Here is a 57321-nt window from a genome sequence, read left to right as displayed (position 1 = left end):
TTTATTTTTTTCGGATTTCTCTCACTCAGTGAAATAACAACAAAACTTATGCAAGCATTGTATATTATTCCGATTTCTACAACTATAAATGAGCTTGATGAAAGAAAAGTAATCTTCATTTTATGAAAAGATGTAATGTGAAATAAATAAATTGTTAAATAAATTGAAGATAAGAAACTTCTATTTATATTTTTATAAAACTACCTGTGCAAAACTGTTAGAATTATTTAGTTATCCTATGCTAGAAAGACTTGTTAATCTTACAAAACCACTACAAAAATAATTGTAAGACTGAATTGCCCTACTGTCCTGTACATAACGATTAGAAGTTGCCAACAGCAATTACATAAATTTTAAATATTCATCATTCATGAGTTATTGCATACTGAATTTTGATGTTATATAATTTTATTAAACATAACAATTTTATTGCTATGTTTTTTCTCAAAGCACCTACGCATTTTATTCTTATAAAATTAGCTTCTCATTTTTTATTTAGATCAATATTTTCATAATAAAATCTTCTCTGGATTGGCATGTGATTTTAGGGGGTGAAGCATAAAAGAAATGTTTCGAATTAAGAAAATTACATTAAAGTCTGCGGTTTTATTTGAAAAGTCGCTTATCTGTATGATTTCTCTATGACAATTTTATAAAGTCGAAAATTAGAAAATTGGAAAGGAAAAATTGGTATGTGATGCGTGAAAAATTTGGTGTAGATTAAGAAAGGAGATAATTTTCTTGGTTGAGAAGTTGCAAAATGGAATAAGAGAATCACCTTCTTTCAAGAGTATATTTCTCAATTCAATCAGATTAGGTTAACATTGAAAGAACCATCATTATCATGTCAAAACCCAGACTCTGGGCGTCTATCTAATTTTATACCACACTGCTGGATTCCTCTAGACGCCTTATTTTACTTTCCAAAAATTTCCCTTCAACTTCACTCCGGGCAATCTCTTTTTGAGGGAAAATGATCGGAAAGTGCGTTGAGACTTTCATAATCACCCAATTATGGACACCACCCCCATGATTAGAATCCCTTTATTCCCTCCAAATTTACACCATGAGATACGATGCCTGCCAATAACATGTGTTTTTATTCATCCCTGTGATGCCTCTAACACGCAAAACTCCTCCCTGCAGCTTTTTCACGTTTCTACCGAAAAGAATTATTTCATTTTCCTCTGTTTCCATCCAACTTTTCAATTTTTTTTAGGTGGTTTGTTAAAGACTTTTCTTCTTTGACTTTTTGGTTTACTTCAAAGAAAACTCTCCAAATCAAACAGAAAAATTCTTTTTTTTTTTGTCAAAATATTTGTGTTTAACAAGATTATTAAGAATATCCGGAATAATAAACGTAAAGACAAGAAATGGAAAGCTTAGACAAGAATGAGATTTTTTAAGTCAAATTTTAACTTCAATTTAGATAACAAAGAAAAAATAAAATTGAAAAAATAAAGATTACCTACATAATAACTTTTCCTTCTCTTTAAGTTCGAGCAGTAAATTCGATCAAAGTCAATTTTTATTTCAATTTCCCACAAAAAATCCAAAATATTGTTTACAAAATAAAACAAACTCTGCGTGGCACATCTAAAATTTTTCGTACAAAGCCCAGATTGCCAACTGTCAACCATGTCAAATGGAGTACTTATAAAAAAGCTTTTATATTTCTTTTGATGTTCCTTTTAAATTCTTTAAATTTGCACACTCCTTTCTTTATGCTATCTCTGGGGAAATTATATCTTTCTACTTCAATCAAAAGTCTTTTGATTCAAAGTTCAAATCAGGTCACTTTTGATAACATTTCTAAGAATTTTCTTTCAAAACAAAGTGAATCACATTTCCTTCTTCTTCCACTCGATTGAACATAAATTTGAAGATATTGCATTTGAAATTTAATTTTTGCCAAAAGTCCGATTGTTTTATGTATGAGGATAAGGAGAAAGAGAATTTAGAAAAATTGTATGTCAATAAAGAATAAAATTGTGTTTATTATGCTTTTCTTTTTTTTTCTCAGAAACTAATTGAATGGTTCATTTAAAATCAATAGCAGAACGTGAGTGTCTGTTGCAGTGATACAATAAGCATTGGTTGGTCTAATGGATCTAATTTGTGGCTATTCCTAATTGTTAATTTGCTCTATAATCAATTGAAATCGAAATAATTGCATACTCATGGTCTGAATGCTAAAGATGATTATTATATTGAACTAAATTTTGCTAATTTAACCAATACGTGTGCCGATATGTGTTAATTTACAAATATTTTAATGCAAATAAATTTAATCAAATTTTATCTCCTAAGTAGGGTAAGGCTTTCAGGCTTCGCGCACATTGGTTCCGTTTAGTAATTACCTTTCGGAGAGACAAAGTGAGCCCAATCAGAAGTAGATATTGATTCTCCAATAGTGTCTTGGATAAAAGGTAAATGGAACTCTATTTGCACAAAAAGTCGTTGATGTTCGAAGAATTCAAATTCAATTTCGAATTTTCATACTACAGTAGACTCTCGCTAATTCGGCTCTTTTAAGATCGGGCTACTTTTTTTTCGGGCGGCAGTTAAATTTGAAAAAGTTTGTTGACATTTTTAAAGTCTTTCTGTATTTATCGAATAAAGCAAATATTTCAAAATTTGACACGGTTTGACTTAAGTTATGTCATGATTTTGCATTATTATGAAGTTTTAATGTAATTTCCAATAAAAATGAGTATGTAAACTTAATATTAGTATACAGATGAACAAAAGATCGTTGCATTTCAAATAGTTTGATGCCCGAATTACTCTCTAATTCGGCTGGCATTTCGGCCCTATATGCCCGAATTTGAGAGAGTCTACTGTAAATTTTCGAACAAGATGGGGAAAATTTATCAAATGCCATACTAGAAAGCCGGCAAAAGAGTTACCCAGTGCTTATGGAGTGATTAAATAATGGGACAAGAACAGTAAGCGTCGTTGTTCTGTTTTATTCCTCACAACAATGTGAAGACCGTCACATTTTGACACTTGAGAACTTCGAAATTCGATCAGGATGTAACTTCAGCCACCTTGCGAAAGTATTAAGAAGTAAGAAAGTCTCTTTTTTGGATCTTCAAACAGATTTTCGAATTTTTCAAGATCTACTTCTGTACGGAATGCATCCCAAAGCTAAGCCAAACCTATTCGAAGATCTACCGAAAGCCAAGTGCAAGTTCACGTACTCGCCGCTTTAGCGCTGATTCTTCTACCATTTCGAATTTCGATGTTCTTGACACTTGAATCACTTGAATCGTTAACAATTTCAACAACAGTGTGTAAAAGTTTTCAGCATTTAGTGAATTTTTTGTGTAGTTTTGTGAAATTTCAGGATCGCAATTTTATTAAAATAAATGTCCTTTTTATTTAACTTGCTCAGTTTTGTGTAACTCGTCGGTTTAAACGTTCGAACTTACAACGGAGTTTTAAGTAGTTTTTTTTCTGATATATCTTCGAATCGGTAAAGGAAAAATCTCAACCGGAGAGAACTCTCAAATCGGGAAGGTTATTACTGAATATGTGCGTAGCCTGAAAGCCTTCTCCTAATCGTGAATGAATAATAAATAAATTTATTCTAAAACTGGTAGTTTATAATACATTTCATTAAAACAATTAATATATTCCAATGAAAATCAATTAATCCAACAGGAAATTCTCTATCATGAAAAATTCTACATAAGCAGAAAAAATAAAAATTGTCAAAGTTTGATACATTTATTGGAATTCTTCCATTTTGCTACATTCCCATGAGTATAAATAGTTTATTGAAAGACAAAATGCATGAATTTTCAATGGGAAAAAAAAAGAAGAATTTACATACATCTTGTAGCACATTATATTGAAACATCCGGAAGATTTTTCTTTTCTCTCCATTGCTTTTATCCATACACATTTGAAGTAAATCACAAAATTTTATTTGCATTCTTATCCTCAAGCTCTAAAAACGTATTCTTCACCATTGAGAAATTATCGTTGAATTTTCATGAATAATATCCTTTCGGCTTTTCACACTTCCTCTCCCCTCCCCAAATGATATTAAACACAATTTCAATATATTAATGAAATCTCACGCATTGAGGCAGAAGGATTTTGTTAAATCAGGATAAAAGGAATGTATGTCTACGCATCGTATATCATATACCAAAAAAAGAACATCATACATAAATCGACTTATGGAGCTTGTAAGAACCCAGAAGGATAAAAAAAGGAAAACCTTTAAATTGTGTTCCTTTTAAAGAAGCACATTCTGGATTTATCTATATTCTGGAATGTGCATTTGAAAAAAAAAACAAACAAATTCAAAGGACCAATTTAAGTCAGATATAAAATTGAGGGACAAGGGAAAAAAAAAAGAAATGTCCATTTCCCTTTGGCCACAAAAGTGAAATAATTGCGGAAAAGGCAGTTAGAAAAGGAATGTTAATATTTGTTTTCATAAGATCAAAAAGCCACCAAATACCCCGGAGCTTAGCATTAAATTAGAACAAAATGAATTTTTTAAAAACTTTTCCTCGTCCTAAAGCTATTCCGGTCAAATTTTTTTTCTCCCATTTTACTGAATTAGAAAGATTGGAAGAAAAAAAGACTTTTTGAGGCTCACGAATAAATCTATTATTTAGATAAGGAGATGGATAAAAATGTGACAAATTGTCTTAAAGATATTCAAGATGATGGAGACAGATTTATAAGTGATGCCTTTCTTAAATCCTCCGACGAAATAAAATAAGAGCTGTCTCCTCTGCATTCAAGATCACAACTGTTATGATGATGCTTGTGATGATGAATTGAACTCAATTCTGCGCAACTCTCCCAAAACATACGCATATCGCGTATTCTATGCTGAACTCTAATAATTAAATTGTACGATTATCAATTGTACGACTAATTCCAAAAATTAGGAGAAGGCTTTCAAGCTTCGCACATTTCATACTTTTCGCATGCTTCTTTAATGTATCTGACTTAAGTTATTCAAGAGATGTGTGACTTAAACCGTCTTCAGACTAGAGGTTTAGCCCAGTACCCGAGGATCTCAAAGCCTTAAACAGCAACCGATTTTATTGATTTTTCAAAATCTAATTGGTAATTTGACTTTAATCCCTCCAGCACACCTTTTCGATCGGTAAAATTTCATAAAATCAAGATTCGTGTCCCTTTCTTTCTCGAAAGTTTTGCATAAGTCTATCCCACTCTATCGGTCTCGAAATTGGACTGAACTAAATTTAATGACAGGCACATGCAAAACTTTAAAGAAAGAAAGGGATGTGAATTTCGGCCTTTTGAAATTTTCCTGATCTAAAAGGTGTGGAGGAGCCATAATAATCCAATTCCAAAGTCAAATTTTTCCAAAAAAATTTGACTGATAAGATATTAGAGAAGTTAAGCCATATGGCTAAGCCTTAGGTCTCAAGCCCGTATTATAGATCCGTTCAGTAATAACCTTTGGAAGACACAAAGCCACCCCAAAGTCGAAAGTCAAGCCAAACCTATTCGAAAATCTACCGAATGACTAAAGTGCAAGTTCACATACTCGCCGCTTTAGCGCTGATTATTCTGCTATTTCGAATTTCGGTAAATTTTAGGTACAGTGGTGTCTCTCTATATGCATAGTTTGGGTACTTTTTTTTTGACATCTCTGAATATGCACAACTTTTTTTGAAATTCCTAACAGTTGTTTTCTTTCTTTTAATAAATTATTATTTTTTTATTTTTTTTTTAGAATTTCCCGTGTTATTTTAACTATAATATGAGACAGAAAAAATAAAATTAATAAAATTAAAAACGAGAAAAATTAGTTGCCAAGAAAATAATTTCCTTTATACTTAGTCAAAATGTAAACAAATTACTTTTGAATGCATCCGACACAAAAGCTGTGCATGAATATCCTGCAGGGGGTAACGGCCTACCCCTGCTCCTGATTGCCTGCTAAGTCTTTGAATGGGGATGTCAAGTTTCCCATTTTAATACTGGTCTTAAAGACCTTTTAAATCCTTAGATGATTCTGAAAAATAGGTGATTTTTCCATATCGTCGATTGCATCGACAAATGTCGTATCTGCATTTGTTTTGTATTTAATGTAAGCGGTGTTACAAACGTAAAGGACTAGCTTATTTCGTATAGACCTTGTAGGATCAGCTTTTTTTATATTTGGGATTTAGTAAAATTAAATTCTATGTAGCACTGTTGAACAGACTGTGCGAATATGAAAAAGAGACGTTTTCTCGCCTTTAGCACGCGATTTTGTACCTTGCAGACCATTGAGAAACTAAACTGTGAGTCAGTCGTTGACGCGCTGAACATCCTTAAAGACACGCAGAAAAAAAGAACCTGCGAATCATAATTTAATCAGAATATCTCCATCATCCTTCGTATTTTATTAAGTAAAGTGTCTGTGACTATAAAATAAAATTCATAAAAAGAAAATCTGTACCTCTCCATCAGCATTTGGGATACCATTGGGAAATTTTACAGCTAAGTGCTGAAATGTAATTTTCAGAAGGCGCCAAAAATCTCCATATGAATTATCATAAAAAATATTTGGCACCGTGAGACAAAAAAAAATGGACTTTATGTGAAAAATATGTTAAAGGAAAAAGTGTAATATTTCATTGAAAACGTGACTGTTGGGGTTTCAAGTAGTCTTAGCGATAATGTAAACATTTCTTTGCTGGACAAAAAAAAAGTCGAGTGATTAGAGTGAAAGTGAAGAACGGGAAGAATTATAATTGTAAAGTATCGATTTTATTGGTAAATTGTTTGCTTTAGCGGTGGTGGATTAATCGTTAAAAATAGACAATATCATCAAGTTCTGTTAGCAGCAGTCAGGAAAAAAAAGCACTTATATCTTCTTGCCTCTTGCGGTTGCGAAGAGAAAAGTGTTTCTTGTGTAAGTCAAAAATTCTCATTTTGATTTTTTTTAACATCTTTTCTCAATTTTTTGGGTGTCAGACAATTTACAATCATTCAACATTCAGACGTGTGCAGAAAAAAAGGAATGTTCACTTAAACTTGACTTAAAGAAAGTATTTTTGAGACTACTAAAAATAAAACGCTTCCGGACACGTCGTAAATTTGTAATTCAGAAAGAATTTTTTTTATTAAACATTCATATGTTGCTTCAGGTAATATTGAAAAAATAAATAAAAGTATGGAATATCAAATAAATTTGGTATAGATCTCAAATAGCATTTATGTTTGGAAAAATAATTCTTTCAATTACCGGAAGAAGCTGTTTTGCCATTTAGAATTCTCATCTCATTTTCGTATAGAAAAAAAAATAGATAATTTTTATCACAAGAATTAATTACAGACGAAATTTATTTATTTGAAAAATTTTGAAACAAAAGATGTGATTGGAAAGTGCTCAACGCAAATCTGCGAATTAATAACGATTCTATGCCTTGCCTATAAGCACGTCATGACGATGTAAAAATTTCATTTGTATCACTCTAGAATGTGAAAAGAATTTTTAATTGATTTTTTTCAGTCACTTGTTGCTCGTAAAGATTCATAGTTTTCCAATTTATTCATCCCACGTCTGGTGCATCATGAACTTTTAAATAATCTAACTCAATAAAAGTTCTATCAAGTTATATAATGTTCTTATCATAATACATAATTTATTTTGAAACACGTTTTGTCACAGGTAACCTTTAAACAAAAATAAGTCTTATGAACTGATTTTTCAAAGGAGATGAAAGCTGTGCTGAGAATACAAGACAAAGTATTAGTATGTTGCCACTGATGTCTTCATCTTTTTTTTCTCCTATGACCCAGACATCCTTGAATTTAAATATTTCGTTTGTACCGTTTCATTGTTAAAAAATTTATTATTATGCAAAATTTTATGATAAAGTTTAATGCACTTTGTCACAAGAACATTAGCATATGCATTACTAATGCAATTTTTCAATTTGAATTTTGCAATAGTTGTTGTCAGTCGAATATATCTTTGTACATTATCATATTTCTCCGTTATACAGAAATTCACCAGACATTATGGATAATGGTACATTATTAACTAGTTTACAAACAGCATAGCATTACCCTTCATTAAAAAGGGAAAGAAATCATTTGATCCTTTTCATGATATTTTGTAAAATTCTTCATGATTTTCCCTCCCGAAGTATACGCTTAAATGTTTATATTTAAAAAAAAAAAGGTATCGTTTTTAACCAAATGCTTTGTGATGCTAAGAACTCTTCCATATGCCCACAGACGGATATTAAATCTCTTAAAGTGTGTCTCGGATAGAAGGTCAAGTTTTCTAATTGCACAATATCGTTGATGTCCGAAAAACTCAAACAAAATTTCGAAAACAATCTTTTAAAATTAAAAATTGTTGTCGCATGCAATATTAAATTTATATTGAGTGTTTTTTTTTTATAAGATTTTCAATAATTATGAGCCTTATGAGTATGTAAATTTGTTCTAGAGGCGAACAAAAAATTATTGAATTCCCGATAATTTGTATAACATTTTGCCCGAAATGCCCAATAGAGAGAGTCTTCATTTCAAATTTAGCTTTTGTAAAATTGGCCATTTCAGCCATCGAAATGGATTTTCAATGTAATTAGTCCTTGAATTTGGTATACATATTTTATGTGAATTTGTTGCTTATGCCTTTTCTCAGTTTTTAGTTCATACGAATATTATATTAAACATTAACTGGTATGGAAAACATTGTTTATAGCAAATGTATTTTTTATTTATTGCATTCAAAAGCAATACAAGTACAGCATAATTGCACATTACCAGAAATGTGGTAGTACAATATAGTCTACAAGATGTAGGTATACCCTTCGCTTATTCATTTTGTATAGACTTCTTGAAGTCATTTCGTATGAATGCCCTACTTAATGTCTACATGTATGGTCTATGTAATCGTAAATTGAAGTCATTTCTACTTTTTGGCTACAAAATGATTACTTGTATGGAATACATGTTGCTTACATGTAATGACTTCAATGAAGTCACTACATGTATTCCTTACAAATACCTTACATATTACTTAAAAGTAATTACTTACATGTATGATGTAAGTAATGTTTACATTTTACCTCTACATGTTCCTTTAAAACACATCACTTGTAATGAATGCTCTACATAGTACTTACATGTAAGGTCAGAATTTTTATAGGGCTACATTTGTTTTGTATCTGCATTTAGTGCAAGCAACGATATAAACGTCACCTCTTGCGTAAAACGCTGACACAAAAGAAATGCAGTTACGACAATAATCGATGCAACCGACGAATTATAAAGGAAATTATAATGGGATAGGAATATTATGAACGTTGTTACTTTTATTTCCCCCACAACCAAGTCAAAATTGAGGCGTGTCGGCACACTTTCGAAATTCGAACAGGAAATCATTCGGCCATCATGCGAACGAAACGAGAAGTAGAAATATCTTCTTGGCTTTCGAAATCTACTTTCGAATATGTCTTTTCTCTTGGAAAAACTCCGGATAAAATTAATTGAATTATATCGAGACGTTATGCTCTAGACACACTTACGACTTAAGCCGAGAGACGACTTAGTGGAAAATGATGGAAATGAAATGTAACTATTATTTCGAATATAATTACGCTAAGCTGTCTCTCGGCTAATCCTCATGTCTGTCAAGGTCCTTACATACACTATATCGGAAGGTTAAAGTTCCAAATATTCACTCCATCGACTAACATAAGATTCGACACGAATTTGATGTGTAGGAGCTTTGCGAATTTTTAGAATTTCGAAACTACTCGAGAGGTGACATATTCAAAAAGCAAAATATAGCTCCCTTATTCTTTCCGTACAGAAGTACATCTTGAAAAATTCGAAAATCTATTTGAAGATCCAAAAAAGCGACTTTCCTACTTCTTAATACTTTCGCAAGGTGGCTGAAGTTACATCCTGATCGAATTTCGAAGTTCTCAAGTGTCAAAATGTGACGATCTTCACATTGTTGTGAGGATAAAGCAGAGCATGGACGTTTACTGTTTTTTCCCTAGTACTTAATCACTCCATAATCACTGAGTAACTCTTTTACCAGCTTTTTAGTGTGATATTTGATCAATTTTCTCCACCTTGTTCGAAAATTTAGTATGAAAATTCGAAATTGAATTTGAATTCTTCGAACTTCAACGACTTTTTGTGCAAATAGAGTTCCAAGGAACTATTGGAGAATCAAAATTTATTTCTGTTTGGGCTCATTGGTTCTACACATTAGAAAAAATTTGTCCATATTTGACAGTTTTTCCTAAAGAAGCGTAAGCAATTTCATTCAATATGGACATAATTTTTTCTAGTGCGTAGGGGCCATTACTTAGAGAATTTAACAAAACTTAAGAAAAAATTGCTTCTTGGATTGTCACCATTCACAAATAGAGTTTGAGAAATTCGAAGATCTATTTGGAAAGCCAAAGAAATGACATTATTACTTTCTGATAATTCCGCCAAGTGGCTGAAGAACTTTCTGTTCGAATTTTGAAGTGTTTGAATGTCAAAATGTATGAATCTTTAGTTTGCTGAGAGAAGAAAAACAAAGCAATAACGGTGTTCCAGTATTAAATCCCTTCATAATCACTGAGTGAGTAATAATCCTCTTACCCGCTTTTTGCCACTTTGCTCGAAAATTTTAGTTTGAAAATTCGAAATTGCGTTTGAATCTACGAACCTTAGTTAGAGAATCAAACTCAATTTTGTATTTGCACCGTTTGCACCCTTTCCGTTCAATCACAGCTGGAGTGTAATTTTTCAATTGTGTCTCGTCTTTTTGTCGTTAATGCTCGAAGAATTGAAACTCAATTTCGAATATTCAAGCAAGGCCAGTCGACACTCGAAACATATCGAAATTCGAACAGAAAGTACTTTAGCCACCACGCGTATGAAATGAGTCTCTTTTTCTTGTGGAAACTCCAGCTGTGAATACTCAGATAATCTGAGTAATGGTATTTGTCCAGTTTTCAGTATGTCCGTTATCGGTCCAGAGGGCAAACGATAAGAGACATCAACTTATGGTTTTCAGTAACCTCAAGCCTCAACCTTGATCTCAAACCTTTTCTTTCCCTTACTCCTCTATTCTATTTTGAGATGTACTTTGGAAGTCTTATATAGATCAATTTAAAATAATTGTAAGCTGGTCTAAATTAAAATTAGTTTCGAATAGAAATTAGCTGAATTTTCGAACTCGTAAAAAAGCACTTCGGGAAGTTGTCAAGCGAAGTTGGATAATTGTATGCGGTATATTGATGATGTTTCTACCATAACGGCCTATAATGAAGATGAAACTCCGCAAATTATTAACATTCCTAGTAAAACACTTTTTTATGTGTTTGTCATAATTCATTTAACAATATTACAAAATGGGTTATTGTGTTAAAATCTTTAGGAAACATCCTTCATTTCCTTTCCTGACGGTGAAATCGCGGCACCTCATCATTGCATGAAAACGCGAAAAAGCGTGGCAGAAGGAAATGAAAATGTTTACAGTATAAGAGATAGGAATGAGAGAGATTAAAATGAGGTAGAAGAAATGAAAATTAATTGATTGATATTTCCCACGGCACTTTTACATAAAGGTGCAGAGAAACGATTTGGGTACAGCACTTTCAATTTAAAGACCGTGTTATCTGAGATATCACATCATTTTTGAATCATGGCAATTAATTTGAGCACAAGCTATACACAATAAAATATTAATTTATTTTCGCCAGAAGCTTTTATACAATTTATTTGTCAACGACAAACAGAAAATGGAGTATTAATTTGGACAATCCTTTGGTCACGTGGAAATTTTCAGTAAAATCCCTCAAGGGATATTGTATCACAATTCTAATTTCCCATTATTCCTTCAATTTAGTCCAGTCAGTCTGTAATTTCGGGAAATTTTGTATTTACACGGAAAATCCAAGTCAAATTGCGACTGACAATATGCATTGGGTGCTCTCACAAATGGAGTTTGATTCTTTCTCTAACTAAAAGTGAAATGGAACACTTTTTGCATAAAATGTCGTTTATGTTCGAAAATTTAAACGGAATTTCGAATTTTTAAACTTAAATTCTTTCACAAAGTGATAAACATTTATGAAATATCGTTCTAAAAGGCTTGAGATAGGGTTACGAAGTGATTATGTAGGGCTGCGACGTTTTGGTCAGTAAAAAATAAAATTTGGTCAGTAGAAAATCAAATGTGGTCAGTTAAAAATAAAATATGGTCAGTAAAATATTAAATATGTTCAGTAAAAAACTTTTAAAAAATCGGTAAAAAATTAAATTTGGTCAGTAAAAGTCAAATTTGGTCAGTAAAAAATTAAATATGGTCAGTAAAAAATAAAATACGGTCAATAAAAAATAAAATATGGTCAGTAAACAATCAAATTTTATCAGCGTATAATTTGGTCAGTAAAAAATCGAATTTAATCTGTAAAAAAATAAAATTTAGTCAGTATAAAATAAAATTTGGTTAGTGAAAAATCAAATTCGGTCGGAGAAAAGTCAAATTTGGTCGGTAAAAAGTTAAATTTGGTCAGTAAGAAATCAAATTTGGTTAGTGAAAAATCAAAATTGATCAGTAAAAAATGAAATTTGATTTGCAAAATATAAAAAAAATGGTCAGTAAAAAATAAAGAACCTGGTCAGTAAAAAATCAAATTTTCTGTGCTTCGGGAAGTTATTTGTATCGCCTGTTGACGCAAAGGGAAATTTTCCGTGCGTTGGGAAGTCATTTGTATCGCCTGTTGAGGCAAAGGGAAATCTTCTGTGTTTTGGAAAGTTATCAGTAGCACCTGTTTATTTTTTGTACAAAATTTATGAAAGACGAAATATGAAATACGAAATGGTAAAATACGAAATGTACTAAAATATGAAGTTTCCGCAATACGAAATGTGCAATACTTTTTATCCGGATATGCAAAGCTTTAACTTTTATTGATTTCCTTTTAGTTTTTTATTGACTAAATTATTATTCACTGATCATATTTAATTTTCAACTTATTAAATTTCACATTTTACTGATAAAAAAAATACTGACTAAATTTGACTTTTTACCGACAAAATTTGACTTTTCTCCGACTGAATTTGATTTTTTACAGACCAAATTTTTATTTTATACTGACCAAATTTGATTTATTACTGACCAAATTTTATTTATTTCTGACCAAATGTTATTTTTTACTGACCAAATTTGATTTTTTACTGATAAAATTGACATTTCACTGACCAAATTTTACTTTTTACTTTGGTCCATTTGCTTTTTTATCCAAGACACTATTGGAGAATCAAACTCTACTTGTGTTTGCACTGTGTCTCATCTCATTAAACTTGGAAACCCCTTTATTATTTGTCAAAGTCAAAAGTTAAAGAGCTCTTGAGAGCTTATTTTCAATCGATTAGGGCAAATATGCATTCATTTGAAAGGTCTTGGAATCCCAGTCAAGCTTGGACTGGTAACATAATTTTTATTTAAATTTTAATTGTATTTAACGAGATTTTGGGGGAATTCAGAAATAAAAACTGTATTTTACCATATAATCATTTTCAAGCCGCTGAACGACTTTCTTTTTCTGTACAATTAATTTCGAATTTTCAAGAGATCAATGTGTATTAAGCTTTGTCAAAAACTTATGTAAAATCTGAATTGATTTCATATTCACTCATAAAATCATTCTGTTGCTCTTTATAAATTGTTACATAAGGGAAGAGCACCAGCGATCGGCAGTGTTCCTCGGATCGTCAGGTTAATACCACATTGTTGCTCCAAATTAAATGATTTTTTAAAAATTATTAGCTACTTTTTACCATTTAATTATCACAAGAATATAGTGCATTAACTCAGATTTAATTTATAAAACCAATTTTCCCTGAGACACCTGATTAAATTCCTGACGATCCGAGGTACAGAGTGCAAGTTTGCAATTACACATATTTTTTATTAATTTATTACAAAAATTAAAAATTCAAAAGCACAGATATAGTTAAAGGGACCACTAATGTATCAATTAGTATACATAAAAATACCAAATAATGTTTTGAGGATTACCTTTTCAACTAAATATGAAGCATGTCTCTTAACATTCCGATCCGGGGTACTATTCCCTTATAATCACGTTAATGTGTAGGGATTCATTCATCCTGTAGATGCATTAAAACAGATTTCAATGTAATTGAGGGAGGTAACATTAGATTAATGGTAAAACAATAAATGTTGCGCAATATTCGCCATACTGCTAAACATTTGATAAAGTATCTGTTCAAAATATTGTTTGAATAGTAACAAATATTCGGGAATTTGGTTATGGGTATTACAAATTAAGAACAGCCCATCATTTCTATTTGCACGCAACATATTGCGCTTCAGGCTACCCATTTCTAGTCCAATTTGGGTATGTTATTGCTTCCACTTGAGATACTTTACCTTATATTAAATCTAGTTTGTATAATCTTTGGGTACATGCAACTATAAGGACAAATAAAAATAATAAAAACGGAAACTGTAAGGAAACAGTAAAGGTATGAAAGATAAGGTCCAGCCTAATTGAGGAAATTTATTTCAAACTTTTTCGTTTATGATTTAATATACATATTTTTTCAGTGAAAAATGAAACTCCCATTTTTTTCACTTTCAAAATCAAGTTCAAGGACGTTATTTTTGGCACCAAGTCAGTTAACTTTCATAAATGTTATGCCAAAATAATTAATTATATCTCTCCGGGAGCTCAGTTGTGGAAGCATTGGACAGAGAAGCCACAACAGCAGAAGGAAGAATTAATCATTATGACATATGGACATAAAGTATTTATGAAGTTTTTCAAACCTTTCAGAGCTTTAAAGTTGTTTTGGCGTCTTTGGCATCTTTGGCGTCCCTTTATAGTTAAGGTCTCCTTGAGGAAGACTTCAAAGTAGTTCTTTAGAACTATATTTTTCGAATCAATACATCACCTCTTTCCACAACAGAAGGATTTTCTGTGTGGCACAGTTCTCTCGTCTCTAAACTTGAACTGTTCCAGGAAAGAGTGTTCCAAATTGAGCAATTTTTGTCCCATCAAAAAGGATGTCAATTTAGTAATAAATGACAATATATAATTCAACAGACAATGTGGATTCTTAAAGGGTTAGCAGAGATCAATTTGATATTTTTTTTATATTTTAAATTCAATAAAGACCCTGTCCATATTGATGTCTTTGTTTGCTGAAAAGCCCTTTTCAATATGTTTTTTAATCTTCGTAAGAACACAAACTTACTTTCCATTACTTTAATCTATATAGCGTTTTATATAAGAAATAAAAGTTGAAATATAAGGAAAAGGGGTGACAAAGAATCCCATGCTTTGCGGAATGATCGAAATCTTAATTTAGACACTAGGGGAAACTGAGGCACCACCAAATATGGGGTAGCACCAAACACTGCGATTTTTTAATCAGATATTCGACTTCAGAGGACTAGACTTATACAAATTTTTAGGCATTATAGGGATGCTTGTCCACTGAAGGAATGGTCGAAATAGTCCAAGTAGTTTAGAAATAAAAATTAGTGTTTGGTGGTACCCCGTGTTTGGTGGTACCCCGTGTTTGGTGGTGCCCCAGTTTCCCCTATACTTCAAAAGTACTTTCGCATAATTTACCGTTTAGCGGTTCATAACCGGAATTTTCGAACAGATTGAATCATTCAAAATATCGGTCAAAGTAACTTAGAAGTAATAAAATTGAATTTCGACTAAAAATAGTTATCGGTTATGAACCGATTTATTACCGGTTCAAAAATTCCAAGACCTTTCCAACTAGCACAAACGTGACCCTATTCGGTCGAGAAATACACTCTCTACAGCCTTTTAAACCTTTGACTTTGACAAACTGCTTTTGGGAATGATTTAAAGGTATTTTCGTGAAAGAACGAAATGTCGCCTGGACATTTCCAGGCATTCCTGGACGTTACATTGGAGGCTGCCAAAATCTCGAAAGCCAAAATTCTGAAAGCCAAAATCCTGAAAGCCAAAATCCCGAAAGCCAAAATCCCAAAAGCCAAAATTCCGAAAGCCAAAATCCCGAATGTTTAAAATCCTAATGAAATGATATGAAGGATAATGTGTAGAATAATTGCCCAAGCCACAGAAAATTTCCCTCTGCCTCCAACAAGTTCGGGTGCGATCGTGGGAGTAGCTATGACACTTTAAAGAATTCGGGATTTTGGGAGACTGCGGCAAAACTTGTCAAAACGCATATTAAATTCTTTCATGAGCTCTGAGAAAACTGAAACGTTTTATAATGAGCAAATTCTTATAGGAAATTTACTGCTCTACAACATTGCAGAAGACTATTTTTCTCTATCACGAAAGAAATGTGATTTTCGAATCATTTTCTAAAAGTCGATTTTGGCGTCTTCTATACGGGGAGATTTCTAAATGTACTATACTGTGCTATGCACCGGTGTGTCTCGGGAAATCTCCCCTAGTGGTTCATTTCTGAGATAAATTTTCTCCACCTTCTGTTATAAATTCTCCAAGTGTGCTCTAACTAAAATAGATAGTCTGGAAGACTTTCTATTTTATTTCGAAACAATTCGAACGTCAATCACACAGTGTTTTACAATCAAAGATTTTATTAAATAGTGGGAAAGTTAATATTTATGCCTGGTGACGAAACTTTAGAAGGAAGAGGAGATGGAGCATACATCCTCTATATCAAAATCGTCCTACCGCAGGATTTTATGCCAATATTTTTGCTAAATTGAGGAGCTCAGAGCAAAAAAACGCTATTTTAATAGGGAAATGCGTATGGCTTAGAGTTTTTTTGCTCTGAGTGCCTCAATTAAGAAAATATCCTAAGTTTTTTTTCTATAAATCAACTTTATTCTATTTAACTTTTTCTTTATTTCTATTTAAAGATGCCTATTTAACAATTCGACCATATTCTAATAAAGATTAAACGATATATTCAGAAGAGTAATCGATACCGTATCCTGAAAATAGTTCACGAGAAAAACATCTCTTGAAAAACACAAAAAAATGATTTAAAATCACTTGAAATGTCAAAATATTCGAAAATAAACAAATGGAGCTTCCGAAGAGGGAGATTTTAAGCGCCAAAAGATAGGCAAAAATGCACCGGTATAAAGCTCAATGGGGGACTTTTGTTTCAAAATAGCGGTTTCGAAATAAAATCCCCCCGTTTAGATGCTCCCTTTGTGGAGATTCTCAAAATTACTGAGGCAAATTTTGTGAGTCTCCGGATAATTTGTGACGTCTTACTCTCGCAAACGTTAAAAATATCAAATAGACATATTTTTATAGGAAATTTATTCCTCTACAAATTTGTCGAAGACAATTTTTTTCTATCTTAACGAAAAATGTGCTTAAATTGAACTAATCAGTATTGATATTTTCTGTAAGCCAAATATTCCAAAAATAGGGCTCAAAATTTCATTATTTTGTATTTTACATAATCCTTTCTCGAATCCCTTGAAACTTTGTAAGTTTAAGAAGGTTCATGAAAGCTATCTATAATAAAAATTTCAAGCCTCAGCCTCTTTTATTTTAGAAAATAGTGAATATTGAAATTTTCGTTTTGACAAAATTTGCCCCAGTATCCCCTACTCTTGAGATTATACAACGCAAAAATAACAAAAAATATCGCTTCGACAAGCAAGATGATCTGAAAAATGCATTGGAAGAATTCTGGAAGGGAAAGGAGCTATGAGAATGAAGGTGGCCGGAATAGTCCACCAATACTATGTCTACATTTTTATTCATTTTAAAATGTATTAGGAATAATTTTAGAGAAAATAAAAACGATAAACTGTCTACAAGATTCCAAGCAACACTCCTTATAAAAAAGTAACAAAAAAATTCAATTTGTATTAAAAGTATTACATTTTAAACTTGAGACTTTGGCGCTTGCATACAACTATGCCGAAATTTGGCACACTAATCCTATGTGCGAAGTCTGTAAGACTTCCCTTCGTTAACACAGGAAGAATTGTTCACAAATTTCCTGATTAATATCTAATTGTTTGTTTTAATGAACTTTCACATTTACCTAAATTGTTCACATGATTACTGCCACAACATATGAATATTTTCTCAGCGTCAGCACGTCTGGTGATGAGAAGACCATTTGCTCTTCCACTTCAGAGCTTTATTATTAATTTTACAACATTCTCCAGGAGATACATTAACTTTTACGTGACCAATATTGGGAAAGTTCATGTAGCTGAAGAACAACTTGACTAACTTGGGTGGTAATTGCATTTACCTCCCCATAATATCCTTCAGTGTTAACATCTAAAATGAATAGTTTTATAGGTATAACGCCCATAAGGTACTTAAGTCATACTTAAAACTACTTAAAACATCCCTGAAGGGCCATAACTTGTTCTTTCGTTTAAGATTTTTATTGATTAGTTTTTGCAGTTTTGTAGATAATCCATTTGAATGCTTATAGATGGGCACTTGGGCAATAGAAATTTTCTGGCTTTAATGGTATTCGACTCGCATCGCATCCAATGTCGAATCGCAGAATAAATTCTACCGGATCTGGAACTGACAATCCCATCCCCATGTCAAGAGATTTCGTTTGAAAGAAGATATGGGATGCTGTGACGCATTATTATTATTTTTACTATTTCCCAAGAATTTCTTCGTGTCCTACAAAAATCCCAGAGTTGTATTATTATTATGTCAAAAAATCTATAAGAAAATCAAGAGCTATTTCTCACATTCGTGTGAAAACTTAATATCAAAAAGTATCGACTAAAGTAGCACAAATTACAATAAATTTACTTTATTTTCAAACTTCAACATTTGCAATTTGTCCTTTTAAACTTTCTTCATTACCGTTTTTCTCCAAGAAAAAAAACCAAGCCTAAACTATACCTAAAGAGGTCTCCTTGAGAATTGGCCACTTTAAAATATTTGTACTTCGAAATTGATACCTTTGCTTCTGCAATATATTGTGACTGTATCGAACTTGCCGAGGAAGCTTCAAAAAGAAAAATAGGCCACGCCCCCGCAAGTGTCTCGGTTTCGAATACCCTTTAAGTCACCAGGAATTTCTCTAACATTTAAGGTGTTCGAACTTCGAATTGAATCCATGAACTTCACTAGGGGAAGGCTTTGATGGTTCGCACAAACGCTACCTTCAAACACTGCGTATTGCTTCCGTATTCCTTTATTAATCTCACCTATGACTATATATTTTAATGGCTAGTCTTAAATCCCACCTTTCCTGAAAAACTTGGGAATTTAATTGTTTTTTTTTTCCTAATTTCAGGAAGCAAAAATTAAAAACAGGTCTAAAACTGTAATTTTGATGTGTATTATTTCCTACAATTTTGCACAATTAATATCACTTTTCTGAAGAACTACTGTCACAGGGCGTAGAGGGGTTATTAGTGTTCATATTTATGTAAAAAAGATTTGGGCTGGACCAGATCGTTTTTTTGGGTGGCAGGAAATTCACAAACCTGACTTACATTGATCGATCGCACATCGAAGACATTGCTTCCTCGCACATTTTCCAGCAAACTTCATTTTTGCAGAAGCACTTGAGAACAGTAAATTGCTAAAAAAATGTTATTTTTCCATTGGAATAGCACCATTGATAGTAACCATTTTGTATTTATACCAAAAAAGGGACAGATAATCCTAACCGGCTTATGTAGGTGAGATTCTTAACGTGAGCTAACTCGGAGTGCATGCAAATTCGATTTGGAGCTGAAGTTGTCCAATTCAGTTATCTTGAATCAAATTCGTGAAATTATACAAATTTTGTATTTAAACCAAAATATCAAGGATTTGGATGAACTGACAGAAAAGTGTTATATGGGTGAAATGTAGACCAGAATGTTCTCTATAATTTTCCTATAGAACATGATCTCATCGATTACTCAGAAGCCAAGATAAGCGAGGTTTTTTGTTTCTTAACTCGTTTTTTCATCCAGAGTGCCCCAAGTGTTCATTTGTTGAACTTCAACTATATCAAAGAATTGTTGTATTTTGTGGGACTTTCCATTTAAACCCCTATTTTAAGTGTCTTGGTGGAGTAGAGGCAGTCAAATTGGCATCTGAGTGATTTCAAAGCGTTATTATTGGAAAAATCAATTTTTTCACACTTAAACGGCAAAATCGGAGTGATAGCGTAGTCTGAGTGGAAAATGATGTATGGACGAAATGTAGAGACAAATGTGCTCTACAATTATGTTGAAGTAATCATCAAAATCGGTTCAGCGACAGTCGAGATAATTGAGGTTATGTGATATTGAAATTGGTTTTTCGACTGTGGCGCCCCTGGTGTTGGTCCCACGAAGTTAAAGTGTTCTAGAAAGTTGTAGCATTTGGTGAGATCTTTCGTTTAAGCCCTCATTCATCAAAATTGGTCACATAGAACCGGAGATATGATTTTTTGAATTTCGTGAACTTTGACCCCTCATATCTCCGGTTCTATTGAAACCACAGCGCGCATACGCACCATTTTGGAAACGTCCTAGACTGGACTACAACATACTAAAATTTCATTAACTTGCACAATGCCGTTTTTGAGAAAAGTGACTTTGAATTTCGATGAATTTTGACGCTATCACAGCGCCACCTGTGGTGACTTTTTGAACTTCCATCTGAAAGTGCTCATCGAGACGAAACCAAAAAGGTAAAATTTAGGTCGCTATGTTAATTAGAACCGGAGATAGAGGCCGGTCAATGTTCGAACTTTGACCCCTTATAGCTCGGGTCAGGGGTTTTAGATCGACTTAAGGTTTTTTTTGTTTGATAGGTATAATCAACGGCTACAACATACTAAATTTTCAGCCCGATGCACAATGGAATTTTTGAGTTATTTAACTTTTAAGATTTAAAAATTTTCTTTTTAAAAAAAGCGCCCCTAGCGGTGGTTTTATGAACTTGCGATGTTAGAAGGGAAAGTCGCATTTTACGAGAGCTTTCCAAAAAGCCCTCACTTTTTAAATTCTGACAATTAGAACCGGAGTTATGGCCATTTTAAGAAATTTTTTTTGGACCCTTATAGCTCGGGTCAGGGGGGTCGGGGGACCTTAAGTTTGGTATTGATGGAAAGCTCTAAGGCCCAGCTATAACATACTAAAATTTGAGTCCGCTGAATGCCATAGGGGCGGAGCAATTGAGAAAACAAAAAAAGGGGGGTCTTCAAAATGGCGGAAGGAGGGGTGGGGGGTGGGGGGTCTATGCACCAAGTTGCAATTTTCACCCGATATATAACCTTTGCCGAAAACCGCAAGTCGATATCTTTTTTAGTTTAGGAGCTATTAAGCTCCAAAGAGCGGCCGGCCGGCCGGCCGGCCGGCCAGCCGGCCGGCCGGCCGGGAACGTAAAATAGCCACATATATATTCGTGATCAGGAAGTGGCGAAACACATTTTGGCCAAATTTGAGGTCGATCGGACGACATGAAATTTTGTTAGGATTATAGTAGGTGAGATTGTTAAGAATCTCACCTAATATTTATTTCAATACTGAAATTTCATTACCATTTTCATTATTTCACTACGATATTCATGTCCCTATCATTCTTATTTGCATCCAATTCGTTCGAGGTGGATATTCTTCTCTTTTCATTTCTTTGATTGGGTGTCAGTTAAAATGAAAGCATCATATACTTGTATTGTAATATCCATTTCCAATGAAATCACATGCAAAAGTATATTAACATTGTCTTTAATACATGTCACATAAGAAGAAACGGAAAATGTCCAATTTGTTACTGTCATGAAGTGGAAATTGAATTACATAATAATGCAAGCAAACTGCATAAATGAGGGATGAGAATGAAGTTAATGTTCGCGACTTCATACAGAAAAAAATGCAAAAATACAATAGAATCTTTCTTCAATGGAAAATGAGGATATAAAAAAGCGAAAAGCCATAATAATTGGTTTAGGAAAACTCAAAGGCTTAGTTGTATTTTAAAAGGGTAATCATTTCTTGACTGCACAGATTGGATTGGGTTCGCTCGGTTGACTCACACCGAGATGCTTCAGAAGAGTCTCTGTTAAAATGTAAATGGAAATTTATTTGCACAGAAAGTCGTTCATATTTGAAAAATTCAAACTGAATTTCGAGTTTTCAAATTAAACTTTTGACAGAAAATTGGGAAAGTTTCTGATGTGCCACGAGCTGTTAGAAGAATTACTCAGTGATTAAAGGAAATTATATTGAGACAGGAGTACAGTAGACTCTCTCAAATTCGGGCATATGAGACCGAAATGTCAGCCGAATTAGACAGATATTCGGGCGACAAACTTTTTGAAATGCAACGATTTTTTATTCATGTGCATATAGATATTGAGTTTACACACTCATATAACGTAAATTGCATGAAAATCCCTTAATAATGCAAAATCACATCAAAACTAAGACAAACCATGCCAAATTTGAGCATATTTGATTCAATTGATAATCATAATCAAACTTGAAAAATGACAACAAACTTTTTTCAAATGTAACTGCTGCCCGAATTGAAAAGTAGCCCGATCTTAAAAGAGCCGAATTTGCGAAAGTCTACTGTATTAGTCGCGCTACATTGATTTTCCACAAGAAAAATGAAAACTGATACATATGTTCACAGTTGATACTCATATGACACTTCGAAATTCGAAAAAAAATACTTTCTATATCCTGGTACAATTTCATTTAATTTCGATTTTGGTTTTGAAATTGTATAAATTGTGAATGCCTCTTCTGAAAAGCTTACTAATTTATTTTTGGGATAGTATTAATTGGAATTTGTAAATAAATCACTCAATGTCCTTTCAAAATAGTGATTTAACTTCCTCTAATATTTGGTCAGTTGATCCAATTAATTTATACTGATTGTAATTGTTTAATATACAACAGTTTAATCTCCGCAAAATGTCATTGATATGATAATACATTTACGATTTAGTCATATCAAATTTCAATTTTGTATTCAATAGGCTCAACATTGCAAAGACGACAGAGTGGTCAGAGAAATGGACGAAGGTTTGATAGGTGAATCATTTCTCAATATATCTGAGGAAGGGTTCATGACCACGGATCAAACGTTCACATCTGAAGCGCCAAGAGTCAGAAATCTAACTGGTGATGACTACACACCATATCCAGACCGACCAGAAACCTACATCGTACCTGTAGTATTTTCAATTATTTTTGTCGTTGGTGTTCTGGGTAATGGAACCCTGGTTGTGGTGTTCATAAGGCACCGAGCAATGAGAAACATTCCAAACACCTACATCTTCTCCCTGGCACTTGCTGACCTTCTCGTGATTCTCATCTGCGTCCCACTCACATCAATCATCTATACCATCGAATATTGGCCTTGGGGTGAGACTTTGTGTCGCATTTCAGAATTTGCCAAAGATGTATCCATTGGGGTGTCAGTCTTCACACTGACTGCACTCTCAGGTGAAAGATATTGTGCCATCGTCAATCCATTGAGGAAGCTTCAGGTGAGCGGTATTCTAGTCATTTTGCCCATAATTGCTCTACCATGATTTTACTAATGTTAATATTGGTCCATCGAACAGACCAAACCACTGACTGTTTTCACTGCTGTTATGATTTGGATTATTGCAATTGTCGTCGCCCTTCCCGTTGTTATTAGGTCAACAGTTGTGGAAAGGGCTGTCTCCCCGAATAAAACTATATCGATTTGTGATCCATTTGGACCAGAAGAAGACGACTTTAAACACACTTATAGAAGGTAAGTGTATCATTTTATTGATTCATAACGTAAGTGTATCATTTTATTTACAAATATTCTTCAAGGAATCATTTGAGAACTTTTATCGGTTTGAGCTTATGACTTATAAACGTTAGAGACATTTATGTCCATATTCCAGAGGCGTGCAAGAACCGTTAAAACCGAATACACGTCAAATGAAACATGTACGTCAATGGTTAAAACACCAGAACCAGAACAAACTTATTTTGACGTTTATTCGGTTTTCAACGGTTTTTGCACACCTCTGCCATATTCCTTACGTTCAGTACATTCAGTAATAATACTGATTCGAAGGTATACAGAAGGAACTTACCTAAAAGCCCCTTAGGAAGCTCGAAATCTTAAACCGACGAGTTACATAACAGTGAATAGGTTCATGAAAAGAAGATTTATTGCAATGAGATTGAAATTCAAATTTTCTTACATTCGGAAATTTTATGACGTTTTTGAAAATTGAAGTGTCAAGGCTATCGAAAATTCGAAATGTAAGAACAGAGCGATAAAGCGGCGAATATGTGAACTTTCACTTTACCCTTCCGATCGATTTTCAAGTAGGTTTGATTTGGCTTTGGAGTCGCTTTGCCCCTTCGAAAGGTTATTACTGAACAGACTCATTAGCATTAGTGAAAGAATTTGATAGTTTGCCCTACACAGACGTATACAATTTTCTTCAATATGACAAATATTTATGAAAACCTTTTACAGTGTGTAATGGTCTCTACACACTAGGAGCAATTTCTTTGAAAAAAAGGTCTTTTTAAAGAAAATTTACCCTAGCCTTGTAGGCAGAAACGTAAGAATTTTTGAAAAAAGGCAATTTTTGACGGAAATTGCCTCTAAGTAAACACAATAAGAGAGTCCCTTAGATTATATCGTTGTAAGTAAGAACTCCTGAATAAAAAAGCTGCAACAGGTACAACTTTAAAATATATAAGTATTGCAGTTATATTCCTATGAAAAAGAATATTTTTTAAGCACTTTACTGTTCTCAATTGCTTCCACATTATCGACTTTTCTTTCTGTTGGACCCTGTCTCGACTGTTTTACCCGACGCCACGCCGTATTCTAAAATCACAAAGTAGTCGTGACACAAACCAACAAAAAAGTCAATTTTGCAGAAACACCTGAGAACAGTAAAGTACTAAAAAAAAACTGTTCATGAGAAAGATTTTCTCTTTTCATTTCTCATTGGAACAGCATCATTATGTAAATGAAGGATAGTGGTTCCCTTTAGTAAAAATCTTTCGAGCCAAGCCAAATCTATTCGAAAATCGACCGGAAGCTTAAAGTGCAAGTTTACATATTCGCCGTGTTAGCGCTGGCTATTGTACTATTTCGAATTTTCGGTGTTCTTGACATTTCAATCGTTAACAATTTCAACAACAGTGCGTAAACGTTTGCTGCAAAAAGTGAATTTTTGTGTAGTTTTGTGGAATTTCAGAATGACAGAATATTTGACGGTGAGTTCATTTCAGTTTCTATGTTAATGTTGAATTCCTACAATTAATTAACAATACAATATGAGAATTGTGAATTTAAAGCATTTCTCTTGGAGATGCTAAACAACGATGAGATATACCGGTGCAAAAAGCATTAACTTTTCCAAGCATAAGCACGTGAAAAAGAAATTCCAGTAGGGGAATTCTGTAACACTCTGGCAATGCAATGTGACAAATTGCGTTCCAATCTCCGGAGAGCTTTTTCGAAAATGTGATGTTGTAGCCTTAACATTGTCAGAAGTCACATATTTGAGGCCTTTGGCAATTCAAATGACAATGGATTTTATAAAAGAAATCAATCAAGACGCACTGTATTTCCAAAATATCATTAACAGATTGAATTAAAAAATATTAAATTTGTTTTTTTATCAAATGTTTTATTCCCTATTTGGAAATTTATATTGTGATAAATAGACGAATTTTATAATCTGAAAAAGGAAAATCGATTGTCAGGAAGAAAGATGGAGAAATTAAAAAAAAATTAGAAGGTCAATTGTATTGTATTGAATTGTTGGTATTGTAAAAAATGGTAAATGGTATTGTATTGTAAAAGTGAACAAGTTCGTCAAAAATACATTTATTTTAGGAAAATCGCAATTCAAACGTTCTGCCATCCTGAAATTTCACAAAACTACAGAAAATTCACTTTTTGCAGCAAACTTTTACACATTGTTGTTAACATTTTTGACGATTGAAGTGTGAAGAATACCGAAATTCGAAATGTTAGAACAATCAACGCTAAAGCGGCGAATACGTGAACTTGCACTTTAGACTTCCGGTGGATTTTCGAATAGATTTGGCTTGGCTTTGAAGTAGCTTTATCTCTTCGAAAGGTTGTTAGTGAACAGAACCATAAAAAAAAATTACGAACTATTTTAAGAAATTTTTTTTTCTGCGTGTAAAGGATCATACTTACTAGTGTCGCTGGTAACTGCTCTCAGCTTTTAGTCGACAATTTTATTCATTTTGTTCTAATATGAATTTGACAATTTTCACGCGAAGTTTCAAGAAAATTATTTTTCAGCTGAATAGAAAATAATGAGTATTTGGCAGAAACTTTTCTGACATTACCACATTATTTAATAAAAATGCGGAAAGTGCGGAAAAGCTGAAAGTCATGGAGTATATTATTTAAAATCAACGATTCTAAACATTGATTTTCTTAATGAATTCCTTCTCTCTGTGAAAGCAATCTCATTTTGGCATATTGTTGCATGAAAATACTTCGTGTTCGTTGTCAAAAGAGGATAATTTAACCGAAAGTTGTTTTCTAATTTCCTTTTCACTTAACACCATCCTCTATTATTCCAAAATAAATTGAAACAAAGAGTTGCGTCGTTCTGGCAAACGACTTCTGCCACGATTTCTTTTTTTGTTGCGCATAATTTCAATTTGATCCTTTTCTTTTTTTTGGACAAAATTTCTTTTTAGTGGCAGAACTTTCTGGAACTCACTCAATAGAATTAAATTTGGTGTAAGTTGTTGAAAAGTTGTCCCTTTAAATTCACAAATCTATTGGAAATTGCTTATAAGTTTAAGAGTTGAGAGGAAGACTGTAGACTGCATCTTTAACAAAATGCCAATTTATGGGGAATACCAGAAGAGATTTGGAATGTTTTAGAGGCTATTTGAAATCAATGTATCTTAGAAATACTATAAAACTCAACAAAAGTTGCTTGAGGCAAAAAGGATGGGAAAGGATGTAATCATCTTATGCTTGAAGCTTCTTAATCTAACAATAGAAGTCTCCATGCCCCACAATTGACATCTTTTATCTTGTTATAATGAGGTATATTCCAAGGATCAATGTTTACCACAGAATAAAGGGAGGACACTTTTCCATTTGACACGTCCTTAGGAATACAAAATTAAATTGTTGAACACGAGAATCATGTAATTTGGTCTGAAAGTTCACGAAATGTCCTTTGAAACTACCAAATAAGACAAAAGTTTGATTACTTTTCTTTTTACTTTTCACTTCTTTCACAATATTTTCTCGCCTTGCCCGCATGATATATTTAATTAATTGGCAGACGCGTGACTGATTTTGCATTACTCTTGGCACAATTCATTTTGGGAGACTTTTGCGTGCCAATGTAGAGAATTAGGATTTCCCAGAAATTGTTGAGACACGATATTTTCATCATTTTCTTAATACAGTGGTATATTAATCATAAAGCTTTATGTCGGTTATACACATGCACATCCCACTTATTGACTAAAGTTAGAGCAGAGGGCTATTAACATGAGGCTACTAACTTTCAACATTTGAATTTCTCAAGTTCAGAAGCCTGCAAAAATCATACTTTCGAATAGGTTTAGTGTTAAATTGTGAGATAGAAGTTGGGATTTAGCTTCATTATGAAAATGGTAACTGCTTGAGAACAGAAATTCAGAACAGTTGCCAGCACCATCTATGGAAGACAATAGTTCCTGCACATCGAGGAAAATGTTGTTAGTGTTTCAGAAAAGAAAGGCATGGCAAAGCGTCCCAGCTTTGGCGATTGCTCGAACTCACAAGAAAGAGCTATCCGTGTATTCATTTTTCGCATGCTTTGTGGGTACATACCACTTTACTACCGATTGAGCCTGCTCACAAGTAGATTTTGATTCTCCAATAGTGTCTTGGATGAAAGGTAAATGGAACTCTATTTGCACAAAAAGTCGTTGAAGTTCGAAGAATTCAAATTCAATTTCGAATTTTCATACTAAATTTTCGAACAAGTTGGGGAAAATTTATCAAATATCACATTAAAAAGCTCGCAAAGGAGTTACTCAGTGATTATGGAGTGATTAAATACTGGGGCGAGAACAGTAAATGTCGTTGTTCAGTTTTTTTCCTCACAACAATGTGAAGACCGACATATTTTGACACTTGAGCACTTCGAAATTCGAACAGGATGTAACTTCCGCCACCTTGCGAAAGTATTAAGAAGTAAGAAAGTCTCTTTTTTGGATCTTCAAATAGATTTTCGAATTTTTCAAGATCTACTTCTGTACGGAAAGATTAAAGTGATAAGGAGTTGCTTAAGCAAGAATATTAAGCAAATCGTTTCAATAGGCCCTTCAAAGTGATTAAAGTTTGATCTTCGAAAATTCGATATCGAAATCATTCATAAAGTTTTCCTGATCTAAAAGGTGTGCCGGAGGCATTAGGAACAGTTTTTTAAACTCTCTTTTCTTGTCTGTACATGAATTTGACAGTCTTCTCACTTAATATTAAAACAAATATATTGTTTATTTGAACAGAACACAATTATTGTTGAGAGTAAAGCACGTTATAATATATTTATACCCCTCATGATCCATACACAAATTATAAGCAGACATAAATTCATTAGGAGTGGAATTAACAAGTTTGGTCAGTAAATTAATAGTTTGGTTGGTAAACAAATTATTATAGGAGTGCTTAAATACATCAATTGATTTAATCTTTATTTAATAAATTAATAAATCATTAGGGAATTATGAGAGTTTTGTGGAAAATTAATTTAAGCTATAATAAGTCTTTATTTACGTTAAAAGAGAAATAATTTGCTTATTTGCAATCCAATGAATCATTTCTTTGGGAAAATCACTCATGGAGTGAATAGTATCATTGGGAGGGATTTATGATCCTTTCATGATTTATGAATTTTGTCAAAAGGACATCATGGTCTATTTGCTAAATAACATTTGAAATCTCATTTTATATGAGTCATAAAATTTATCTCTTACTTGCATCCAAAGTCAAATACTTTATATGGTAACATAATAATGTAAGTGAGTAAAAAACCCAGATAATCCTTTGGTAGCTGAGATTCTTTTACAAGACACTCCGGTTCAGAATGCTTGCAACTCAGAACACATTTAATTTGTAAGTTATTTCGAAATCCTCAAGTCATGAACCCTTACCGTTCTCTTATCAAAAGTCATGTAAAAATGTCAGTGATAAATCGTAAACATTTTCGAAAATGTGATTCAATGCAACATCTTGTCAATGAAAAAAACCTCTAGTATTATAATTCTTGAGAACAAAGTGACACTATCACAGTAAAGATACTGGGCTTTTTGTTTTTTCATTGCTTTTCTTTTACACTTGGTAAAAATAAAAGAACCAAATTGATCCAAATTTGATCCTTTTGCAAAGGATGGATCACATTAACATGTTCTATTATAATAAAAGTGCATTCAAAGTTTGAAATTTGATCCATCCTTTGCAAAAGAATCAAATTTGGATCAATTTGATCCTTTTTTTTTCACCAGTCTATGTTTAAGTGGAACTGTGCCATATCACAATGTAATTTAGCTTCTCAATCTGTTTCTGCACCTAAATTATATCACGATAAGGCTCAATTTTATTTGAAAATAGATGAAAAATCTCAATTTCCAAGGTAAACTTCCCTCTACTTGGACTATGACGAGACGACCATTCTTTCAGTGTAGCATCCCTATAGAGGAAAGTACCCATGCTTGATACCATTGGAAGCTTCGTAATGACTAAATTTTCTATGTTTCACAATATATATGTGACTCATCGCAACCATATTTTAAAAACTATGGGAAAGTGGCCAGTTTTTAAAATATTGCGGAGTCACGTTTATTGAGAAACATAGGAAAAATTTAGTCATTACGAAGCTTCCAATGGTATCAATCATGGGCACTTTCCCCTAGTATCTAGGTATTCATGTGAATTTCATCCTCTGAAGTCTAATATCTAATTTTAAAAAACTACCGTATATGCGGGTGACTTTGGCCTCCGTAGGTGACTTTGCCCCGTCCTGCTCCTAAGCTTTAGTTTAATCCTAGCAGTTAGGGATGGTCACTACCGGTCTGATCTAAGATGTCTAATCGGTGAAAGGATTTATCGGTTAGAATTAAAGAAAAACTTACGAACAGTAGGGGACAAAGCCACCCACGGACGATAAAGTCACCTGCATCTACGGTAACAGTGGTCGGTGCTTCTCCATGTGCGATGGTGCCCCACTTTCCGCTATTTCCTCTTTTTTTTTATTTGGTAATATCTAGCAAACAACGAAGAAAAAATGATTTTTATTTGCAAACTGAATTTGGGTAACTCGACTTTTCTTCAGATAACCTCTAAAAAACATTTTGAATTTAACCGTCTTTAGAATTAGAGGAACTTGACTGCCGAATAGCAAAATAACGCGGAATAGGAATAACAAGCTAAAAATTCCTCGGAATTTTCCAGTAGTTTTCCTTGAAAAATTCCTTAGAAATTTTCCATAACAGATTCCAAGGAAAATCCCATGGATTTATAGAGGATTTTTTCTGTGGAATACTTCCATGGAAATGTATGTGGAGTGGATTATATGTGGATTTTTTTTAGCAAATATCACGGGGATGTACGTACATTTTAATAAACCAGCGATAACGAATTACCACTTTAGATAATAAAAAACTATTTTGTAAAAAAATATTTTTTTCCTAAATAAAATACACATTAAATTAGATAAAACCAGTCTTATTTTAGGTTGGCAACCTATTTAATGTAATCAGTTCGCTATTATCTACACGAAACGCAGTGTCGTATAATTAATTTTATTATAATTTGTCGCAGGAGTCACTAAAAATGTTTGTGGAAGGTTTGGAAACAAATTATTCATGTTCTCACAAAACCATTTAATTTGCTTGACATTCGAGAAAAAAAGTGGAAAAAAACCATGGAAAACCCTATGGAAATATAGTAGAAATTTCCATAGGATTACTGCAGCTTATCCTGCGGACGATTCACGTTTGATTTTCCATATAAATGTTCCGCGGAGTTCTGCGGAATTTAACGCTGGAATTCCAGTGGATAGTACCTGAAATTCCATGGAGAGCTATGATTCCAATGGAATTTCTGACTCCAAATTACACGGATTATTGCAATTTGGACGCTAGTTTTCCACTGGAATTTCAATGGAATTTTGCTATGAGGTGTACAGTAGAGTTCCTCAAATTTGAACTCCTCAAATTTGAACGACAGTTGAGTTCAAAATGCAAAATTTGAGGTTATGCGAAGAAAGTTTTGCGTGGAGTGCCATTTTTCTCTGGTATTTCCTCAATATTATCGTTTTATATTAACTTCCGCAACAAATTCCATTTATTTCACAATAAATTACATTGATATATTCTCTAAAGTTGTTTATCTTAATTTACGGAAAGTGTATTTCACATGAATTCCGTTATGTTTTTGAAAATATCGTTCAAATTTGAGGAGTGAGAAATGTCATCTATACCCCCCAAATGTTCAAATTTGAGGAACTCTACTGTACTTTGAAATTTAAATAGGAAATACCTCAGCCACCACGCGGACAAAACGAGAAGTTTTGATCTTCGAAACGGATTTTTAAATGTCTTTTCTCATGGGGAAACTCCAGTTGTGAGTGCTCGGAGATATCGTATTTTCGAAATTTTCTATGGAACTAAATTAAAGACTTTATTCAGGTTTACGACTAAACACTTACGACTTATGCCACGAGACGGTTTAACGTAATTATAATCAAAATTATAAACATATTATATTTCTATCAGTTTCTGACTAATCCATCGCTCGGCTTAAGCTGAGAAAAAGGCTTAGTTGGTGGGAAATTGATAGGAATTTAGTCAAATCATTATTTTGAATTACTTTAAGTCATCTCTCAGTTTAAGTCGTAAGTGTGTCTAGTCTAGGGCATTAGTCAATTTGGAATTTAGGAGAAACAACTTTGGTAGTTCAGACTTTGATAATCTGTAAAAGTACTTTGAAGACAATATAACTAATTTGAGTGAAATTCCTTGTGGCCCTCTCTGTGATTTTGGGAAATAAAACTATTGTCTACAGAACAGTTAAGAGATTTTATGTCATGTGTATATATACCATGAGTAATGGGATTTGAAGAAGAAGGACAAACTCTTGTAGAGATGTTTAGGAATTTTGTGAATATTCTTGCACTTGCTATATCCTATGAAAAGGGCCAATAAATTTTGAAGAAGAGTTACAGAGTGAGATGCATTAGATACACACATTAAATATTTTCACAAAGTTTTGTTTAAGGCTTAAGATGCATAATCTCTATTAAATACTTTGTATTTCATTGCAAAGTCTGATAAAGTTTAAATAACTTAAATACAACAGAGGATTAAAGAACTTGTTTCAATCAAAGTGTTGCAGTTTAACAAAATGACTTTTCTAATTCAGGTATAAAGCCATAAATCAAAATTGTTCTAAATCGTTTTATTTCTGGGAACGTACGAGTGTTTTCCCTTACTTGATGCCGTCTTTCACAGCCAATTAACAACTTTACAAAATACTACCTACAAACTTAAACATATTCCTCGGCACTTGAATTGCTTGAATTCATTTTCAAGATCTGGAAAATTCAAGGGAAAACTTGCTACGGTAGAATACATCGTTCTCATAAGTATATATTTTTCAATACTTCATCCTACTCCGGAGTATATGTATAAATTAATTATCATACATTGTTTTGGTGAATGAGGTCTAAAATCTACATAAGTATGATACAAGGAAAGATGTTCCAGATGCTACAGAAATGATGGTAAATCGTACTAAAAGGGAGGAAAACGTGACGATGTAAGTTTCCCATTTTGATCCATCGTTCCCAACTTTAGTCTTGTTTCAGGATATCATTTAAATTCAAACAATTAATTCGCAACGTAGTTTAATAATATTTATTTACACACAAAATGTAAACTGATACGTGGTATTGATTTATTGTGTAGTCAACTGTCTCAAATGGGTGGCAAAGAATAAATGCTGTTGGATGTAAAGTAGACGGAGTGGAAAAACGTGCCAACATAAAATAATGCCTTAAGAAAATTTTTGGAAGGAAGAGTTAGCAAATATGTTAATGTATTGAGAATGAATAAACGCTCCGCAATATAGAGATAATAATCTTCAATACTATTTACTTTAATATATTCAATGACATTTCCTTGAATATACCTAATGATACTTATAAATCTTATTTGTACACAGAATGTTCATTTTATACAGAAAATCTTTCTCCATATGGATAAGGCATGCAGATACATATATTTTGTGGATAATCATAACTTTTTTGAAACACGCAAATTAAATTTATTATGTTTAAAAAATTGGTTTTTATAATCCTTTTAGGTTATGTCCAACGCACAATAATTTTTGTTTTGTAAACATGTTTTTGACATTTGAGTGAGAGTGAATGAAAGCGAGATCTAGTAATCTCGCTCTCTCTCATTTGAAATTTTAAAAACATGTTTACAAACAAAATTTATTGTGCGCTGGGCATTATATACAGTAGACTCTCGCTCAATCGGCTCTTTTTCAATCTTGCGCAAAATTTTGTTGACGATTTTCACGTTTGATTTTAAAGCAAATTTATTCAAATTCACTGTATTTCTCCTTGTTTTATCTTGATTCTTAAAATTTGAGCACTTTTTGTGGAATTTATAATGATTTTGATGCTCAAATCTCTCGATAATTTGAATGACATTTTGCCCCATATGCCCGATTGAGAGAGAGTCTACTGTATTTTCTTTCAGATTTTTCCTAAATACTGCGTTCTGTTTTATAAACTGAAACTCCATAAACTTCTTCTCAAGAATATATGAAGGAAAATATAATAATTTATTATGAGATAAACGTGATTCATTTTTCTACATCATCTATAATATGTTTCGCTTTACATATACGTATAAAGTGCGATGAAAAACAGTAAAGAACACTAAAATGTTTTCTAAAGTTTAAAGAAAAAATATTGAAAAATTAAAGGTGGGTTCCCCAGAGATCTCACATCTCTATCTCGAAGCGTTTGGCCTCTTGTAATAGATTGAGCAGCGTGACGTAATTTTTAATGAAAAGTCTTATTAAATGAATAATTCTTGTGAACATGAGGTTTAGGTATTGCTTTAGTATTATAAAAATTTTATTCCATTCCTTTCACAGAAATAAGAAAAAAATATATACAATAACACTGTGCAACAATTTTAAACTTTTTTTTGTCCCTGGGTTCTCATGCTTTTTTTTATATTGCTAGGGTCAAATGATTTACGAAAATACTTATCATTTTGATTTCATTTGGATTTTGCGCTTGGAATCTAGGTAAAACCGTTTTTGCCGTTTTTTGATACTTTGGTGCCTATATCTCCGATTCTGTTGAACCGATTTATTTCTTAATATGGGAACATTTGTTCTCCTTTACATGCCCGATAATCCTTTGAACAGATTGAGTTTGTGCAACTGACACCAGGGGCGCTGTAGCCTCATATATGTCAGAAAACGTGGAAAAATCGAACTTTTTAGCAAATTTAATCAAAAATATCTCGAAAAATAGGACTGTCCCTAACAATCTGTTTTGTGGGTTTGATAGACAATTTTATTAGATACATTTTCATCCATGTACAACTTTTCACTCAGATTGTTTTTTAACCTCGAAATTGAGGTTCAAACGAAAACAGAGCACCCAGGCGGACATTTTATCCATATATTTACGAAAATACCGTTGAATCATTCCTAAGAACGCTTTTTCAAGGTCCAAGATTAAAAAAACACTCGAGAGCGCATTTATCAAGTGATTCGGTAAGGTGAATCGGTAATGAACCGGTTCATAACCGATAAATAATTTTTATACTAAATTCAATTAAATTACTCTTGAGGTGTAAAATAAAATTTGGTCAGTAGAAAATCAAATTCGGTCGGATAAAAGTCAAATTTGGTCGGTAAAGTCAAATTTGGTCAGTAAAAAAATCAAATTTGGTCAGTGAAAAATCAAAATTGATCAGTAAAAAATGAAATTTGATCGGTAAAATATAAAAATGGCCAGTAAAAAATAAAGAAACTGATCAGTAAAAAATCAAATTTTCTGTGCTTCAGGAAGTTATCTGTATCGCCTGTTGAGGCAAAGGGAAATTTTCTGTGCTTTGAAAAGTTATCAGTAGCACCTGTTTAATTTTTGTACAAAATTTAGGAAAGACGAAATATGAAATACGAAATGGTAAAATACGAAATGTACTAAAATATGAAGTTTCCGCAATACGAAATGTGCAATACTTTTTATCCGGATATGCAAAGTTTTAACTTTTATTGATTTCCTTTTAGTTTTTTATTCACAAAATTATTATTCACTGATCATATTTAATTTTCCACTGATTAAATTTCATATTTTACTGATTTAAAAAAAAATTACTGACCGAATTTGACTTTTTACCAACCAAATTTGACTTTTCTCCGACCGAATTCGATTTTTTACTGACCAAATTTTTATTTTATACTGACTAAATTTTTTTATTACTGACCAAATTTTATTTATTACTGACCAAATTTTATTTTTTACTGACCAAATTTGACTTTTCACAGGCCAAATTTTATTTTTTACTGGCCAAATTTAATTTTTTCCGATTTTTTAAAAGTTTTTTACTGACCATATTTAATTTTTTACTGACCAAATTTGATTTTTTATGGCTCTGTCACACCTTTTAGATCAAGAAAAGTTCATATAATCGAAATTCACATCCCGTTCTTTCTTAAGAACTTTGCATATGTATCCTACTGTTTCGCAGTCTTCTTCTTTTGAACATCACACCAAATTAAATTTAGTTCAGTCAAATTTTGAGACTGAAAGAGTGGGATAGACTTATGCAAATCTGTTGAGAAAGATAGGGATGCAAAATTTGATTTCTTGAAATTATTCCGAGCTAAAAGGTGTGCCAGAGGCATTACTGACCAAATTTGACTTTTTACTGACCAAATTTAATTTTTTACTGATTTTTTTAAAAGTTTTTTACTGACCATATTTATTTTTTTACTGACCATATTTTATTTTTTACTGATCAATTTGAATTTTTTACTGACCAAAAAGATTTTGCCATTTCAATAACGTAAAGAATACACTGTATTTATGTAATATTATTATTTTGTAAGGATACACTTTGTAAGGGTTCTTAAGAAGATTCAATAATTATGATAGTGAACAAAATTGTGTTTACCTGTATAGTTCTGGTAACTTTATAAAATTAATGAAATTGGAATTAAGATTTCTAAGAAACTTTGCACAAAAATAAAATATGTTAGGTTTGTGTTGTTGGAAAGTTCTGTAAATTTTTCTGGTACACATTAACTTTCCTTACTTTCCTGTGGGTAAAATTCTTGTGAGGAATTGCAAAGCTGAAGATCTATTTACTCAATGATATTTTCTATCATAATAATCCAAGCTGAGAGTGTTATTGAATTTCAAAGATTAAATTCCAAGAAATGTTTTGTATCATGCAGAGATTTTGCCATTTCTTCTAGTTTTTTTCTCTTATTGCAATTTATTGCTCAAGTGTAAATTTCTTTTGCACGCAGATATGCTGTAATTGGAAAAGCTGTGACCTACTACTTCCTTCCGTTGACGATTATTGGTATTCTGTATGCACTAATGGCTAGACGTCTCCATTTGAGTGCTCGAGAAATGCCTGGTAAGTCATAAAAATTGTCTCACTAATTGCCCAATAAAAATATTTTTTTGTAAGATTTATATCTTATTGCTCATTTTATTCATTATTCAACTTTTTCCCTATTGTTCTTTCTTTCACAAAATAAAAAAAAAGCTCAGAGCCGTTCTCAAGCACGAGCTAGAAGACATGTGGCAAGAATGGTGGTGACTTTTGTTATTGGTGAGCAAAATCTCATTTGAATAATTTCAAGGGAGCATCATATCAGGGTAACTTTGCGCATTATTTTGGGTTATTTTGGAGACCATTCTCCATAACAATATGGTACTTAAAATTTCAATTTGTCCAAAATATAACCCAGCTTCCGGGCTTGAATTTTTCACCCCTCATTTTCACAATTGACAAAAATGGGTGATATTAAAAAAAGAACTTGAAGATATATATTTCACACTTACCTCTCTTGAAATTCTTTTTCCAACTGACTGAATATGAAGGAGTTTTTTGGAATTATTTCTACTTCACTTCTCTTTGCAGTATTTATCGTCTGTTTCCTCCCACATCATATCTTTCAAATGTGGTTTCACTTGTATCCCAATGCCGAGGATGAATATGATGAAGTATGGCATGTTTTCAGGATAGTTGGATTCTGTTTTAGGTGAGAAATTTTATTGTTGAATTATCCTCTGTAATGCTTCAATTAAAATTCAATTACAAAACAACGAAACACTCATTTTATAATTGAATTAAGGTAAAGTACCCTTACTCGACCGGGTTCCTCTATTCGACCGGTGGGTCAATTTTTGAATATTTGATGGTGAATTTCATTAATTTCTATGAATTTGTCACTGATTCGTATTATTTAAAGAATAATTGACCTATTAATGTTAGATCATACACAAAATATTATAGCAAATATAATTAAATTGAATAAATAAATCTACCGGTCGAATAGAGGAACCGGTCGAATAAAGGGTACTTTACCTTACTGAGTGAATGGTATTTTAAGAGGAATTTAGCTATTTATTCCCTAGTTCCAAATTAAGTAATTTTTTTTTTCAACAATAGCATGAATTTTGTCAGAAGGAATTTTCAATGCTATTTAATATAATTTTCACGCAGCACAAGATTTTAATTCAAAAACATATTTTCCAGCATTCATTAGTTGAGTGTGTCAAATTTAAATAAAGTTAAATAAAAGAATCATTCTGTACATAGAAAGCTGAACAAAGTATAGCTCCGGGAAATGCATTTCTATGATTTCTACCTTCAATTATTTTATAATACAAATATGGTGAATCCTATAAGCTTTAATATGTTTGATTACTATTTTACACAGTGCTTATTGAAATAAAATATTTGTTTGCCTGCATTAATATTGAGGAGAGACATAAAATAGGGGACATAAGCCTTTTGTACAGGAATTTGCTTGTCAATAGCATTCTCTGTGGAATTAGAAAAAAATGCTTCTTCCTAATAAATTAATTAATTAACTAAATGCTTCTCCCTGACATATACAACCTGCGAAAGAGCTTTTCCACCGTTTCACTATGGAGGTTGATCACCAACGCTAAGACAGCGGTGGACGCTTGTGACTCCTCTTCACTTCCCTATGCTACCACACCAAAATCCATATCCATTTTAACCCCAAAATACTGTCCAATATGCTGTAGCTATAATGCATACTTAAGCCTGGAGGGGAATTCTGTAACGGTCTGGCCATGCCATATGACAAATTGGGTTCGAATCTTAGGAGAGCTTTTTCGAAAATGCGATTCTGTAGCCGTGACATTGCCATTTCAGCTCACGTGGTATTGTCAGAAGCCACATATTTGAGATTTCTGGCAATTCAAATGACAATGAATTATGTTAAACAAATCAACCAAGACGTACTGTATTTTCATAAATTCATCAAGTAGAGGGATTTCATTAAAAATTCAATGAATTGCATTTTCGAACTCATATGATATGACAAAAAAAGCTCGAATGACATTGTCAGGTTTCGAACTCACTCGTGAAAATGTCACGAAAATTATAGAATTCCCCTACTGGTAGTGGAGGAGGACTGGCCTAAAATTTCCTACATTCCTACTCTGAAGGATTTCTCAACAATACACAATATTTTTACCATTTTTACACAAGTTTGATAGAGAACCTAGCATAGTTTTTTTTTAGGTAAAAGGTTCTCTAGATCCCTCCTAATTAATCTTGTTTTTGTAAAATTCAGGAAACTTGTCTGCGTTACCAAAATTCACAAGTTGAGCATGTATAATTAAGCAATAGGGAAAAGGCTCATAATTTTGGACAGTTTCTAAATTTGAACACTTTGAGGCAAAATTGGACACTAAAAATAAATTGATTAAAATTATGGATTTTTATTCCAATTAATTCCTGAATAATGAATTATATCTAAATATTTGTTCTTTTTGGAAGATTTTAACACTAAAACTTTAAATTTTGAATATTATTTGAGTTAAACTTGCTTTGTTGAAAATTCAGTGTGAGCAATTAATAATAATAATAATGCTGGCACAACGGGGTCGGGAATCTTCGTATTTTCCATTTTGTTTTTTACACTTTTGTTTTTCCCAGTTTGTCTTTGGAATCTGTCTTCGGTAATTTTTGTTTTTTTTTTGAAACTTCGTCTTTGGAAATCTTGTCTTTCATACATTTTGCACAAGTATATTTTACAACTTTCCAAAAATTTCACTTTCTCAGGAAATTTCCATTTGCCCCAAAGGACGAAACTAAAAACTTTCCAAAATACAGAGAATTTCCCTTTGTCCCAAAGGACGAAACTAAAAATTTCCTAAACCACAGAAAATTTCCCTTTGCCCCAAAGGACGAAACTAAAAATTTCTCAAAACACAGAAAATTGCCTTTTGCCCTGAAGGACGAAACTAAAAATTTCAAAAAACACCATTGTAATATCATTATTTTATTTAATATGCTTGTTTAAAATATATGAAAGACAAGATATCCAAAGACAAAAATTCCAAAGACAAACTGGGAAAAACAAAAGTGTAAAAAAAACAAAATGGAAAAAACAAAGATTCCGCAAACCTGGCACAACATTCCAAGAGGGAACAAGGCCTTCCCGCAAGGGGATTTCTAGACATGCATTATTATTTTTCCCTTACATAAACAGGAAGAGGACTTGGTAAGATTGGTTCATGAAATGAAGAACAATGGGCATCCTGTTGAGGCGGATTAGCTGTCCAAATTTACAGCCAAGTTGTCCAAATTAATTAGTGTTGAAAATAATCACGCTTCAAACTTGGAACATCGATGCTTATAAGTAGACTGTCCAAAATTATGAGCCTTTACCCTAATACATTATAAAATTCCTTAATTCAATAAATTCAAAATTAATTAAACAAAAGTAATTTTTTGTTACTTTTTTTTAACATTAAACCTACTAAGATCGGTCAAATTGGCCGGTTTAAAAACTTTTTAAATTAACACATTTAAACGGTACAATGTCACTATCAAACTTTGTGAATTTCTTAAAATATGCAAGTAATATATTTTTCTGTGCTCAAATTTTAATTTTTTTTCCTCTTTACTAAGATTTTTTTTGAGTATCCTACCTACCGTGGTCTGTCATTTGACCGAGCGCGCTAGGAAAAACGACCGAAAACTGTCTGTAGGTCTAGTGTTAAGAAGTTTTGCTTGGAACTTTGAAAACAGTTTATCATGTTTTTTTTTCTCTAAAATCATTTTTAATACATTTTAAAATAAATAAAAATATAGATAAAAATACATTGGGTACCCAATGAGCATTTATCGCCATAAAAAAGTACAGATGTCTAATATCTATAGAAAAATGATGTCGAAGACTTTACATATTTCTTCTATATAGCCGCATAAAAGAGGTCCATATTTGAGTGAATGGGGTATTTTTACATCCAAAAATAGTTCAATTAGATTGGTTATTATATATTTGTCCAAAATTGAATAACAATTATTTAGTTTAGATATAATCACGTCATCTTGTACGGTAAAATGTATCGATTATGACTAAATGAAATATAATCACTGTACAATATCAATTTTATACGGATCGAAAAATTGTCATTTTCTTTGCATTTTTATTTATAATAAACATAGACTAATTTGATTAAAATAAAAAGGTAAAAAACTTCTTCAGTAAGGCACACCTGATTTTTTACAGTGCTTAAAAGATTAAATGCAATATAGCAATCCGCACAAAAATGATCGTTAGTCATTTTACGGGATGAAATGCATTTTCTTAAATAATGCAAATAAACCATTTATCTTTTTCAATTGTATCTAACCATGACTTTAACTTTCTTATTCATTTTTAGAGAAGGATGGGGCAATTTATGTAGCTCAATTGTTTTCACAACTCTTTTACGAAATGCACGTGAATTATACTGGCTGTATGAACATAATTGCATAATTGTTAGAACTTCCCTTTCAAGTATCTTATTTGACTAACGGATTATTTTACAAAAAATAGGTTATGTTAAATCTAACCTCAAAAATATGAGTCATTTTTTACATCGTGTGGCAGAATTTCTTAATCTGTCCCCTAAGGACATTTTCTATCAATAAAGCTACAGCAAAATAACATTTAATTAAAAAGGTTTTATATTTTATTTACAGTAGACTCTCTCTCAATTGGGCATTTGGGGCAAAATGTCATCCGGTTTATCGATATATTTGGGCATCAAAGCCTTTGTAAATTGTACAAAAAGCGTTCAATTATAAAGAATCACGATAAAATAGGAAGAACTACAGCGAATTTAAGCAAATTAGCTTCATAATTAAACGTGAAAATTGTCAACAAAATTTTTCGCCCGATTGAAAAGACCAGATTGAGCGAGAGTCTACTGTATAACAAATTATAACCTTGAAATAATGTATCCTCCTCTTTAATTCGTTTCCGAGATATCTGTTTAATTCTGTAATAAATTATAGATCTCTTTAGTCATAGAAGAATATTACATGCTAAATGAACTTTCAAACTTTCTGTCATAAGGCGACTTGTTTCGAGGTTAGGTCAAATATAACCTCAATTTCCAGGATAACCTCTTTATCATACAGAAGAGCACTAAGCCTTTTATAACAAAGTAATATATTTTTAATGAAAAAATAAATGCATTAAACTACCCCCACCGTATTTACATTGAGGTTAAATTAAAGTAACAATTTCCGGTTTGGGTAAAAAGTTGTTCCCGCCATTTCAAACCAATTTTTTGCAATGTATGATGAATTGTTCATTCAGAACATTCAGGATATTTCACATTTCATTAAGAAAATGTCAATATGGAAATGGAGCATGTCACTGACTATAAATCATTTTGGTTTTTTTTTCTTATTTCAGAGGTAGATTTTAATTTATATGCGGTTTATAAAATTCCTCATTTCATTATAAATCATAAGCAAATAACGTTTAAAGAAGAAGGAACAAGGACTAAGATGGGTTTTCCTCTTGAGAATACCTTCAAAACCATTCTTTTATTATCTTTAACATTCAATTACCGTTCCAGCTTCCTCAATTCTTGTGCGAATCCAGTTGCACTGTACTGTGTCTCCGGTGTCTTCCGCCAGTACTACCATCGATACCTTTGTTGCCGTGAATCTCCATCCTCCCACCGGTCCGGCCACTCGACAGCCACAGGAGTCTGCGACACGAGCTTCACCTCAACGGTGCGTCGTGGTACAACAACCCAGATCCCACCAGTCACCGGTGCACCGTGTTCCAAGATCCCCACGAGTGCCAGCAATCACTGGTATGGAAATGGCAATGAGTGTCCCCCATCGCCTCAGTGTGTCCGCTCCAAGTCGTTGGGGAAGAGGTGAAAGCCACCACCTCAGGACATTGTTGGCGGGAAGTCAGACAAGAGTGTTTTCCTCTAATTTCCACATCTCACAATTCCATCCTCCTGCGTATCTCACCTAGTGGGACACCTTTTTGTGCGACCATTCCTATCTCTCGCTGTGTACACTTATAAATATTTCTAGATATAGCAGCATTGCTCATTCAGGTGTTTGTTAAACACCCACGTGGAGGGATTTACTTATATTTCAGAAGGACATCGCAATTCCAGGAAAATATGGTGCAAAATGTTCATATTCCATCTAAACTGTAAGTGTTACTATCAATATTTCAATTTTTTTTTATTCCAATGGACCTTATTCCCTTACTTGGGAAAATATATTAATTCGAACAATTTTAGGTTATGTTATGGAAAATTCTTATTAAAACCTGTAAAATTTATGTCTTTTGCGAAATACTGTGAAAAAGATTGCATATTTTTGAATTCCTGAGATTTTTTTTGTTACATTGAACTTTGAAAATTCTTTCGAGGTTAGGTCACACATAACCCTAAATTCTAGAACAATCAGTTAGAGAAATAAATGATTCACGCCTATTATATTAAATTTGGCGTATAAAATGCCTTTTAAAAAACGTTGCTGTTTGGTGTTAAAAAGAAACGACACATTGTTTCGTAAAATGAAGTTTTTCTTAAAACATAACCTCAAAACAACATAACCTAGAGAAGCGTACTTTAAATTGTAATATCTTTTTTGAATTACATAAATTCTCCCGTCAATTTATATTGCCAAATATTGTATACTTATTTTCATTGTCTTATTTGATGAAAAAGTTATTTAAAAATGTGAGGTTATGTTTTAATTAACCTAAAATACCATCTCGTAGTGAAAAGTTCAACGTCGGTTTTTTTATGGGCAAGTCCAAATGCATTTAAACAGAGTGAGCAGATATTTTTAGGTAACCAATTTTTTGAGAAAGATACTTTTTTCCTTTTAGGTTATGTTAATTTTCAAAATGTTTATTAACACTTTAGAATCTGAGACAAAACCTTTGGGTTTCAAAACTGTTTAATAACATATCAAAAGCTTTCCTTTGAGAAATTCAAGGTTTTTTTTTAAGATTTTGAAAGCAACAATTGGCAGAGAACTACGTTAAAAAGTTTCAGGAACAATAACCTAAAAGTGATCATATTTACAATAAAAAGACGAAAACTTTTCCACTTTCTGTCGCTATTGGAAATTTTAGATCTAGATTTGCATCCAATTGGAATATTTAAGAGCGTATTTTTGAAAAACTTTCGACATATTTATGTAACCTATTGAAGTTTCACATGTTTGAGGTTAAGGTAAGTTTTGATCATTAAATTTCGGCAGAAAACCATGAATTCCTCTAAATCAAAGCGTGTCTTACAATTGGACTTTATTCTGTAATGCGACTAAAGAATTGGGCTTAAAAAATAATTAAATAATCCGACTGATGCTTCAAAATCATTCAATTTGCCTCACAAATTGACAAATTTGTTTTATTTGAAGTGTTTATAATTTTTGGAGGTTATGTTCAACATTACTTTTACGCTGATAGTATGCTCAAATAAGAGAATTAGGTCCACTGAGTGAGAGATTTTAACATTTAAATACTTTCAAAATAACAAAATATTTTAAATACATAAATTTTTAGATAAAATATAAATAAAAAAGAAATAAAAATTGTTTTTGAACATTTTCCATCATAGTTTCCGTCAAAAAATAACGCACCCGGATATGTTAATTTTATTTTACGAACATCACAGTTCCTTTACAATAAGATGGAGAGCAAATGAGAAGGAAAACGAGGAGTTTAGTGTTAATAATTAATTTTTTTAGATATAAATTTTATGAAATAACGGAGAAGTAATTGAAATTCTTCAAGGAGAAGTAACATTTGGAAAGAAATCATTGATTCGTCCCAAAGAGACTCATAAAAGAATCAGAAAGAGCAAAAGTCGGAAATTAACTTTATTTAAAAGCACTTTTCTGCCTCACAAATTACTCAATTACCACCAAGATTCTGCCATTTAATCCAAATTGACAAGATTTATTGGAACACTTTTCCAATAAAAGGTGCTTTTCACTTTTTTTTCTGGATCAATCACCCAAACAATTTCGGTCCGATAAACTTCATGGAAATTCCCTAGTCATTGGGGCTCAGAAGGAAACATATTAAAATCAAAATAACTTTTTCCAGTGATATTGGTAATATTCATTTTTGATACACCTTTATGAAAATGAATTTTCTTCTGAAAAAAGAGAAAAACAAGTCTATTTTTATGTTGAATACTATAAATATCAAAGATTGTTGGGAAATCCATTCATTAATAGAGAAATTCCTTGGAACTTCTTTTTCGCGATATGACAGTATCTTTCGTAGATGTAAAGGGGAATATATCAAAGCACATTATTTATTAATTACAGACAATTATTCTCATTAAAGAGATGAAAGACATATTTTAAAAGAGTAACATGATTGAATTTTAAAGGAAAATTTAAAGTTTTTGACTTATCTCTTTCCCATTGAAAAATACTTTTGAAAAGTAAGGTAATTAAGTTTAATTAAAAACTGATTACTAACTGGTGAAACAGAAAGAATTCTTCATTAATTCTGAAAACTTGTCAAGCTTAAGGGACTTCACACATACTCTGGTTTCGAACACTTCATATTCCTCCCATTTATTAAAGGAACATGGAAAAAATATGAAGCGTCCGAAGCCAGAGTATGTGCGAAGCTTGAAAGCGTTTTCCTACAGAATAACGTATCTTTTAAAACGATCTCTATTTTCATTATGATTTTAATACAAACACGCAATTTAAACTCCATTTTCAGAAGGATAATTTAAAAAATTTGAGGTTACTTCAATCCTAACCTCAAATATTCAAGGTCCATTTCATGCAGCCAAATTTTTCAATCATCACTCTGTAGTTCTGAGGAATTTTCGATCGAGAGCTATGACAAAAGCAGAGTAGGGGAGAACGCGGAGGTTTGGGACACTTTTTCGTGTTATGATTTTGAGGCATTATTCCAAAGAGCCAAGAAGTCTAAGAACTTTATATGGCCCATAGAATATTCACAGGTATTGACTTTAATAAGAGGATTTCACTGATTAATTGTGATTAAAAGATAAATTGGCTTTCTTGGAGAAGGCAAAATGTTTAATCTGTAGTTTTGTCCCTAACAACCTCGATCCAGGGCAATTTGGGACAAGAAAAGGAATGTTTGGGACATATTTTTTTTAGATAATTCGGTATTTCCAGCTAATAGGAGCTACCGCTTTTCTTTACGTAATATCTCAAGTGCAATCTCATGCATGGAATATACTCTAAATCCCTGCAACCTCAAGTGCAACCTTATTCCCAGAGGCGTTTTTCCAACAAAAAGCACGATCTGGGAAACTCTGTAAACTTCCTGATACTATAAGAAAGTCATGGAGATGGACACCCTCCGGATGCATTAGGGGGTGCAATCCTTTTGGGACTTGAGTTCCTTGATGTTCCTTGAGTTCAGTTCTTTTTTGGAAAACGTTCTTTGGCGCCAATAACTTACGATATGCCGTTTCCCCTACATTTTTTTCGTTTTGATTGAATTGTTTGATGAATTCGTCCTCAAAGGCTGCTTATTCATTGACCTTGAGAGCTCCAAAAAAACAATTTCAAGGTCAATGAAATGTAATCGTAAATGGCAAAGAAAAACAGGAGCGAATTTCAGGATAAGCCAGAAAAATGTCTTTCTAGTCAACTTCTGAAGCGATATTGCAAAGATTTAAAGTCACCCTCTTTGACCATTTGGCCCTTTAGGTCATTTACCGGTCAGAAGATGTGATTCCTTCTGTTTCATAGAGCGGAAATACAATAGTGAAAACTCGAAGGTTTTTTTTTTGCTTTCTCATTGCCTTACAGCAATAAAATCTCATCTACCAGAAGATGCTATACAAACATATCACTGTCTTTTATAAATTAAGCATTGATGCCGAATGAACTTTCTCGCTAGGGAAAAGTTTCAAAAGTTTTATACTTGTTTAATTTCTTATGAGTCTCTTGACGCAGTTCTTCGCGCCTTATTTTCCATGTTCTTTTACAAAATGTTGAAAAAAAATGGTTTGCTAGTAATCTTCACTGCAGGAACTTTCATTCCCTTTCCTGATTTTTTTTTCATGTTTGGAGATGTATTTAATGTTACGCTAATCTGACCAATTGTCAATGTTTTGGAATGTTTCCTATATTACTTTTTGTGTTCAACAATTAAAAAAAACATTTGAAAGACATTTTAGTGCCTTATCAAATGCAAAGAAATTTTCTTGGAAAGTAGATAAAGCTGAATTTATTGATAATAGCGAACGCACAAAAATATTTTGTGCTGAAGAAAACAAATGTTTCTTTCCCTTCTCAGAATTACCTCAATATAAATAGACTTTCATGTTTTGTCTTTGCATTTTAGTTACACATGAATCATTTAAAATAGGTACGAATAAAATTTAGGCGATTTATTGGAATATTATCTTCAAGACGAGACACTAAACAGACTTTTTAAAATATTTGAGTCCCTGGAATTTGCATTGCAATTTAGAATGCGTGCAAATTCATTTGTGAATTGAATTTTAGGGATATTGCTGCAGAGATACCTTTTAGATCAGGAAAATTTCATGAAATCGAAATTCATATCTCTTTCTCTATCAAACGAACGCTTAGCATATGTCTCATTCTTTCGCACTCTTCTTCTTCTGTTGAACATCATAACTTATTCAGTTTAAGGTCAATTTAATTTAAATGCTAATGCCTCCGATACATCTTTTAGATCAGGAAAATTTTTATAAAACCAAAATTCACATCCCTTTCTTTCTCAAACATTTTGAATATGTCTATCCCAGTCTTATGCACCTCAAATTATGTTGAACTAAATTGAAATTGGTGTAATGTTCATAAGAACAGGGAGAGTGCGATTATAGACGTATTCAAAAGAATTGATATAGAAAGGGAAGAAAATTTTAATTTTATGAAATTTTCCGGCACACCTTTTGGATCGTGAACAATTTATGAAATCAAAATTAATATCCTTTTCTATCTCAAATATTTTTCAGATGTCTATTTCAGTCTTTCGTACTCAAAATTCGATTGAACCAAATTTAATTTGGTATGATGTTCAAAAAAAAGAAGAAGAATCCGAAAGAGTGAGATAGACATATTGTAAAATGTTTAAGAAGTTGATGTGAATTTCGATTTGACGAAATTTTCCTGATCTAACTAAGAGTTGTGCCAGACACATAAGAAATTAATTTTTATTAAATTTTCCTGATCTAAAGACTTCTAGCAGAAATCATTACCCCCAAAATTTAACACAAAATTGAATTTACCGGTTCTCAAAATAAAATGTTTGATGTTAAGTAAATTATCTCTTGTAAAGTTAATGCATGTACAACGAGTGAATGTAAACGCCAACATGTAGAAAGCATTACATCATTATCTACGTTTGTGAATATTTTTCATGAATCATGAGCCATACAAAACCTCTTCCAAATCTAGAGAAAATTAGGATAAATTAGATTAACCCTTTAAAGGATCTCCAAAAATCAGCCCAGTGAGCATAGTTAGCTGAAAATGGTAGAGTTTTCAGCAAAAAATATGCAGAAAACCCTACCTTTTTTAGCTAGGGTAAATTAAGCTAATTCAAAATCTGCTTCAAATGGAGATTTTTCGCTATTCGAAATGGAAACGTCACTGTTTTCATGATAAATACAGTACTAAATTAGTATATTTATATATTTTCTATACTTCAGTTTCATTATTTAGTTAATTTTGCTCCAAATAAAGCGAAAATCTGTTCATATCCATAAATTTTAATTTGTTTATTTCTCAGAAAAATCAAAAGTGTACCTTTTCACAATTGAATTTTTCATAAATCGACCATGTTATCCAAGTGACTGTTGTTTATTCGTTTTGTCTAACATTTATCTCATATTTCTGGCTAATTTTAGTTAAATTAACCCTCTAACGGGTAAGACCGCCTCCAGGTGGTCTTCACAAAAATCACATTTACAGCGACAATAAAGGTTTTATTTATTTAAAAGTGCTATAGTGTCCTCGGTAATAGTCTTAATAACATCTTTTGAAAGTTTGAGCTCATTTTGACTCTTTGTTTAGTTGCTAATCCCCGAAGAGAGCTACTTAAACGCTTGTTTTTGGACTGATGAAATTATTTTTTATTCCTTCTAAATGCATAGAATTATTCGCTGCTTCATTCAGAAACATAATTTAAAAAAGAATTATCAAAAATATTAACGAAAATTTATAAAATAATGATAATACTGAAATAAGTCAGTATGCTCTAACTGGGTCGCCTTTTCGCTAATTCACTTTTAATTAAATCTTTGGATTTAAAATACTTTTTTTCACAAGGAAATAACAATAAATGTTTTCAATCAACCAGCTGTCATTAGCGAACTTTAGTGAAGAACCTTCACTAAACATTAGTGAACTTTTAGTGAACTTTAGTGAAGAACCCAACTGGCACAAGATTGAAATGAGTCGATTGCACTCATTTATTTAATGGATATAAATATTATTTTTGCTTTTTCTCAAACTTGAATAGTTATATTATGTTACTGCACTGAGAAAAAAAAGAGGGTGCGATCAGGGGCCTCTCGACATTTCATTTTTCCATACGTTTTTGCATAGAGGCACTGAAGACTATTGGCCAAGTTTCTTCCTAAAGAGAATTGACTTATCAGTCTGATATATTTCGAAATCGTGCATTAAAAGCTATCTAAAAATACATATTTTATAATGCTCGCCGAAATAATACAAGAACTAGGAGCAAATTTGTTTAAGTCGCGGTGCAATATCTGCAAAATTTTTACAAGGAAAAGTGAAAAATATCTTCATTTTTTATTAGGCTTGAGGGGCCCCTGGTGCGATTTTTTTTTCTTATAACTTTAACACTTTTTAGGTGTAAAAATATTATATCAACATTTTTTAATGTTAATTTTACACCTTTTTAAGGGTAAAATTAACATAAAAAGGGTAACTTTAACCCCAAATACACCTAAAAAGGGTAATATTTACACCGTTTTCCGATCAATACTGCAAGGTAAAATTAAAATTTCAGTAATGTTATTTTAAGTTTTTCGGATTTCTCTCAGTGTGTAGTGATTATATTACGGAAACAAAAAAAATAAATAAAAATATTATTTTAAGTGGATTAGTCATAAATGATCCATATAGCGAAGCGCCCGGATTAGCACACTTGACTGTATGTTTTTTAAAATACGGGTGATTAATACAATTTTGAAAAAGTATTTTATTTAAAGATCAATCGGTCTTATTCGTCAATGAAGGGTTAATGCGAATGGCAGTTATGGTATTTTTAAATTTGTTTAAGTTAAAATTTTTATTTAATATTCAAAGGCAAATCCACAATAGTAATTCATTAAAGTTATTAAGGACTATATTTGCACTAAAAAACAGAAAAGATATGAGGAAGAGAGAGAGAATAAGAATTAAGCGATGGCCAATTCATTATTGGTCGTGTGTAACAAAAGTGCATCTGTCTCGTTGAGTATCAAAAGCGTGCAGCTGCCGCATTATCCGGCAAAATTCAGAGGGGCTCTGTGCAGTTGGTGCCTCTGCCGTAACCCTCCTTCGCCCTGTGTTCACGATTCTCTGGCCCTCCGTGGCTGAGTTTCTGGGTGAAAGAAAGAGGGACACCGCATGAACCATCTGACTTTGTTCACCTAAGTCAGTCGTGTTCTTGTGCTGCACGGAACGCCTGGCCAGAGAGTCTTTTTTTTTGGGTGGGCTTAAGAAGCTAAAATAAATTAGATGGCAACAAAAGTGGTGAAGAATCTGAAGAGATCACACTCAGTTGAGGATATTTGTGAGGCAAAAGTGCCCAAAGAGGATGATGAACCCAGTGAAAGACGTGAGATATCACGAAGTGTTTTTCTGCGTGAAGCACTGAAGAAGATTGAACTTATTCAGACCATCATTTCTCATGGGACGTCCGACGATGAAGCTCATTCTGGGGATGATTCATTCACAGACTCTGAAGATGACCAGTCCAGTGAGATTGACGGAGAGATAAATAGCTCTTCCGTGGATGCTGAATCACTGGGTTTTGCCATGTGCGCCAGAGAAACCATCTCATTTCTCATCAATGAAGGCTTCCCGGCCGACAGTAATTTCATTCGTGCACTGAAGGACCGTCTTGTTGGCCGAATGCACGGTCTCCCCTTTTAATCTTCATCTGTGGATGTTACTCATCCCCGGAAAAAAGAAACATACACTGTATATGTTTCAATCAACCAAAAAGTAATCGACAAAAAGTGAGGATAAAACCTACTGAAAGGGATGTGTTAACCCTTTGAAAAGAGATCCTCTCTAAAAAAAATATATTCTAGTCATTTTACATGGTAGATAAGGCAGAGATAATAAAGAGGATATGTTAGTACTTAAGTAATTGTAAAACTTCATGTAAAATTCCACAATGTGCTACACTGAGAAAATAAATCGTAAAAATTCAAAAAAGTTTGTAAATTAAGTGAACTTGCAAAATCTCCTCAAATCAGTTCGAATTGATTGTTTGTGGTGAAGATTGTTTTGTTGTTTCAACAAAGTTTGTCAAGACAAATAATTATTTTCACTTTTCTGAAAACCTGAAAGGTGCTATCGTTATGAAAAAAAAGAATTTGAAAAAGTTTTGTTGAGTGAAAAAGTGGCTCAATGTAATAAACTGATCTTGATTGAATTACTTTATGAATAGTGAAGTGAATTCAACAACGAAAACCACAAAAGTTCTCTAATGGCTTCTACATACTAGAGAAATTTATGTCTATATTTGACAATTTTTTCCTATATAAGCGTAACCAATTTGCTTCAATATGGACATAAATTTCTCCAGTGTGTAGAGGCTATAAAACAGGGACTGAATTTCAAAACAAGAAACAGCTTCAAAATTTCTATCTTTTAATGTTTTTTTCATAAAAAAAAATAAAATAGAAAAAAAGATTAAAGATTAAAGATGTTTGAATTCGCGAGGTAGAACCCTCCACAAATCGCTCCTTGGAAATTACAAGGGGTCAACTCAATCTGAGCCATTTTTCAGGAGACAGCATGAAAGATTCAACTTTGTATAAATAATTATCTCAATTAAGTATGTTATTAAAAACAATTTAATTTTTTTCTATTTGTATGAGCATTATTATAAACATCGAAACATACATATTTTTACCTTTCAAAATATGTTTTTTTATGAGTTAGCTCTTTGTCATTCTAAATGATGCGCAAATTTTCATGAAATTAGAATGACACGGGATCAACTTGCTTGAGTTAGTCCCTTGTTTCACAAAAATTTGAACGATAAATCTATTTTGTGCCCCTTGACTTCAAACAAAACCGCGCAAGCAATCATAAAGAGTCAAATTTTGAAAAACTTTTCTAATAACGAAATTTATTGACTCATATCATCTGAAATTTTATTAAATTCTCTGTCTGAATGCATCAAAACCTCAAAATCGCCAAAAAGTGAGTTGGCCCCTTGTAATTTCCAAGGAGCGAAATTATCTTTTTACCAATTAAAGTGATTCATAATTCAATAAACCATTCTAAAATCGAGAATTTGTAAAGAAGTGCGCATTTCAGAATATTGTGGCACGAGTTACAATCATGGAAAAATAAAAAAAAAAGTAATTTCGAGAAAGATTACAGTTACGATTACATTACCGATTCATTAACAATTTCAAGACCTTTCGAAAATATCCAAATTTAACCAAATCGGTTGAAAAAGGGACAGATAATCCTAACCGGCTTATGTAGGTGAGATTCTTAATGTGAGCTAACTCGGAATGCATGCAAATTCGATTTAGAGCTGAAGTCTCGGCTGAAGTTGCGGTACGCCATTCAGTTATTTTGAATCAAATTCGTGAAATTATACAAATTTTGTATTTAAACCAAAATATCAAAGATTGGGATGGAGTGACAGAAAAGTGATATATGGGTGAAATGTAGACCATAATGTTCTCTATAATTTTTCCGTAGAACTTGATCTCATCGATTAATCAGAAGCCGAGATAATCGAGGTTGTTTGTTTCTGAACTCGTTTTTTCGACCAGATCGCCCCAAGTGTTCATTTGATGAACTTCAACTATATCAAAGAATTGTTGTCTTTTGTGAGACTTTCCATTTAAAACCCTATTTTAAGTGTCTTTGTGGAGTAGAGGCAGTCAAATTGGCATCTGAGTGGTTTCAAAGCGTTATTATGGGAAAAATCAATTTTTTCACAATTAAACGACAAAATCGGACAGATCGCATTATCTGATCGAAAAATGATGTATGGACGAAATATAGAGACAAATGTTCTCTACAATTATATCGAAGTAATCATCAAAATCGGTTCAGCGACAGTCGAGATAATTGAGGTTATGTGATATTGAAATTGGTTTTTCGACTGTGGCGCCCCTGGTGTTGGTCCCACGAAGTTAAAGTGTTCTAGAAAGTTGTAGAATTTGGTGAGATCTTTCGTTTAAAACCTCACTCATCAAAATCGGTCAAATAGAACCGGAGATATGATTTTTTGAATTTCGTGAACTTTGACCCATCATATCTCCGGTTCTATTGAAACCACAGCGCACTTACGCACCATTTTGGAAACGTCCTAGACTGGACTACAACATACTAAAATTTGATTAACTTGCACAATGCCGTTTTTGACCTGAATCTGAATCTGAATCTGTGATTTTGCATTTATCGATTGATAAGCAAAAATACAGTAGACGAGTAGACTCTCGCTAATTCGGCTCTTGTAAGGTCGATCTCTTTTTTAATTCGGGTGGCAGTTGAATTAAAAAAAAGGTGTGTTGATATTATTCAAGTTTATCTTAGTTATGATGTGATTTTGCATTATTGAGGGTTTTTTTTTAATAAAATTTGCAGTAAATATGAGCATGTAAACTTTAATATGTGACTGCAGATTAACAAAAAATCTCTCCCTAATTTCTTGCTAATTCGGGTGACATTTCAGTCCCAAATGCCCGAATTTGAGAGAGTCTACTGTAATGGTTTTTGGCATACGATCATGCACGTATTTTCTTTAGCATAAAAAAGTTTAATTTAACATAATGAAAATTTTACATAGTCGAAAACACAAAGCTTCAACGGTTTTTTTTTCGCCTTCGAATACGATGAATTTCTTTTATTTTTCGTAAGAGATTTACACTAAATTATCACGGAATTATCAACAATTAATGATAAGTCAACTAATATTTAATAGAAATGTATAAGTCTCTTACACTGAAAAAAAAGAGGCTGCGATTAACTTTTTTTCGTCATTAACTTTAACACTTTTTGGGTGTAAAAATATATCAACATTTTTTAATGTTAATTTTACACCTTTTAAGGGTAAAATCAACATGAAAAAAGGGTAACTTTAAGCCATAATACACCTAAAAAGCGTAATATTTGCACCGATTTCAGATCAATACTTCAGGGTAAAATTAACATTTCCAGAAAGTTATTTTAACTTTTTCGGATTTCTCTCACTCAGTGTTAGGAAAACTAAAAGAAAATTCACGTTATTCGAAGGCATGAACGTTCGAAGGGAAAGTACTTTCCCCTATTCTTATTTAGCTGAGAAGTTAATTATTGAAGTTGTGGGTAATCTTCCCCGCCTTAACGATGGTCTTCATCGAACCGATCTATCATGTGCAATCGATGAAGACCATTTTAAAATGCTAGAATTAAAGAAAAACTTATGAACAGCAGGAGGGCAAGTCATCAAATCATCCTCGAAAAGCAAAGTGACCTACATTCACGGTAGTATGAAAGGTTATGTTAAACATAACCTCCAAGTAGCTATTACAAAAGTCTTTTACTACATCTTTTCAAGACCTTTTCATTTCAAATGATGTTCATTTTAATCATAAAATATTCTAATTCTTTTATTCTATTAGCAAATTTAGATAATGAGCCTTATTATCTTTCCATTCTGTTAATAGGAAAATTTTTAGGTTATAAAAAATTAACCTTAAAAGTTATTCACATATTTTATGGTCTGAGGCACTTGTTAAATTAAGAAATAAATGAAAAATTGAAGAATATTGAATAATAGAAAAAAGTAATTCTGTACTTTACTTGGAAATTTCCTTTAGTTGTATCATTTTTGCGAGGTTAGGTCCGACATAAATGCATAATATTAAAAAGAGCACTTATTTCAGGGTTAAAAGTTGTTTTTTAACCCTTAAAAATTTTTGAATGCTTTAAAATTAATAAAGTATGAATATTCTTTCATACTTAAAAAAAAATATAATAAAGTTTAAATTTATATTTGCAAATGTTTAGCAAACTTTCGTGATATAAATTTAGAATTTAACCACAAATTTATGAAGAAAAATTTCCTAATCGACTAAATAAAGAAACGTCACAAACTTATTTTATCAAAATTACAAAGTTTAGATGAAAATTCAACAAATTTCACAGTAAAAACTACAAATTTGTAAAAATCAGTCCTTTCACTAAACTTTTTTGATTTTTTACGATTTACACGTTCCACCCATGTTAGAATATAGCAAAAGAATAAAAAACCAACAAGATTATGTATCGATAGAACTTCATATTGATCCAAAAAGAAAAATACAGGTATTATACAAAGAAGAAATTTAAGTGAAAAAAAAAACACAGAAAAACTTATTCAATAAAAGACTAGTTGTGAAGAATATTGCATGGCATTTGGAATTAATCCCTTGGCGCGTTGATGTGATACTTGAGGGCGCAGCCCAGGAAGGCGGCATTGAGCAGCTGGGCTTTGGTAATTTCCCCCTGTTGTCGCTCACCCTTCACTGGATTCACTTCCTTCATCATACACCTCAGTTTCTGATAGATATCCATGGCCCTCAGTGGTGCACAGCGACTGCCAATGTCCGGAAATTGATGTTCTGTACACTGTCCAGCATCACTGGCGGATACATCAGCCACCGCCATTCTTTCGCTGGGCAGCATCCTTCAACTGCAAAGTCCATTTCCACAAAGTAGCGCACAATTGTGCGAAAGAACAGCAATTATTTACTCACCAGTTTGCTTAGGAAATACACCAAGAGCACAACCGTTCCTGTCCACTCGCGCCGTATTAACTGAACACTCATGAATTGTGGATGGAAAATCAACCCTCAGCTGTAAATAGAACTCCAGACGAACATTGCAAGGGGGAAAGATGGGTATTGTGACAAAATGAGCATAAAGTCGTAATGTTTGATTTGGCTCTCGTATTTTTCATTCATTATTTTTACAAATACACTCAAATGAGCAGAAAGAATGAATCCCATGAATCATATTGCCTTCAGCATGTCTTAAATATTAATTAAAAAACCATTATTATTCATTAATATGTCGTTAAATGGGAATTATTAAAAATTAATATATATCCTCAAATATATTCAATTAGGATGTAGAATTTTATTTTGCTTTATTATTTATTATAAAACAAGATGATTTGAGGATCTCACACTTTCTGTAATACAATTAAAAAATTCGTTATTTTAAATAATTCTTCAATTATATAGTTGCGCCCCTAGCGGATATTTAGAAAATGTGAACCCACGTAAGTACACTGCAAAAAATCGGGTTGTGATTACGATAAAAAATTATAAACTCTCAATTCTGAGGTTAATCTTTAAAAGCATTAAGGATTAAGCCATTGAAACAGTCTCTGATAAAAGTCTTTAATTTCGAAGAATTATTTTTTTTTAATCCTTGAGGTTTAAAAAAAATATAAGGGAAGCAGCGCTACCTTCGAACGACTCAAGCTTCGGACAACACATTTTTTTCTATGTTATTGTTAATGGACTTCAGACATAATGCTCTTTTCTGGAAATTTGAGGCATTGATGGACTAGCTATTAGAATATAATATTAGATGAGCACATATATTCTGTCAGTAGAAGAGGTTGAAAGTTTGGAATGGTATATCTCAGCTCCTGATGAACATATTTGAATGAGTGAACTATTGTTGGAAAGCTTGGTTCATTAGCTTTTAGAATCTGGTATACTTAATCTGCTATGGATAAACTATGGTCATCCAGAACCATTTATGTCGAAGAAGACACATTTTGCAACATCTTTTTTGGCCATCTACTACTGGGACCAGGAGTAATCCACTTTTTTCGCACAAGGACTGTTTGTTAGAGGAACTCAAATGGTACAATTTGTGGAAGAAACTTTTTTTTGGACATCTTACTTTATTCAGCGCCCTCGTCGCCTCAACAGAGCATTTATTCCACCGATTTAAATTTTAAAATGCGCTCGCAACAACTTATCAGGTAACAGGAAATATTTGCTTTTTGGTTTCCAGATGAACCAATTTCGAGAACTCCTATCCACCGAAAAGTATGTTTTTTTTTCAAAAAATCTCCAAAAATCAAGTTGCGCAAGATAAATTTTTAAATGAAAGTTTCAGGAAATATGGTCTGAATACTGTACTTTTATATGCGTAAGAGCTTGAATTAATTATATTTTTTTTATTATGTCGAAAAGAAATTAGAACAAAATCTTCTGTTTTTTTTTGTCAAATTTTGGCCCACGTAACCCCTTAAGTAATCGAAGTATTAGAATAATATATTTTATTTTTAAAATTTGTCTTTTTGAATTTTTTTTATCTGGTTCACTTACATTCAAGTGAAGTAGGACAGAAATCGACTAACCAAAATAGATCAATCAAATATTTTGATGAATGCCCTACCTTTAATCCTTTAAGGACGATTGGAACACCGTTGTCCCATAAAGAAAATAATTTTTCTTGACTACCTAAAGTTATTTTTTTCTTATGTTTGTACATAATTGTAAAGTAGAAGGTTGAAGAAATCTAGAATATTTTTTGCAAGTCTCTAG

General features: G+C 32.4%; 2 protein-coding genes across 2 annotated transcripts; both read left to right on the top strand.

The window, feature by feature from the left end:
- Window positions 1-6717: 6717 nt before the first annotated feature.
- On the top strand, window positions 6718-42848 carry LOC129802096 (neuropeptide CCHamide-2 receptor-like). Its single transcript, XM_055847665.1, has 7 exons — window positions 6718-6901; window positions 22939-23451; window positions 23530-23705; window positions 36534-36646; window positions 36779-36844; window positions 37157-37277; window positions 42136-42848. Exons 2-7 carry the CDS (start codon window positions 22975-22977, stop codon window positions 42446-42448), a joined length of 1266 nt encoding a protein of 421 aa, XP_055703640.1. The 5' UTR covers window positions 6718-6901; window positions 22939-22974; the 3' UTR covers window positions 42449-42848.
- Window positions 42849-49676: 6828 nt separating this feature from the next.
- LOC129802122 (uncharacterized) lies at window positions 49677-50974 on the top strand. The gene has a single exon (XM_055847707.1). It carries the CDS (start codon window positions 50270-50272, stop codon window positions 50684-50686), a length of 417 nt encoding a protein of 138 aa, XP_055703682.1. The 5' UTR covers window positions 49677-50269; the 3' UTR covers window positions 50687-50974.
- Window positions 50975-57321: the final 6347 nt, after the last annotated feature.

The sequence above is a fragment of the Phlebotomus papatasi genome, chromosome 2, assembly GCF_024763615.1.
Source record: "Phlebotomus papatasi isolate M1 chromosome 2, Ppap_2.1, whole genome shotgun sequence".
Lineage (NCBI taxonomy): Eukaryota > Metazoa > Arthropoda > Insecta > Diptera > Psychodidae > Phlebotomus > Phlebotomus papatasi.
This window is presented reverse-complemented; position numbering and strand designations above follow the sequence as displayed.

Excerpts from the sequence above, each read along its gene's own strand:
- LOC129802096 (XM_055847665.1), top strand. The coding sequence starts at position 22,975 with ATGGACGAAGGTTTGATAGGTGAATCATTTCTCAATATATCTGAGGAA. Across the intron at positions 23,452-23,529 it reads ATCCATTGAGGAAGCTTCAG|ACCAAACCACTGACTGTTTT; the intron begins GTGAGCGGTATT and ends TCCATCGAACAG. Across the intron at positions 36,647-36,778 it reads GAGTGCTCGAGAAATGCCTG|CTCAGAGCCGTTCTCAAGCA; the intron begins GTAAGTCATAAA and ends ATAAAAAAAAAG.
- LOC129802122 (XM_055847707.1), top strand. The coding sequence starts at position 50,270 with ATGGCAACAAAAGTGGTGAAGAATCTGAAGAGATCACACTCAGTTGAG.